The sequence below is a fragment of the Bactrocera dorsalis genome, chromosome 5, assembly GCF_023373825.1.
Source record: "Bactrocera dorsalis isolate Fly_Bdor chromosome 5, ASM2337382v1, whole genome shotgun sequence".
Taxonomy (NCBI): Eukaryota; Metazoa; Arthropoda; class Insecta; order Diptera; family Tephritidae; genus Bactrocera; species Bactrocera dorsalis.
The window spans coordinates 49,085,298-49,157,386 of NC_064307.1; the positions used below are offsets into that span (position 1 = coordinate 49,085,298).

At 35.2% G+C, this 72,089-nt stretch overlaps 1 protein-coding gene, 1 non-coding gene and 1 pseudogene across 3 annotated transcripts; all 3 read left to right on the forward strand.

Annotated features, from left to right (window-relative positions):
* Positions 1-350: 350 nt before the first annotated feature.
* Positions 351-36,836, forward strand: LOC105223792 (organic solute transporter alpha-like protein). 2 transcript variants are annotated; one of them, XM_049458439.1, is made up of 6 exons: positions 351-956; positions 33,450-33,723; positions 33,794-34,275; positions 35,913-36,038; positions 36,102-36,228; positions 36,307-36,836. In XM_049458439.1, the coding sequence occupies exons 2-6, from the start codon at positions 33,546-33,548 to the stop codon at positions 36,399-36,401; spliced, it is 1,008 nt and encodes a 335-aa protein (XP_049314396.1). In that variant the 5' UTR covers positions 351-956; positions 33,450-33,545; the 3' UTR covers positions 36,402-36,836. The 2 variants fall into 2 exon arrangements, with proteins under 2 accessions (XP_049314396.1, XP_049314397.1); XM_049458440.1 differs by lacking the exon at positions 351-956 and adding an exon at positions 25,779-25,797.
* On the forward strand, positions 35,737-35,809 carry Trnam-cau (transfer RNA methionine (anticodon CAU)). Its single transcript has one exon. It is a non-coding gene; the product is annotated as a tRNA-Met (tRNA).
* A 5,708-nt stretch (positions 36,837-42,544) lies between the features above and the next one.
* On the forward strand, positions 42,545-45,310 carry LOC125778865 (adenosylhomocysteinase-like; annotated as a pseudogene).
* Positions 45,311-72,089: the final 26,779 nt, after the last annotated feature.

Consider the following 72,089-nt stretch of genomic DNA (forward strand, 5'->3'; position numbering starts at 1 on the left):
CATCGAACTGCCGAACGAGCCAACGTCTCCAACATGTTGGTAAACAAACAATTACGGAAGCGGCAACACAGCCAACAAGTGATTTGGGGAGCTGGGAGGCAGTGGTAGCATGTTATGTTGGAGCAGATAGAGAGAGAAAGAGCGACTGCCGGGGAATGCAGAGCGCAACATTGCATGGCAATGAGCCAGAGCGCGGCAATCGCTAGAAATCATTGAGCTCTGAAGGCCCAACCGCTGCCTGACCGATCCGCAAAGGCACCTCAAAATTGCCAAGCGAAAAATTTAGATGCGAAAAAATCGCACGTTACCAACTAGTCAAGAGCAAAAAATCTCATAGATGCCATGCGACGAATGTAGACCGCAGTGGCAGATAGTTCAGTTCCAAGCGATCGCGCGTGCAAAGCACATGTGTGCAATCGAACGAGCGGCCGATGGTGACTGTGGCATAACTAAGTGAGGCTTCAACGTAATCGTGTCTTCATATAAAGTTTTTTGGTGCTGTTATTTTATGGGCGCGTGTGACGTAAACGCCGAGAGTCATTCAAATATCCCATTTGAAAAATCGAAGCCGAGTTGGAGCCAAATCCATTCCCGCAACAGGAAGTTGTAGCTTTGAATGTCACGTGTACTGCAGTTGTTGCTGTTAGTCCAAACATTGTTAGCTCGCCGCTAGTGTGTTTTGCTTTGTTGTTGTGTTCGAATTTTCACGTGTGCAAGTGAGGAAATTACAGTTGCAATGTGAAGCGCTGGAATGAGTGAAAGAAAATTTAATGCCAAATAAAGTTATTGTGTAAGCTAACGGGTATTTTTGAGTGAAATATACAACAACAGCACCAACAATAGTTATGCAAGTTTTTTCTTGCACTCAAGCGAAGTCGTGAAAACAACAGTTTTGAAAATTTATGCGACTTTGAGAGGTGCGAAGCTGCGAAAGTTGTGAAAAGTTGAGACTTACCGTAAGTAAAAAGGGAAATTATACAAATTTATACGATAAAACTTTACACACTAAAAATATATTAAATTCTAGAAGATAAAATTGGCATTATACAATAAGAAACACTGACACATTTATATAAGGCCGGAATATTTTTAATGTGAAACTTTTTTTTCATATTTCATCTTAAACCTTGCATAAAGTTAGTAATTAAATTTATTCCTCAACCGGTTTAAAAGTCCAACTATTACCGCTTTTATATATCTTTCAGTTTTTTATATATTCAAAATTATGCAAACGCTTAGTGAATAGTCAGAGGAAAAATAATTTTTAACGTGATATATTATCTAAAGAAAGTTGCCACCTTTTTAAAACGTCATTGGATGAGACTGACAAAGTTTAAAATTATTATTGAAATATGAAGATCAAAGTATATGAAAGCTATATATAAACAATGAACTATAAAATATTATTGCATGATAATGATACTATAAATGTGAGGTTACGAAAATATTAATAAGCCCTTTTTGGTTACATAGTTGCCTTCTTTTTAAAGTATTTTGAAATTTAAATTTCTAAAATTAATAAAATATTCGGATATGGATATCGAACTAAAGAACGTTGCGAAAGCTAAAATTATTTTTTAAGAGAGTTGCCATTTGTTTAAAATCTTTTATTCACTCAAACGGCAATTTAAATGAAATTTGTCACAACGGGCATCACTCTAATGAGGTCAAGAAAATATTTATATACGAACAATCATTTAAAGCAGTTGCCACACTTTTCAACACATTTTGTAAATAAATTCAAAAAATGCTTGCTATCAAATTTAATGAATTTGTAATAGGATTAATATCCATACAAATATTTTCAATAAGATCAGCAGTTTATCTAACACACAATTGTGCTCACAAACCAATAATAGCATTCCTTTTGCAAAATGTTGTTCAAAACAATGAACCTGACCTTCTTTCTTAAACATTTAATAGTGATACATCACTGATAGTTCTCCGTTATTTCTTTATAATGGAGTTCAATGTATGCGACCTACCGAGCGAAATTTCATTCTCGCCACAATTTATCTCACTGAAAATTAATTCCTGCGAAAAGCCACAATTCATTTCCCGCAAAATTAATTATTTTTTTAACGGTGAATATATAGTGACAACAAATTTTTATGAAAAAAAAATAGTTTTATTAAAATTCATAAATAAAAAGAATTGTTAAAAGTTCCGTCTTCATGAACACATTGCCATCAACATACTCTTTTTATATATTATACAAGTATATAACTACACTGGGCTGTTCTTATTATTTTTTTAATAAATGTACGTGCACATAAATTGTTTGTACATTTTAGAAAAAATATGTGACGTTTGTCGCAAAATATTTTGCGAATTTTCAGCATTAATTTCTGCTGATAAGCAGACGGGTATACTCACCGTTTTACAGCACACTCTGGCTAACAGAAACAAAATTAATAGATCATAAGACATGGTTGTTAACGGTTATGGTTTTCAGGGTAACACAGTTTTAAAACACTGTTTCCACTAATTTCATATTAAAGGCAAAATAATGCAGGGTTGTCAAGCTTGTCCTCTACCTTCGTATGTATGCCAAGCTGAAAAAATACTTTTGGGATATTGGAAATACGTGTTTAGAGATATGACTATTGGTAATATTTAAGATTCCGTTTTTAGAATTAGATGGCGCAAGACAAGTCGATATTTTGAGTAATCTTTAAACAAGAGCCAAGTTTTAAATGTTTACGAAATAGAAAATTAAGTTGCGACTATCGAGAACCAACTGTATGTGTGTGGATTTATTATGAATGCTCAATTAACTGCAAACGTTTTTGTACAATTAACAAAAATCTCGGTCATTGTTTACCAAAATTATTTAATTTCTTTTATACAAACGCCTCAATTTAAATATTTACGTCATTATATTTCTTATCAAATTAATTTTTGGAAACCGTATGTTGCATAAAGTCATACTAGCGATAATCTCGACTTGCTGTATTCTTTCGCGTTGTTTGAAGAGTTCAAATATTAAATACTCGTATTAGCATCGTCTAGGTACTATGCAGAGTAAGTACCCCTGCATTATTGTTATTGCATAATACATGATTTTAACTCAGCCCTCCTTAGCAATAATGCTATAAGTCAGCTGATTTTTATTTGCCCATGATTTCATGCGCCTTGATTCTGAATTTCTTCATGAAAGCATTGAATTAGCCATTGTTTCGATGATGAATACATATCTCATACTTTAATAAATTATTCCAATAAAATATTAAGCAATAAAAATTATTTTCTTGATTAGGGTTTTTCTGGGCACCTATTTCACACATACACACAGCACGTGAGTCTCAGGTCAGTCCTTACCTTATTACTCGGAATGTTTTTGAAATTTTAATAAATATCAAATGGGGAGATATCTAAACCTACGGTCTACAAAATGTCCTGGTTTACTCAATTGAAATCTCACTTTCTTTTCAAAAGTAATTTGCACGGACTGTTGTTGTTGTAAAGGTTACCTAGGAACCGTTAGGATGGTAAGGTTTAGATAAGTTGTTAGATTAGTCTCGATTCTCACGGCAACTCGAGCTCTTCGTCTGCAAAGGGCGGTAGTTTGACTCCAAGTACGCCATTAACTGATAAGTAGTCGGCGAAGGTGTTAAAGGCTCCACTGTGAATGGCGGTCAGTACATGTCTGAAGTTTGTTGCCACCGAAGCTGGTCGGCGTATTGTTTTATGTCGGCGACGTAGTTGAAAAAGGACGTCTGATGCTCTTAGGAGGCATCTCTCTCTCTCTGCTTAGAGAGGAGTCCTTTTGCTTCTTAACTGGGAGCCTAACAGCCTTACTGTGCAGGTGTTCTATGGGAGACATCAAGGAGTATCCTATTCTACTCCGGAATGTCACACTTGAAATCTTAAGGTTATTGACAGATGAATATTTAACGCCCGCAACAGCAGATTTATCGGTATTGACCCGGATTTTATCTGGCCAAGGGCGGTACTTTCAGAGATCTAACCTCGTTTGGATTGGTAAGTTTTACTATAAGATTGTCGCATGACACGAGAACTAAACATCCACTCAGAAATAATTATCTCAAAATGAACTCCATGGTTAAATACGCGATAAAGTCGGTAACAATAAAGCAATTTATAAAAGGATTGAACATAGAAGGACATTTGTAGAAAATTTTCGCACTTAGTATGGAGAAGTTGAAGGTTGGAAAATGTAGTAATGGTCCTGAAATGCAATTAATGAAAGGCACAGATTTTATCAACGTTATGCCTGTTTTGGGCAATGAACCGTGAAAAAGTTTTGTGGTGATAGTCGAAATGAGCTGAGAAATACGACATACATACATACATATGTATGTTTTCGACGTTTTTCTCTCTGTTTATTGCGACGTAAAAATATCAGTTAATATGTTTCATGTTTTTTGATTTTTGCAAAATGAAAATAAATTTTTCCAAGTCCAATATTAAAATATATTTTCAAGAATTTCAAAATCAATCAGTGGCAACAAAACCACAGTATACCATTGTAATATAAACAATATGAAATAAATTAAATATTCCTAGTTGAGACTCAATGTTATAAGTTGTAAGAAAGATTATAAAGTTTGGTGTAGAAAGTTAATAAGCCACTTATCACATATTAGGATCTAAGGAAACTTACACTTAAGAGTACGTCGGTATTTGTTAAGGAGGTTGATGTCTATTCGAAAATGTACCACTATTAGTAGCCACTACTGTGCTATGGCAACTCTGGTGTAGTATATAATAACCATAACATATCCCATCAATTGAAAAGTATTTGAGAAATATTTAAGGTATACTTACGACTATAACATTTTCAATAGAATCATCAGTTCATGTATCAAAAGTCTGTTGTCAACATAAGTAAAACTTATGTATTATTAGTGCAAAAATTTGATTTTGAAATGCCCCTCCGTTTATTGAACCATTTACAACATATTAACCGCTATCGTCAAAAAATTTGTTTATTTATACTGCTAAACTTAATCCTTAACTTTAATTCAAAATTCGAAAATTTCTTAAGTAGACCACCTATGTCAGTTATGTCTGTGACTAACATCAATTACATACCTTTCGAGATTGTTTCGAGCATTTCTTCAGACAGTGTCGGCGCTTTCTCGGATTTCTAATTTCCATATATGGATGCCCTAATGTCATACTTATATTTTATAATATTCTACTTTAAATTCAATAAAACTAGATGAGTCACGACGACTTGCATGTAAAGAAGCATCAGATTTTGAATTGTAATCACAGTAAGTATTCAGCGAATTCCCAAAGTGAGATAATTTTAAGTGCCAATTCATAAGCAAATGGGTCTGATTAATTCGACAAGATCAATTAAAGTGTGACTGTGGAAAAATACTTCAAAATACCCCATTACATCAGACACCCTTCAGTACCCTTTGGAAGAGCGTTGCGTTAGTAACTAAATAAATAAACTAAGAGCTTTCTAAGTACGGATGTAGCAACTCTAAGATGTGACTATTTCAAGTTCCTTGTGAAACAAACTTTAATGGTACTCAGCTCTTGAATTCTCAAGAATATTTGTACAGATTGATAGCTCAACTTGAGCAGTCACATTCACAAGTCGTTCGTTTCTAAAACTAGTTAAAATGACAAGCTTGCGAAACGGAATACAAAGCAATAATACGGAAAAATATGCGAAAAATTAACAAGCAAATTTTTGCAAGTCAGCATTTCAAAGCCGTTCATGTGATTTCAAATCAATGTTTGGTACCATCCGGTATCAACGTAATCCGTAACTCCATATGTGTATAAGTATCCCTCTATTATTTTTTATTATTCGAATAAAAAACTAGCATGAGTTATGTACATACATATACAAGTATAGCTTAGCGTTTTGAGCTCGATTTTGAATAAACTCTTATATACCTGTAAAGTTTGATTATCAAAATTAGACGATTAAACATAGTGATTTGAAATTTGGAATTTTTTTCAATAAAAATAAAAAAAGTTTCTAAGAATAATAATTTTGTCGCAGGAATTTTTAAAGTTGAAAGTCTGATCTATAGTTTATATGGTATAGTTTTGAACTTAAAACAATCGTAACAAATATTCTTAACTACTTTCATAACTAAAATAAATAATTTATATTTAAATAGTACTTTTAAATAACATTTTGATTCCATATATAGTACATTTACAAACGACAGAATTAACAAATACAAATATATATATGTGTACATAGGGAAATGTATTCTACAACTTTGTATATAAGTATGTAGTATATAATTGGTGTGGTTTTATGTCAAACACGTTTAGAATTTTAATGGCCTAATCATCATATACCTTTTTTATACTCTGGCAATGACGCTGAAATTTACTAGAAAAAGTAAAAGATTTAAATGGCTTTAGAATGGTTGCCATTCAGATTCTGAGTTATTAAAAAATCTATTGAAATATGTATACTCACTTTTCTTATTTTCCAATATAGCATTATAAAATATACAGGTATGTACCATCAATTTGGTCCTAATCCTTCTTAACACTGAAGATATTCTTATAGCTATATACCATACTTCGCAGCATGGTCTTCAGTTTTTAAGAGATAAGATGAATTCTGATGTCATACAGTACTGTACAGTTTATCAATTCAAGCTTTCAATTAAGATCAACTTTTCACATCATATAGAACACAAAATTCATTTTTATCGTACTCTCCTGAGAACTCGATGGCAATAAAAATAATTAGATGTTGTATACTTAATTTTTACATTATCCAGATGAGCACAACACTCCATTGTCAGCCTGTGAAATCACACTATTCCACTTTTTCTAAGTGTTATGTACAAATACGTACTTAAGGGTAAAAACCAAAAGAGTAGTTTATAAGTTTTTAAAACTTTAAAAATTTGCTATTTAGAACCCAATTAAGAAAAAAAGGTTTATGACTAAAAGAAATAAGGAAATTAAAAACTCAGGGTTGGGCATAAATTGTTAAGCAGATTTAGACATTTCAGCTCTTAAAGTATTAAAACCGATCAAATATGGCATACTTTACTTCGGACTCTAAAGTTTAGATAGAGTATTGATTCGGAAAAAATTACTCAATCTCTGAAATTATCTATGGAAAAATTATATTCGTAACAAACTCACTCGATTTTTTGAATTTAAAAACTTCAGAAACTATGTATGCACTACATATGAATTACTTCTGCAATAAAACATCAAGCTAACCCTCAAAAATATCAATTCACATCTAGATCTAAATTTCAAATAGTACAGAAAATACAATAATACCAAAATTTTTAAAGTTGAAAGTTTAGTTGAAGCGAAGCAATAAAACATAGAAAGACCAAAACACATGTAAGTAAAAATAGTTTCAGAACGAACTAGTATGTTAACTGGTCTGAAACTTCGAGCCAGTTATTTGTTTGGACAAAGACACTTCCCTAACTACTTGCGGTTCATACTAGTCGTCAGGCGGCTTATAACTGGTTGATTTCACTGCAGCGATTTAACATCTTTCTCTAACTCACTATATGATTACGAGTACTACCTGCTTTACAATATAAACTCGTAAAGTCAAAAAATTATCACGACAGGTAAAATATGTGGAAAACCTAAATGCGATTAGCAAATTTGCATTTTAGTGTGAGTTAGACTACAATTCCAGAAATTTCACACGTAGTTCCATAACACCAGAAAATTGTGAAATTTATTATCTTTCTATAAGCAAAAACAAAATAACAATAAATAATTATGAAGCGACTTTTTATTTTTATATTTAAAGATATATGTATACAACCATACATATATACATATGTAGGTACGTATATAAGAATTTTAAGTTTTGTGTGCATTTGCACTACACAGTACGTTCATCGGTAATACTCAAATATATACATATACATATGTACATACATATGTATATGTTTCATTTCATATTTTATTCATTACTTTTAACTACAAATTATATCGTTTTTAAAATGAATATGTTTTGCCATCGCAAACTTGACTTTTGGTCTCTAGATGATCATATTTCATTTCGACGAATTTACTTTACCACCATCAACTAAGTAGGTCATGAAACGAATAGCAAAGTGAACAGAAGTACAAGCGCAGCAAAATATTGCATATTCTAGGAAGAAACATGGTTTCAGTTGAAAGTAAATACATTTTGTTGAACTTTAGTAGAAATTAGAGAAACGAAAGCTCTTCTGTTACGAAAAAAAGTTTTTCTGTCACAAACGAAATAACAAAATTATTGGTGTAGCAAGTGGAATTGAAATAGGCTATCTGTCTTTCGGACACGACAAAATTACCTCAATTACATATTTGAATAATTGCCGATGATCATGCGTACAGAATTCCTTTTGTAATTTTGTTCTGCCGCAAAAATGATTTTTTTGAGTCAAACCAGCTTACCTATCGAATCCAATCATCCTTGTTATAAAACCAGTTTGAGAAGGTCAATAGTTTCATCAATATCTTATTCAACCATGAGATCAATCAATTCAATTGGAGCATTCTTCTAAGCACGCATTATCGTAAACACTACCATCTTGCTACAAATCATATCTCTAATGACGTATTGTCTCTCGCTGATCTCTTCAAATTGCCATATAATATTGCTTGTTGTTGGGATTTCCTCCAGAATAAATTCCTATGCGATATATCTTTAGAGTTAACAGGTGGTCAAACACCCCTTTTGCGATTTCTACTCGAAAAGGAACAAAAGTACATACATACATATAATGCTTTGAAATTGACCAAGTTATTACGCAAATACAGTTTCTCCGGAGGCTACTGTTTTTTTTTTTTTTTATTCTCATATGAGGTCCATTTCTGGCTACTGGTTTCGTGAGCAAACAAAATTGTCTCTTTTCGGGATGAGTCAAACACTTCTGTGGTTCAGGAAATCCAATTGCGTTTGATGCAGATTTGTGCATGACGGGTTCAAAGGCAATTGCAAGCGTTAAAACATAATATATGGAACTACTTTTACTCGGAATTTGATGAAAACCACGCGAACGATCTCTATTTCCAACAAGACGGTGCGTCGCCTCATATTTCGCGTCTAGACATGAATACATTGCATAAAAAGTTTGGCGACTCGTTAATTTAAGAAATTACCCAGTCTAATTAACGCCAATCTCAACCGATTTAACGTCTCTAGATTATTTCCTCTGAGGGTGTGTTAAATCAAAGTTTTACGCCAATCAATCAGCAACACTCGAGGAGCTCGAAGATAACATTCAGAACACTATAGCCGAAATTACAGCGTGAATGTTTTTTTTTTTTTTTTTTTTTTTTTTTTTTTTTTTTTTTTTTTTTCAAAAATTATTTTATTTATTGTATCTGCTTTTTCTTAAAGCCTAACAATAAGTAATGAAATCTTAAATCTATTTAAAAACTAGACAGACTCAAGCAAGTGATTGAGCTGTTTTGGTGATACGTTGCTTTTTAATACGCAGGCATATCTCTTCTTTTAAGGCGTGTTTGATCGCAGGACTGTACCAAAGCATTAGCCAAAGGGTTTGGCTGATCTCGGAGTTTAGATATATATTTAATTCTGCTATCTTCTACTTCATTCTTTACCATTGGAATGCCAAGGTCTTTATGGATATTTTCATTATGGATGTACCATGGAGAACACGTGATTGTTCTAAGCATTTTTGATTGGAACCTTTGTATTAGATCAATATTAGTTGCAAAGGTCGTACCTCACAGTTGAATGCCATACATCCAAATCGGCTTTATGACCGCATTATATAAGAGCACTTTGTTGTCTAGGCTAAGTTTGGAGTTTTTATTTAAAAGCCAATTTAAATTTGCAGCTCTAATCTTCATACATGTTATTCTACTAGATACGTGTTTTCTCCACGTGAGCCTTCTATCGAGGTGAATACCAAGATATGTATGTTACTTCGTTCGCTGGGGTACTAAGATATTGTTTATTTTTACTGCCGGGCACATCTTTGGTCTTAGCGAGAATGTAATGTGCTTACACTTCTGTTCATTCACATTTATACGCCAATTCGCTAGCCATTCTTCGACAGAACTTAAATGCTCCGTTAATATTCTTGATGCTAAAATGTGGCATTTGTTACGGCTCACTATTGCTGTATCGTCCGCAAAAGTTGAAGTTAATACATTGTTAGCTGTTGGAAGATCTGCTGTATATATGATGTATAGTGTTGGGCCTAAAACACTGCCCTGGGGTACACCAGCCCTTATCTGACGTTCATCAGATATGAAATCTCCCACTTTTACCGTAAATTTTCTATTTTTTAAATAAGACTCCAAGGTTCTATACAATTCTAAAGGTAGAATTTTTTTAATCTTATATAAAAGACCTTCGTGCCACACCTTATCAAACGCTAGAGCTACGTCTAGAAATATAGCTGAACAGTACTCCCTGTGCTCAAATGCTTTCCTTATCTCGTTAGTAATTCTATTTACTTGCTCTATTGTGCCATGTTTCGCACGAAATCCGAATTGATGCATTGGTATTGTGTTATTTTCGTGGAGGAAAGGAGACATCTTTGATAGTAATACTTTTTCAAATATTTTTGAAAGACAGGGTAAACTACTCATAGGTCTGTATGAAAATGGTTCTGCTAAGTCTTTCCTAGGTTTATCTATTAAGATAATCTGTGAATTTCTCCATGAAATTGGATAGTATCCGAAACTAAGAATTGCATTGAAGAGCAAAGAGAGCACCTCTACAGCAATAATTGGTAACTCAATTAGCATTTTTGGGGAAATTTTATCACATCCCGGCGACTTTTTTGGATAAGGTTCTTTGATGATATCAACAATTTCAGAAGGTGAAGTCTTAAGAGACTCGAGTGACTCTTTAGCTGTGTTGGGTAAGATTGACAGCTTAAAGTTGTTCCCTGGCAAATTGGGTTGAAATACCTTTTCTGGGTGATTTGCAAAGCAATTAGCCTTTTCCTCGTCACTTCGAGCCCAATTTCCACCCAAGTCTCGTATAGGCATGTTGGGGTCAGTTGGTGGCTTCATGGACGATTGGGCTTTCCAATGGGAGTTTAGCTTGTTTGAATTTGGGCACAGCTTCTTTAATACATTTCGGTGCGTAATTCTTCGTTTAAGCGCTTTTTTTTAATTTACGTACAGCAGATTTTAATTGAAGCTGAGTGGAAGGGGAATCTGTCATTCACGTCTTGCACGCCTTTTTTCATTTACAAGCATTTCTATTTCTCTATTAGAGATTTTTCTGAAACCAAGCGGCTTATAGCTTTTGTTTGGTGTTGCTAAGACAGCTGTGCTGGTTATTATATCATTGACTTCTCTTATACTTTCGTCAATATCTCTTCCTGTATTTATTTTGTACTCAATATTAATGTGGCTACTGACGTATTTTTTACATTTTAGCCAATGCGTTTTATAAGAAGTTAGACCCACTTTTGGATAAACGAATATGGGTTGTTCACATAATTTTATTAGTACAGGAGAGTGATCAGAAGATAGATTAGTACATGTATCAGCTGTTATGTGCGATTTATCTATATTTTTGATTACAGAAAAATCAATTAAATCTGGTATTTTCTTACAATCACTAGGTCAATATGCCGGCTTACCAGGAGATATTATTTCAAGGTTATTGTGCCTATTTATAACAGTTTGATACAGCTGTCGTCCTTTCGGATTAATAAGACGTGAGCCCCAGTACGTGTGTTTTGCGTTGTAATCTCCACCTGCTAGAAATCTTTGACCTTGTGTTCCGAAAAAGTCTTTAAATTCGATTTCTGTAATTTTAAAACGAGGTGGGCAGTATATAACCGTAAGGTTTAAGTCACAACCCCGATTTTTTAGTGATATTGTTGTAGCTTGTAACTGTGGTGTAGCATGATATTCTAGAGCATAGTGGTTTAAACGATTTATAATCAACACTTCCGTGCCACTTGCGCTTTTTCATCCGGATGGTTTGTAACATATAGTCTAAAGTGAATGCTGCTCCGAGTCATCGATAATTGCCGTAAACAGATGGAGATATACAAACGAAGTTGTGTTGACTATTTGCCGACACTTTTTGTCAACTTCTAAATTATATAAAATAACAGAACCAATTAACCAAATTTGAGTGTTTTATTTCATATTAACATCACGGCGATATGTAACAAATACATACATACATATGACATAGTCATTACTTTCATTAATATCTTATTCATTTAATCATAAGATCAGGGAATATATAAATTCCTAGTACCTTATAATAAAATTTTCGTGTAACTTTTATAATAAATACTGCGTTCCCATTCTAGTTCTTTAAACGCTTATGCTACTCGCTTCCACCGCGGATGCAGTCTACGGGCAGACTCTCATTAATGCAAATCATCACTCACGAAATTAAAACAACATAATTTACATAGACATATAAAACGTATGAGTAGGTATACGTCATGCATTTAATTTATTAACGTGCAAAGCGTAGTCTGGACATCGTAAAAGCAGCCGGAACTAACGCATCAGCGCAAGCAAAATAATAATACGTAATATTCATTATACAGGTTTTTAAGTATTTTCATATTCATTCAATATTTATATATTTTATGAAGTGTGTGACAGTTCTTGCGCCTTAGAGTTTGCAAAAATACACTCCTAGGGAATTAAGAGTGCCTTACCCTGCACTATACCGGGTAATTTATCTGGTAATCCACGTGGAGCATAGAGTGCTCCAAAAATATCAATTCTTTTAAAATACCATATATGTGTGATCCAGTTAACATTATGAGGTCAAGGGCTCTTAGTCCGTAAGTACTGCATATAGTGCCAAAAATTACTTTCTTAGGAACGTAACATTCTGTAGTATTCGAACGTTTGTTGTACAGTGATTATGAAAGTTTGAAAAGAACAGTTTCTTATTTGATCGTAACGATCCTGAAATCACAGCACTGATTGTGCTGCTCTGCATTGGTATCCAGACATAATTTGGTTCAACATAATAGAGTACTTTATATCCCACAAATGAGCCAGTGATAAAACCGTTTTTGGAGGGAAGACAAGACAATGCTCGGATATCAAAGAGCTGTAAGTGGTTAACCTTGAAAATCTTATATTTATTTAAAATTTAAAATCAAATTAATACTTTGTATGCCTTTCATATAATAATTGCCAATGAACGTAATTTGGCACTTAATATATATTTATGCAAAAAAAATATGATATTGATTTGTATGTATATTCCAATAGTTTCAAAAAATACAAAAAATTAATATTAATACTGCTGATTCAATTTTAATATAATTAAATTTATTTCTGTTTTTTTTTTTGGTTTTAAACCACATGATTTTTATATACGCAAAGAGCAGATTATAATTTTATTGCATACATACATATGTACACCATGTACGTATGAACGTGTTTTAGCAACAAAGCCCCCGGCGCTATCACGTTTTGCCATTTGCCACTCGCAGAGCAGAGTGCAAAGACATGAACTCAAATGCGAACAAACTGAAATGAGCAAATTTGCCAAGGCTTTGATTGAATGAAATTTTATAGATCTTTTATTAATTTGACTTTGATTTTTTTACAAATCTAAATTGTTTATGGGCGCTTATCAATATATTTTTGTTTGCTCCTGAGCTAAAAGTTCCACCATGGTTTTAACCGCAATTCCTGGTAAGCTTCTTTGGTTAAAGAGTGTTACTAGTAAGTATACTATTACATTCCTTGGCAGAGTCATATATTGTCATTTATGCTACATTAATATTTATTATTTAAAATATCAAAATGGATATTAGTCAGAAATATTTTTCTAGCATTTATAAATAAAATTAGTCCATTATTGGTAAAAAAAAATTAAGTTTATGTTTGGCATTTATCCCACTTAAGTGAAAAATGGCTTCAAGGGCTTCAACATCGAGGCTACGCCATTCACTTAATGGCCATTGATCTTCATAAAATTATACATGTGTTTATTTTCATACAGTCGGGGGCAATGGTGTAACACATACCCTCAATACGCTAGCAAGCGAGTGGCAATACAATGTGCCCTAAAATAACTGTCTGCAAGGCACCAACACAAACTAGACGACCTCATCAGAGTTCATGGATGTTAAGTAAAAGCTAGCCGATTTACCGATCACAGTTTTGCAAAGTCAATAAAGTCTAGATTGGAAATAACTACTAGAAATAGTTGGCGCATATTCAAATTTCTGCAGCTTATTTCACTTGAAATTCTTCACTTCCAGGCTTTCCAACTTAGCACCCAAGTGTGTACTATACATGTTTTACAGCATTTTTACTTTAGAATTCAAAAAAAAACATAATTCATTTGGATGAATAGAGAAACAATGTTCCCTGTCAAATACGCTCTACTGTCAAACAGTTCGGGTTAGTACTCGTAAAATTTATCTCGAAACTTAAGGTTTCAAGTCGGCCGAAAATGAATCGACATTAAAACTCTATTTTCACAGTAACATTACCTTAAAAATCGTATTCTTAAGTATTTAAGCGAAATAATGCCATAAGCATTTATATTTAGACTAAAAAAATTTGGTTATGTTTAATGCCAGATGGAGGTTCCGTTTATTTTGAGCCAAAGTATTCGTTATATTTATATAGGGCGTCGACGTCAACAATCAAAATTTCATACTTTTTCGAGTCCTTTGAACTGCGAAACTTCCAGAAGTCTAAAAATACAAAAACAAATTAATCGAATTAAAATTTAATTTATATAAAATTCAAAACGTCCTGGCTGCCTGTTTCAGTGTTCTATGTAGTGGGTATTGCAGTTTATACAAAATTTCAAATAATTTTTTTAGGTAGGGAGCAACTCCGCAGAGGATTTCAGGCATATCGAGTTTGTCACGATATTTGTAACGCACAAAAGGAAACGTCAGAGATCCTATAATATACACACATACATATCGCTCATTTGCTGCAAGACCGGCATAAATCAAAAAACGTGATTTTTGAGTTAATGCTGCAGAATTGTTCGTTATATCATACTTCATGTTGAGTGAAAAATTCATGTGAATACCTCTTATATGCTCCGCTTGAGAAGAGGTGTAAGGTTGGAGTCACCGTGTAAGGTTGTAGTCAGTTGAAAACTTTAAACGCGTTTTCTGGAGAATCGATTTTTTTGACTTATGCCGGTCTTGCAGCAAATGAGCGATATGTATAGTATATATGTATGTACATAAATGATCAGCTTGGCGAATTGAGTTGGCTTGGTCATGTCCGTCTATTCGTCCGTCTATCGGTCTGTCTGTATACATATATCCGAACTAGTCTTAGGCTTTAATATATCGATTTGAATTATTTTTATTTTATAACGCTCCATATCCCCCCAAAAAGGTGCTCATTTATCAAAACGGCCGACAACGGACTCTTATAGCATACGAGTATAGCTATCATACAAACTGAACGATCGCAATAAAGTGGAAAGCTTCTTCATTTAACGAAATATCTTCAAGAAATATGGCAAGGATTATTGCCTAAGGCAATGATGAAATCTCGGAACAAATTGTTCAGATCGGATAACTATAGTATGCTATAGATATCACTTTATATGTAGCTGCCATACAAACTAGCAGATCAAAATCAAAGTGCTTGTAAAGAATCATTAGTATTTGTGAAGGGTATTATAGTTTCAACAACCGAAGTTAACGGTTTTCTAGTTTATTATGGTTTCAAGTACCTTTTTGGTGGTCAGATGGCAACTCGGAAAAATATTTCTTTACTGTAAAATTTTGTTAAATATTTTAAACATGCTTATTAACATTCTCTTTTTTGATCGAGCTGGAGCTTAAAATTTCGTGAAGTGGCCCACAAAAAATGTAAATATGAGACCAGTTAGTGCAAAATAATATATATACATACATTTGTATGTATGTACATATGTATGTTAATACTTTAATGTACTGTAGCTCTACACATAATTATTTCTATGCTTGAACGAAGACGAAGAACAATTGAATTCCAAACATATTTCATTTTGTTATTTTGAAGATTGAAGCAATCAAGTTGCGTTGCGATCAAAAACCCAAAAAACAAAAATTTATAAAGAAAGGTTTTTACCCAAAATATCATATAACTGAAATGAATAAAACCAAGACAAAACAAAATTTTAAGAAGCATAAGCACAGAAATATTTTAAGAGCAAAACGCTTATTTTTAAAGTCCTAGACAGCTCGTCATTTCTTTTTTTGTTTTCGCAATTTTTTGCATTCTCAAAATATGTTGTCGGTTTTCAGTACTACGTGTCACGACATTAGCCAGATTTATTAGATCTTTTATTGGTTGTTCTTTTTTTAGTACATATAAGTAAGGTGTCAGTTCGGTGTGTGCCAAAGTATTTCGTCGACAAAAATGCGCGTTCGCCGGCGACTTTTTCGAAATGAAAATAAAAACAAAAGTCGAAAATTAAATAATAATAATTATAAGTAAACGATAAGCGCTTTTCAAATGGATACCGGCACACAGGGCGTGTTTCGTTTACGGTACAAAGGGCACGTCTTCGGCTCTTTATAGCTCTATGTGTATATACACATATGTGCACATATAAGTATATACATATGTATGTACATATATGTATATACATATAAGTATGTACTACATATATGTATGTCTATTTTTGCATGAGTTGTGAAAATTTCTATTCAATATGCTCCTACCACATATTGACTTTATTATTTATTTTGTAAACAAAACTGCTTCGATTTATTTTTATTTTCTAATAAGTCTGCGTGAGATTTACAAATTAATTTCAAAGGCAGAGGCAAAAAAAAATTCGAAATAAACTACTAAATAGCACCGTTGGTTTGTAATTTCAAGTGTTTCACTTATGAAATACATAATTTCCTCATTAATGCCAATAAAATCGACGTATGTTTCATGAAAGCGCTAACGATTGCGCGCCAACACATCGTCGAGGCGCTCGCTCACGTATGGCTCGGGGATATAATCTATACAGTTTTTGCTTTTCGCTTATCACATGTTTCTCAAAGCGCTCGGGATTTGTGAGAAAATCTAAAAACTTTAATGCTTTGAAAAAAAAACGTACTAAACCCTTGGCCACAATTAACAATTTAAGCAACAACAATCTGTGTATGCACATTAGTGCGGTTTGATTTACACAGAGCCAAAAAATGGATCGATTCTGAACAACTTTACCTAAAGGAATATGAGTCTAAGTCTAGTGACTCTGTTAGTCAGGAGTCTATTTTTGGTATTCCGGCAGATACAGTAAAGTAGTATACTGTATAGTAGTATACTGTACGTGCCAGAATACCAAAATGAGACTCCTAACTAACAGAGGCACTAAATGAAAACTGTGACAATTAGAGCCATGAGACAATCGTCTCAAGCAGAATACCGATATAAGGCTCGTCTCGAGCCATACGAGTAGTTTTTATGGGTTTTTGAGATGTCCGAACAAAATTTAATACCTAAGTATATTTTAATATCGATCATTTGGAATCGATAAGATCTTACAACTTTAACATATATATATATATATATATGTATGTATACCTCCCATACAACCGATTAGTAAGATTCTTAAGCTTCGCTTTAAAAATCGCCGACTCGAAACTGGTTTTAGTCATACTCGTAGTCGCTTATGCAAAGCTGTTCAGATTGATCCGTAGACTATTTGCCACATAGCGATTTTATAGAAAAAAATCGACCCACTCTAATCCTCATGGTATAAATGTGTGTTCGGTTGTACGCACGAGCGACACCGACAATGTCTGTGCACCTAAGTCGTCGCCAACGACACACTGACCGTGACAAAGAAATTTACAAAGACGCCGCACCGTGCCCAGAGTCTAGACCCTAAACTGCTTAGTTGAAATATTTATACGCGCGAAATTTTTGTCAGTATGTATATTTTGTTTGTAAATATACAGACATACATATATAATGAAAAGTTGTAGAACAAATTCAACAACGACCAAGAACCAGCGTTGCACATTTTGAAATGTTTTAACGATTTTTGTTTATTGATTCTCTAATCGCAAATTATCGATATTCGTGAACTTTGATATTTTTTTTATTGAAGACGTTTTCGAGAGAAAATGAAAGTAACAGAAAATTAAGAGAAACGTTTTTTGAGCTTAGAACGAATAAAGATTGACATGTGAACAGCTAACTGGATAGTTTGACATTGTTTGAAAGCTTACCTGTTTCACAATGGGCTTGCTTAATTGTTTTGACGTATTGTGGACGACTTGAACTCTCAAATATGTAAAAAGTATGTTTGTAAGAAATTACATTTTTATGAATAGTGAGTGATTTTTTCTCTATTTCAAAATTAGTGGCAAAACACAGTTAATATAGTTTGACATCGCTTTGACAGTTAACAATTTCGCAATGTACGGATATTTAAAACCCTCTCGGTTTGTTATATGCTTCGGTTTATTCTCTCCAACACATTTTGAGTTGCTGATTGTGTTCTCAGTAAAAAATTAAAGCATAGAAAACTGTTCGTAAAAAGCATATTTAGACAAAATGTCATAATAGGCAAAGCTGCTCAAAGGAATGAAAATTAAGTCCATATGTTATTATAAAGTTTGTAGAGGGCTTGGTAGTATAATGTTAACAAAATTTTGATATTATTGGACTTGCCACAATTAAACTTGTTTTAAATTTCAAGGACATTGACCTCCTAACCTACATAGGTCTATAAATATCATCTGTTCACCGTCTGACAACATTTAATTATTGAATAATAATTATAACAATTTTCTGCAAACATGGATATTTTTCAAACCACTACCAGTTCTTCCACATCAGTTAAACACTTTCGATGCATAAAAACTCTGTTTCATGCTTTTCGTATATGCCCAGAAATTGTTTGTTTGCACTTTTTTCCCAAATTACGATTCTAACGAAATACAGAAGAGTGGTATGTGATAACTGTTACGTTTCAATTAGCAACGCGGTAATTATAAAACAAGGTGAGTCACGAAGACAAACGTGCCATTTTGAAAGTATGATGTTGAAAAAACTGAAGATAACCAGCGAGAACGTGTTCAAAAGAGTGCGCGATGCGGTTTTCAGTGAATTTATGAAGACTAACTGCTAAAACTTGGAGGTTTCGTGACTCTTTGTCACGGTTACTGTTAACGGCTAATTAAATTAAGTTGAAAATCTAATCATTTTTATGACAATAATCTATCTTAACTAACTCCCCTGTAACGAAACTCAATTATTTTAAAATCTTTTATGTAAAGTATAATAATAAGAAAAGGTAAGTGATATATTTCGTAAAACAAAGTCTAAGGAAAGGAATCTCTCGCAAATATAGTTTACTGTAACCATACTTAGAATCATTCCATGAAACATACACAAAATTATATCGATTATATGATGACATATGTACATATATAGCTTTGGAGTACACCACGTATTGGTAAATAATTCAGTACTGACCGACCGCAATGTTCTTATGGTTATTACTGTCTGTATACATGTTCCTTGGTTAAAAGTAAGGCGGATTTCGTAGATGGACGTATTCGGAACACTGCTACGCCCACAAAACGCCATTAAAGGAAAACCTATAAAATGTTTTAACTAAGCACTACAATAAGATATAGAACTGTATTTTGGCACAGAGGATTGCGGTAGCGAGGCGCACCTGTGGGCTGAAAATGTGGAAAAAGTGGGCGTGGGGTCCCACCTTCTATTAGGTTGAAAATACATGTCTCCTATACCAACAAAGCTGGAATGGCCGCTTAATACAATTCCCATACGCACTTTTACTAACAGTATAACAACATTTAAAATCGGATTATAACCCCGCCCATTCTCCATTTAACGGTGCTGTTAAAAACTACTAAAAGCGCATTAAATCAATAAAGAAATACGCCACGGACATTAAATTTTACGCTTGGGCTAGTAATGAGAGGGCTTAAAAAATTAAATGGTACGATGGGGGCGGCACCTCCCACTATAAGGTAAAATCATATATCTCGGGACCCGCTCAACCGATTTCTACTAAATATAAAGCTTTGCTTTACCTATAATTGACTTTTTAGGACAAATATCGGTCAATTTGAGAGATATAAAATTGTAACTCAGTGATAATCTTTTCCTGAAGCACCTACTGGTAGAGACTTTCTTTGAGATGTTTATCAACTAATTTTTTTGAGTTCAATGCGAAAAAAACATTTGTTTTGTCACCCTCACCCTAATATCTATATTTACTAATATGTATGTATGTACATATATACATTATAGATACGTACATATGTATAACATATACATATACTTATAAGGCTGAGGTTGAAGTTTAATACAATTATAAGCTACAATTTTATTGATTATAAACATTCCCTTAAAAAATTTTAACAGCAAAGCCTATTTACCGATTAGAATGGATCGTAGTATAGATTCATATTAAAACACAAATTTGCTTAGAATACAAAGTTCGCTTCACGAAGCAACGATTTTGCAAATAAAATTATTACAACTACAACAAAAATACGCGCCAAATAAGCTCTGAACCTCCGCTCACAGTACTTTTCTATAAATTTGTAGAAACATGTGTATGACTGTATATGTATCTAAATACATTTCTTCATATATCGATAAATATGTAGATATGAATAATTCTGAATACACATTTGTCATCAAATTCACTTTAAAACACGATTCTAACACGTGTAGGACCCATATACAGGGGCGGACAAAAGTCTACATACACTCCCTATTTCCATTGATATGAGAGTATAAAAAGTTTTTAGAAAAATGTGTTGATACAGTTTTATTCTAATATTTATTATAATAACAATTAATTAAAAAAATTCATTATTTAACATAAAACAACAAATTTATGGAAGAAAAACTCAAAAATTGCTTTGACAAAAGTCTACATACAGTTCTAATCTCCTACTTTGTACATTGCAATATTAACAGTAAGGTAACGTTAGCTATTTTCTTTTATTTCAATATGTTTATTGTTTGATATTTATTGAATTTAGTTGTGGTTTAAACATTTCAATAGCTATAATGGCTCCGCGAAATGAAATATCAATTGATGTAAGAAATTTGGTGATAAAAGAAAGAAAAGAAAAAAAATCATATGGTGAAATTTCTAAAATTTTTAACTTGAGTCGAGCCACAGTACAGACAATTCTAAAAAACTTTAAAAATAATGGTTCCAACGAAAATAAACCGCGCAGTGGACGCCCAAAAAAACAATCTCGTAGAGACGTCAGCCTGATTCCCAACGAAGTAGACCAAAATCCAAAAGTAAATGCTCCAAATATAGCCGAACGCATAGTAAGTACATCACAAATGAGTATCCAACCAAAAACAATAAAAAAAAACTCTAAACGATAACGGATTCCACAGTAGAACACCACGGAAGGAACCTTTTATTTCTGAAAAAAACCGGAAACTTCGTTTACAGTTCGCCAAAAAACACAAAGAAAAGGAAATGGATTTTTGGAAAAAAGTTTCATTTACAGATGATTCTAAATTCACCCTTTTTGGTAGTGATGAAAGGGCTAAAATTTGAAGGAAAACTAACGCCACGCTTGAACCGAAGAACGTAGTATAAATTGTGAAGCTCGGTGGCGGCAGCGTAATGGTTTGGGGAGCTGTTGCGGCCTCTGGAGTTAGAAATTCGGACTTTATCGAAGGTGAAATGGACGGTTATAAGAATAAGTCTCTGTTGGAACATAATTTGAAGCCTTTGGTGGATAATTTAGGGCTCGGTTCCAGTTGAATATTTCAACAGGATAACGATCCGATGTATACGGCGCAAATTGTTAAGGTCTGGTTGCTTTATTATACTCCAAGGCAATTAAATACACCACCTCAAAGTCCAAATATGAATACTATTGAACATGTCTGGGAGATTTTGGAGCGTAGAATTAGAAAGCACGAAGTTTCTACCTCTGCTATACTCTAAGAGCGCATATTGGGACCTTGGAACAGCATTACATCTGCAGCGTTGACAAATTTAGCAGAATCAATGCCACGGCATCTTCAAGCAGTTATAGATACCAATGGGGACCCAACTAAATACTAAAACGTCTTAATAACTGGCATTTTATAAAGTTTTTCGCACTGAATTCAAATATTTTTGTGCTGTATGTAGACTTTTGTCAACACAATATTTGAGTTTTTATTCCATAAATTTGTAGTTTTATATTAATTAACGGATTTTTTAAGTTTGTTGTTATTAGAAAGAAGATTAGAATAAAACTGTATCAACACATTTTTCTAAAAAGTTTTTGTACTCTCACATCGAAGAAAACAGGGGGTGTATGTAGACTTTTGTCCGCCACTGTAAGTATGTATGTATGTATGTATGTATATATTTCATACACAAATACATACTGCCTTACGTACATACATATATACGTAGGTAGATAAACCAAAATAGAATTGGCAAGCGTCAAAGTTCGAATTCGATTCATTCATGTAAAACTATAAATTTTCATGCTTACATACATATGTACATACATACATTGAAGTGTTGCTTGTCACTCCGCAACAGAATTCTAATTCAAATACCAATAAATGATAAACTAAAATGCAATTTCTTACTACTGACTTAGACTCCAAAGAGAATTCTAAACAGTATTCTGTGCTTGATTCGTGCGGCCACTTCGGCAATTAAAACACGAATAATTTGCGCTTTCTAGGAAACATCAAAGCGGAATTCCACGAGCGCACATTAATTGAGCTGAGTAATTATTTTTATGGAAGTTAAAGAAACGCGCTTCAATTGAAATATGCACATACAATACTGTAACATACAGAGTCATTCAAACTGTCAATACCACACTACGCGATCGTAATGCGCCAACGATAAGCTCCCAGCGCTCGCCATCCGCTCACCGTCGCTCAGCGTGCTCACTATTTGTTGTAGTTCGTTGCTTTTGGTGTGGCTCTCTTTAGTCTGCTTGCTTTGCCGCTTTTTTATCCGCGATTATACATGCATACATACATACATATGTATGTACATACATTCATAGTTATTTACCGAATCAGCTGTGTTGTGCCGCTACTTTTTCGTGAACGCAACTCCAGCGCGCCTTTCACTCTCTTTCTTTTGCTGCATGCATTTGTTTACCTCGCAGGTATTTCTTGTTAAAACAAATTTGAATAACCTGCGGACACCGCGATCATTCGGCTTTGCTCGCTTTCAAGCGACTGCAATTTTTTCTGTTTTGATTTTCACTTTCGTTGAGTTAATTACACTCACAACCGCAAAACCGTCGGCATTCTTGCATGATCGGCAAATTTTTTGGTTTTTATTGATTTGTACATACATACATATGTACGTATGTATGTTTTTATAGTTTTGCGGGTATTTCTATAATTACCGTTGTCCAACGTCATTCATAACAGCTCACGTAATCTCTTGCATTGTTTCACTCGACTGAATTTACGGTTTTTGTATTGCGAAAAATCGCAATCAAAATAATTACACGACGATTACTCCCTGTACATTTAGCAGTTAATGGGAATACTTCTGGTTGAAACGATGTACACACATTGGACTTTGTATACAGTATGTACGAGTATAATGCTATAAACTTACTACAGCTAACAGAAGTTAGCACATGCCTGCCACTAAAGTTAGATTTGATTAATTCTATATATCCTAAATCATTCAAATCTTCAGAGACTAAATAATTAGTTTCTGTTTAATTTTTTAAAAAATCCCAACTCTTTTTCTGAGATATACATATCAGCTAATGATCTACATATATACGAGGGAAACGGTTAACCATTACTGCTTTAAAATAATTTCACATCATATCTTGTATATATAGTCTTTCCAATGCATGCCTTTCAAAGCTAAATTTTGGGGTTTTAGAGTGATAGGCATCACAGAGTAATAATAATAGATCCCTGATTAAGCATGAAACTACGATCGGAAATCATACATTAACAATATAAATATATAGCTTCTTAATAATTAACTTTGTTAATTATTCTAATAAGAAGAAGACCGCTTGTGGAATATTTCAACAGGAAGTATGAGACTTACAAATTATAAATTTAAGACTTAAAATCCATTACAGTAATTTTTAAAAACAAACAACAAAACATCAAGACACATTTACCCATGCATCAGAAGACATCTTGATGCAGTGTTGCATCAAAGCTGCCCGTTTGTTTGAGCATCGTGCATAGTTAGTTCCATAGATAGAAGAGCAAAAAATCCGTTACTTTAAATAAAAAAGCTTCTCTAGCTGAAACTAGCGATAATAATGTGTTAGAAACTTGTTTATAACTAAAGAAAAATTGCTCACATGCTATAAGCGGACTTCCTATTCCTCTCTCCTTCTCTTCCTGATGTATTTATGTACTATGTATGTTCGCTAGATGCTTTCAAAAATCTAACTTAATATGTGGCAATTCTAAACCTAGCGTGTTCTTATGTAACTCATATGTTTTTTTTTTTTTGTTCAATAAATATTATTGCATGTCATTCGTAGACGATGCCTAGCATATTGCAAGTAAATACAAATATTTACACAAAAATTCAAATTATAATTGATAACCAGCAATTACTGTAGTCACATGCATCAGCAGCACATGACCAATAAAAGTGAAACTTCTATAAAATTGCAACCAAAATTAATAACCCAGTGAAGAATTGTGAAAGGCAAGAAATTATTTCGTTCTCTGAGTCAAGATGAAGAAAGAAAATTCGAAAATAAAAAAGTGAAAAAGGAATAGATTTTGATTCTCCAGCTTTTATGAAAAAGAATGTGTCGTAAAAAGTAAAGCGTTTGTTGGATACTACTCACGATTTTTGAGTGACATTGTAATCTTAAACATATGCGAAAGTATTCTATGGGAAACATGCAATTTGCTTACGATCCCAAACCTATCTTTTTGCCCTCACTAATGTATAATATAAGTATATGTATGTATGTATCTTTTAAAATGTTACTGGCTGTAAAAAAGGTGGAAAAACTGGGATAGCGAGGTCGAGAACCAATACCACCTCGAAATAAGCTGTTTTGGTACTAGTTCTTGACCAGATCGATCCAGTGCACGATTCCTATGAATAGTTACATAAATACTTTTGCTGACACAGATGTGTTGCAATCAGTGTTAGCATCAGCCAGAGTGCTGAGTCAATTTGAATTATAAAATTCTGTTGAGAGAATGCAAGTCAATTGTTCATTTAAATTTTCACAGATTTCATAATTACTTTGCAAATTACGTGTCTCAATTTCATTTCAGACGATTTGTTTAAGAATCTGTTACATACATATGTATGTTGCTACGTATTTTCATTGTAACAGTACAATGCATCCACGTTTAAACTTTTATTAATTTGAGAATTCTCTGAAACGCGAAGAGATATGTATATATTTTTATGTCGAACAAAGTTGCATTATTTAGTTCTTAATGGCAATTTGTACAATTGCGATTCCGAGAAGCTTCAAATAAAAACGAATATTCGCAGAAAACATACAAGGTGTTCTTGAATAGAAACCAAATAAAACTCAATTTATATTAATTGCGCAATTAATGATAAGTTGAGTTGAAACATTTCACTTAATTGTAAAGATATTTCGCAGATAGCGTGGTGCTTACATTGGGTTTTAGGGTTTAAAATAGTATATTCCGTATTTCCAATATAATCTAGAGCTCAGTAAAGTTGAAGAAATCTTAAGTGAAAGTTAATGCAGCATTTCCTTAAATCACTTCAGTGTAATTCCATTAATATCGACGCAATTGAATTAATCTCGTTGAAAAATAAAAATTTCATTTCAAATTTATTTGTCTAATTTCGGTACTTAATGCTTTGTTGATTTTCTATTGAACTTTCAAGTGTAAGCACAGCTAATGCGAGTAGCCATTAAGCTTCTTAGCACCGTTATGTGAGTAAGTACAAATATTTTGTCGTTAATTTGATAACAATTTACAACACAAACAACTTTAAATTAGTTAACTAATTAGCTATTTTATGGGGGGCAGACGGATTTTTGGTCGCCGTTTTGCTACTTCTATTTTTGTCTGCCCGTTAATTTGCACAAATGCCTCACAAGCATCTCCGTGGTGAATGTATAATTCGTTACGTAAGTGAGTGCGTTGGGACTCTTAAGCGGATTGCTGTTTGCCGACAGTTTTTGCTTAATTATAATAAATTTATTTGCATACGATTTGTTAAGGATTAATTTATGCAGAGAGGGGCATTAATTAGACACAATCAAGGCGAAAAAATTGGGAACAATTCGAAACTTGAATTCGAACAAAAGTTTTACATCCGCAAAAATGTATTTTAGTCACGCGAATATTTACATATTTATTATAATTTTGGTTATTTTTATCATTTAGATAAATATTTACCAGTAGACCCTGGCCACCCGTTGATGTGGCTAAGTGATATAAGTATATAAATTGTATGAGATTAAGCTATTGAATACAGTGAAGTATTATTTATGAATATAGAAGAAGAAGTGTTTAAAAATCCGCAGGCTTCAAATTTTAATAATACTTTATGGTTTGAAAATGATTAATACGTTTTTTTTTAACTTGTGAAAATTAATAATTTTTAAAGTTTTTAGTTGATAACATTGAACGTTTAATATTTTGAATGGGGTAGGTGTGGATTTTCCAAATTTAAACCGCGACATTGTTTGGCTCTGATACTTATTTATAAGCTAAAGGAACTGAGAACTGTAGTCTTCTGAATGGAATCGTAGACTTTGACAGTAGCATTGGAGTACCTGTACACTTGATTGTTTCTCTTTTAAGCTCTTCAGTCAAAATTGTTGCTTCAATAATATTTTTTGAGATCTTCTTGATAACCAACGTTCCATAATTGACGTGTATTCAAATTACCCGGAAGAATTATAGGTGAACCATCCACAAACAAAGATTATGTGATGGCATTCCGGGAATATCCAGGGAACTTGAAAACATGAGGGGAACGATTGTTTTAAACATGCATTTACTTTATTTGCAACAAAGAAGCAATATTTCATTTGGGATTGAGATGGAATAAAAATACCAATACGAGTATATTTGCAATGGAAAGCACTTATTCAACCGCGGGATCGAACAGAATATTCCGAATTCTATGTTTTGCAAGGACGGAGACACGCGATTCCAAAAAATTAATACACCAAAAACGGGCTCTTTTACGCTGACAACTGCAAATCCGAAAGTCCCTTTAATTACGTTTTTGTGGGCTTCTCTGTTTCACTGATTGTTGAAGTTTCATCTTTTTCTGGTCATTTTACTCAAAATCATATTTTTTAGACTCTAACGGTACTCTCATAACGGTGGATTGTATCACCTAAAACTAGTCGGCTTGAAACTCAAGTGATTGTCTGTTTGTCCGTCCGTCCGTTCAAGCGATAACTTCAGCAAAAATTGAGATATCTTAATTAAATTTTGTACACATGGCGATTTCGAAGATTGACATAAACGGACCATCACCACGCCTACATAACGACTTTTAGCACTAAATTAAGATGCAAAACTATAATTTGAGAAAACGAATTGCGGTAGCAAGGGCACTTGTGGGGAAAATATTTTCTAAAAATGGAGATGGCCCCGCCCACTAGTAAGTTTCTTGTATATACATATTTCCTAAACACCTAAAGCTACAACAGCCAAATTCGCTTAGGGTAATTCTTATGAGAACTCCTACCGACAGTCTGAAAATAATAGAAATCGCATTATTTCCCCGCCCTCTCCCCACATACGGTTTTATTAAAAACTACGAGTTAAATAACAAAATTTACCATATTAGATTTTAAGCCCAGGATGATATAAGAGGGCTTTATCGGAATCGGGGTCTAAAATTATCGATGGGTGTGGCACCGCACACATTTTGGTTAAATTAATAGTAGTGTGCCTGTATGCCAAAAATAGGTTGAATCGGAGTAATATTTTCTCTAGCTCCACACACAAGAAAGATTTTCGAACTTCCAGTTGCCTTTATACCGTATACATCGGCAGAAAACTTGTTCTAGACTTCATATAACTTACAAACCTTGGCACATCTTGGGAAAATTCGCTTATATACCGATCATATACAGTGGTAAACATCCGGTTCCACTTTATCGAAATTAGAACGAATATTATCCGACCAAGAGTTGCTATTTCGTTTATTACATATTTTTGAATCAATAAGCTTTGTCATCACTGGAGCAAAATCTAGCAACAATGCTGCTTTATATTATCCTGAAACATATTGGTATTAAGTCAAACTACGGCCGGGAGGAATTTATTTACTCCACCATGGCCTTATTAAGACCATCTCCGGCAATAAGGGGCTCGAATATGCTACATATATGAACCCATACAGCCAACACATTACTCTCGAATAACGAAGGTAGAATCTAATCGGTCGACAAAAGACCAACGAGACTACAACACTCCAATTTTAATCAATATCCCTTCTTTATTATTAAACTTCATTTAGCTTCAGTCTAATTTCCAAAACCATCTGGTATTTCCTCTGAGTAACTTATTTATATTATAAGCCAGATTTCTCGGTTTCTACTAAGGTTCTTAACCGTTACTTTCCGCTCTAGTGTAGTGTCAGACTTGCGTTAGTTAAAGAATTAAAGAGATGGTTCTTAGGAATTTAAGAAAAACTTCGCTTCAAAATTTTGCCGTTTACTGAAGAAAAAATATGTCTGTTTCAAAACACTTTTAGAAGTGCGTCAATTAGTGTAACAGTACAGAAGCCTTGATCGAATCTACTAATTCCATTCATTAAAATATTTTGGACAATTCGCAAACCACCTTTTCTCGGGTGCGTTCAAAACTCAGGCGCATTAATTGCAAAGGTCACGCATTGAGCAACAAATCGGCTATTAAAAGTGTTGCCGTTCCTTTTCTTTTTAATCATTACCGCACGTAACAGTGGCAGCTAAACACGAAAGCCGTCCAAAATTTTACGCAACTCGCGGTCATTCATTCACTGGCGCTAGATATTACATAAGCGTGCCATAAACAATAAGCGTTTTCTTACAATTTATAATATTTTCGTTCCCTTTACGGCCCCTTTTCGCCCTTTTTAGCGGTAAACTGGTTTGCCTCAACGTCACACGCCGGCCAAAGTCGAGCAACGGTGCTTAGTGACGTTTAATTGGGCACAAACAGTTATCGCAACTTAGCTGGCATCTTTCAACAAACTTTTAATATCGCTTTTATTTTCAGCTAATTGCGTTATTTTCTTTAAATGATGTTTTTAATTTGGTTGATATCACGAAAGAGATTTCTATCAAATGACCGTGAATTTGTGATTTGATGAATGGCCTTTTTCCATTCGCTTTTGATGTTTCCATTCCACAGCTTAGACGCATTTCAGGGCTGACCAATTGCCAAATGCTTAAATACTTATGTAAGTACTTGCGACCGCTTGCATGTAAAACGCAATGGACTCATGACCACTGCCGTTTGCCTCGACATTTGTCACTTCAGTGACAACTACAAATAGCGGTAATTATTGAATATTGTCGACACTTATGATTTCTATGCTTTTTGCCTGCTTCTTCGCTTATCAAATGACAGCGCTTTAATGCCACTTGAGTGGCTATGATTACTGATAAGCCAAGGAACAATGCCGCCGCATATCATTACTCTGCCAGCTCGGAGTTCTGCAGCTGATTATCTCTGCACTTGTTTTGACGCGATTAAAAATAATAAAAAATGTTGAAAAAAACGAAATCATTTACCATTCATTTATTGGCGATGTCTAACTAAAAAAGTTAATAAGCAATTATGAGGTAATTTGTCAGTATCAGATTACCAACACGTTCACTGAATTGATGGCGCTTTTTGTCAATCACTGAAGTGGAATAATTGACTTTACAGACTTATTTTTATGTCATAATTAAGGTTTTTAGCGGCAGATACTAATTATCTTTCAATTTCATAATTTGGTGAAAATTCGATTGCCAAAGGTGGTTGATTAAAAATTTTAACGAGCATAATTAACAGGTCCAATAACTGGGTACTTATGCATATTACTCTAATTTCATCTGATATAAGAATGTTTTTTTAAGGCAGGTTTTTAAAATCATACGAATTCATCGAAGTAATGTTATGTTAATGCTAATCGAATGGTTTTAAGAAAAATAGTTAGAATGATGACATAATTAATGTATGGGATGAAAACAACAACATTACCATCTGCTTAAATTATATGTCTAAATTCAATTATATTATATTATACATGATTTCTGTCGGTTGTACTTTCGAGAATGATAGCTACTAAAAAGGTTAATAATTTATTGAAATAAATATCCAGTTAAATTCCTCACAAACCGTGTTTTGTCCCGATAAGGAAGCTGTCCCTATCTGGCGCGTTGCAGAAGCTAGAGCTCAGAACCAGACGGCACCACCTTAAGACAATATCTTTGCCCTGATAATTTTACGCATGTTCTTAAAAAAACTGACTTACAAGACTTACGCCCGAACAACGTTCACTAAACGTTCAACTTTATTACTAAAATTCACGTTCCTTAGACGTTTCGCTCAGCTTATGGTCAACATAACAGCCCTACTGAGCCATCTTGAGACCCAGCATTCATTACTGGATAGTATTCGACCAAATAGACCCCGCAGTGAATAAAATATAGCAGTCGTGGCTGACAATGTACACGATGACCGTGAAGAGTTAATTCGGCGCCGTTCGCAGCAACTCGGACTGACTTATGGAACGACTTGGCGCATTTTATGACGAGATCTTAATTTGAAAGTGTTCACAATGCAGGAACTGAAGCCGCTCGAAGTTCCCAAACACATCGCTTCGCTTTATGGGCTTTCGAAAAGTTCCAGGAATATCCGACGTTTTCTAGTAAAATTTTGTTCAACATTTCTGGCTCAGTAGATACGAGCATACATATAAACAAGCAAAATTGCCACAATTGGGACGAAGAGCAACCTGCTAACGGTTTGGAGTGGTTTTTGGGACGGTACCGGTGGAATCATGGGTTCATATTTCTTCAGAAATGCTACCGATGAAAACGAAACCGTCAATCGCAACTGTTAACGCGCCATGATAACCGACTATTTGATGCCTTAAATTGAAGCTCCTGATCTCAGCGAGATTAGGTTTTAACAAAACGGTGCCACTTCCCACATATCACATCAATCAATGGATATACATAGTAAGAGATTAAGGCCGGTCGATTGGCCATCTAGATCTTGTGATATCACACCTTTAGACTTTTTCCTGTGGGAATATATAAAGTCTAAAATCTATGCGGACAAACCTGCTTGAATTCAGGCCTTGGAGCAAAACATCTCGAATGTTATTCGCCAATTACCAGTCGAAATACTTGAACGAGGCATCGAAAATTGGACTAAACGGAATCCAATTATTTGGAATCGACGGTCATGCGATTGAGTCTTAAACTCCTAATCCATTAAGAACTCCAATAACGTGAATTTCGGCTCAGTGTTTAAATGCATGAACGCCACTGTTCTTTCGTTAATTGATATTTTTATGAAACATAATTAAGTCAGAACGAACAAGTCAAAGTTCAATATGGTGCAAGCACTCTGAAAACTTTAGGTATTTACATACTTACATACTTGTGTATATATATATATGTATGCGTTGATATTTCAAATCTTATTTGAATAACTTTTGTAAATTGAAGCTTAGGATGGATCAGACTAAAATAAAATATGCACGAAAAACCAATAAGTTCAATTTTATGCACAGACACATGTATACCCATGCATACATATTGAAGACACATGCCTTGTGTTGTCTCAAAAGCAATCAATGAGCGTTTGTCAGTCTTACATGCATATGTATGTATTAGTGTATAGATAAGTTTTTAGCATAATCGATTCCATCGAAAACACTCACGTTTCTGTTTGACATACCAAGAACACCACAAACAGTCTATTGATTGCATTGTAATGCCTGATAGAGTTCCGTGGGATTCAAATTAAATTTATGCATCACATGGAAAGTCGGAAGAATTGAGCATTATTTGTATTTCTAGAAATAAGTTTTACGTTGTCTAACTAAATTTGCTTGATTTGCAAAGAAAACTTTTACTCAAGAGCACTTGCAAGACAGAAATAAGTTCACATCCATACATGTATGTATATATGTATGTATGTATAAATATTTGTATTTAAATTAATTAAATCACAGGCATTGATTTTCCTGAGCATTAAAACAACAGTTATTTTAGTTAAATAAATACAATTTGCTGGAACATTTTTTTTTTTCAAATCCACTTAGCTCCTTGTGACAAATTAAACACGCTATGACACTTGTTGTATAATACATACATATATTGATTAACGTAGATACATATAGTGTAACAAAGTCAAGCTATCGTCTAGCAGTAAAACAAATATTTTGTATCAACTCTTTTTACAAGCACTCACAGCTGAGTGAGTTCAGCAAATTGGTTTCGGGGAAGTGGCAAATGACATATCATATTTATGGCCCTCGAAATTTAGTCGTTTACAGTTGTGCTCAGAAGTATTGCAAACATTTTGAAAATTATATTATATTTTCTTCCGCGAAGTACGTAAACTTAGCATTCGTTTAGATATTTAGGTTATTGTTTACCAGGTAGGCTAAAAAGTTCGGTTGGTTTTTAAGAAATGTAAATTACTTTGGAAAATTCGATCTTTTATAGCTGTATAAACTAATTTTAGCGATCCTACAAGTTTTCGATAACATTTCTACCAATCTACGATTTAACTGTAACTTGAAAATTGGCCTTAGCTACGGTGAATACCCAGCTTTGTGGTTAAATTTCGTTCAGTGAAAATCCTCTTGAGAACAGAAAAAAGCGATCTGTAGATTAGGGTAGATGCAAAATGTATTCGAAACTCATCCAATTTTGCTAACAATTTTATTGATCTGTGTCGCAGTTCATTATATCTTCATTATAATCTTGTGGTGCTCACTTTCTTCAGAGCTTTTGCATATTCTGATACTCCCCCGATATGTGCAATACTACCCTTGATATCTTTAGAGTGAATTATCTTGATCTACAATCATTTTAAGGTCTTCTAAAGTAATTTTGTGGATTTTTTTAGGTTTTGCCCTTAAGAGCAACTCTTTCTTTCGAACGTCCATTAGGCTCATCTTCATATTTTTGGTCGATTTGTAAGAGGGTGGTCACTTTCGCTCACTAACTTTACAGTTGTGCAGTGCAAAACTTCTCGACATCACTGTAGTCGTCAAACAGTATCACGTTGAACTTTTTGAAGTGTGCCAATATTAATGCGATACATAAGTACTTGTAATTTTATTTATTTAGGTATATGGGTTTAAGCACTCCTTTAACAACATGATACTCAAAAGGTATCCAATAACAGCATATTTTTGTGCAAACAAATTCTTGAAAAGCCATTGTGTTTGAATTAGTACATACCTTGTATTCAAAAATAAATATTTAAACAAAATTTTAAGGGTTTTCAGACATCAAATAAAACAGATTTTAAACTAAACATTAGAATAATGCAATACAAACGTAGAGAAGCTCGCCTACTCGCAGCCTGTTAAAATTAATATTTGCTTAATTCACTTGCAGCTTCATCACACACCTTAGATAGGACTGGAGATCCAACGGCATCAATACAAAATTGTTTAAGCGAAGTCGATAGAAGATAAAAGATTTGTGAAAAATATGTCCGCAACTACTGAAGAACCGACAACAGCGTTAGATTCCACTACGCCGTTGTCCAGCAGCAGTAATGGAGATCTAATAGCGACGCCAGCGTTAAATAGCGAGGAGTTTAACAATCTAACCTACGATGATGAAAAGAGCATCTTCACACATCCTACATTAGCAGAATACTACAATAGTGAGTAATTAACAATGACGATTAGATCGCTCTTACTAAAGAATAATATTTTTGTTTCGCTCTCCCGCAGATCTCACGCCATTCGTAACACTTTGCATATTCGTCTCCGTCTTAACATTTATGCTCACCATTTCCATTTTTCTCACGACCTTGGCTAAACTTCAGCAACGTCTACGCAAGCCCTTGCTAGCTCCTTCCATAGCGCTTGTGTCCTTGTACCCGCTCATCAGCCTTGCGGCATTGCTCACACTACTCTTGCCGAAACTATGGTTCACCTTCCACACTGTGATGCATCTCTCGTTTACGGTCGGCGCCGTCTTCTTTTATCAGCTGTGCAGCCATTTTATTGGCTCCGAAACCAGTTTCATTAAGGAGACAGCGGGCATGGCTGTGCCGATTAAGACGCCACCATGTTGTTGCTGTTGCATTTGTTTACCAGGTGTGACGCCTACAAGGGGGCGATTTGTAGTACTGCGATGTCTTGTGTATCAAATGGCATTCGTTCAGGGCAGCATAATGTTGGTGTTGAATGGCATCTTCTACAATGATATGGTGAGTATAATGAACTTTTATTTAGTCGGATGAAATGTCACAGCTTTGTCTCAGCTACTACGCGATAAGTTTGTCAAAAATTACAGTCACTGAGCACTAGTCTCATAAATGCATTAGTCCTTCTTACGCACATCAATAATTTTTAAGGACTAAATGCCAACTGGTATATAGCGAAATCTACAGATTATATATTTTATAATAGTTATTTACTTGCAAGTCGAACTTTAGTTCCAAAATGTAAATTTCTTTAGGTTACTCGGCTTCAGAAACTTTTAACTCTGCTGCTCTCACCTTCAAGGGACCACCATTCCTTCCTTTCACCCAGTTATATCTCGTGGTCATGGTTTGTTGAGTTTGTAGAAAACTAAAGAAAATCCAGCATAAATATAACCTCTTCTGCATTCGCCATTATTAAATGGTTGAGCTCTAAGAAACCCTAAACAATGACAATACTTTCTCCTACAAAGAAGGTTTGGAAACTTTCACTCTTATTTTCTAACTTGTTTAGTGTTCGGTGTCGATTTTTATATCGACGAGTGTTAGGGACATCGAATTTAGAGTTTATAGGACATTTGGAAGTTTTCTTAGAACCCAAAAAAGTGATACATATTCTCTAGTTTTGACAGCTTGATAAACTCAATCTGTTAACTAATCAGTTCAAGTAAAATGAAATTTTTTCTACGTCTGACTTACTCTTGCTGGAGTTTATTAAAATATTCGATTGACCCTAGGGAAACTTCTAACTGAGGAATATGGATTCAGTTCAAAATAACCAGCTCTCTACAATACACTCAACGCAGCTCGTACGATGTCAATTATATGAGGAATCGTAGCAAGTTTAGGATATCTTTATAGGGGTAGAATTAAAAAAAAAGGGGGTGTAACTGTTGTGCTGTAAGAAATGAAACGATTATATTAAAATTAGTGGGTTATACATGAATTCCAGAAATGTATTATCAAAAAATCTAATTATCTCCTCGTGTAGTCAATAAAAATTTAGTATTTACCTTAGTTGTTATAACTGAATTCCAGAAATATTTTATCAGCAAGTAATCTAATTATCATCTCGTTGAAAGAAATGTAGTATTTAACTTATTTGTTATACCTGAAATCCAATAAAAAATGTATCATCGCAAAATTTAATTATCACCTCGTACAGTCGATTTGACTTATTTGATATTAGAATTATAGTAAAATCCAGTAGAGTCTATAGTGTAGACCAATTAGAACCAGCAAAAAGAGTCACTGGAGCGCCACACCAATTGTTTGGTGTAGGAATTGTCTAACGCCAATAATAAACGTAAATAATGCCGAAGCACACCAACAGCCGCTGGCAATGCTATAAATAAAATGCAAATATGTACATTAGACTATTTAGATAATCTACAACAACATATATTATTGTTCTTACAACAACAAAAAATGAGCATATAAAAGGCATCTGACAGCACCGGGGATGTAGCCTCGGTGGCGCAGTAGGCAGCGCGTAAGTCTCATAATCTTAAGGTCGTGAGTTCGAGCCTCACCCGGGGCATTAATATTTTTTCGATTTTATTCAAATTACTATATAATTCTTATATATTATTTTTAACTTAATGAGAACGGTAACAAATTTTGATTACATTTTCCTTTGCCAGGCTTTATTCCACGATGTGCAATACTATTTTCTGCCATTCATCATTACTTCCATTATACTCGGTTCATGGGGGCTGAATATAACGGTGCGTGTGGTGAATAATTTACATTCGGATTACAGTACCACGGTGAGTTAGGTTACATTTTCAATAATAATGAATAACTATAACTTGTCTTTAATTGTCGTTAAGAAAAAAATGTTCGCGCTTCAGCTAATTTTATTGCTGTGCAAGATGCAATATCTCATATTGGACAAGCAGCTGGATAAATTTTTACTAGGCGGCGACTATCCGATGAATCATATTATCTATAAGCAGTGTAAGTTTCACTAATTTTGAACTATTTACAATTATGTTATTGCAATTTAATCATTGCTATCGTTCCTTCCTTTTGCAGCTATCATCAACAGCTTGGTCGTGGTGGAGATGGTTTTGGTGTCGCTACTCGCTCAGAGTGCTTACAGAATTCCAGTTATAATCGACGATAATTGAAGACAGGCTGCTTCCTCTAATTTCTTAACGTTATAACCAATTACTTAAGTAGTTTACTTAAATACTTACGTTTGTACTTATGTAGCTAGTTTGCTTTAAAATTAGTGCTCATAAAATATAGTTCTCATTTTATCACAGTAGTCCTAATGTATTTTTACGAAATGTAAGCTCTGGTTAATGTTTAGTCAATTGTCACAGGTCAGGTAGCTTAAAATTTAAACTTTAGCTCGGCTTTCTTTTTTTTTAAATAATTAAACAAAATTCAACACCATTAATTTTATAAATGATAATGACAAAAATTGTGATAACTAAATACTTTCAGTACATTTTAATCTAGCATTAACTAGAATTTTATATAAATATAACTAGATTCTTAAGTAGTGGATAATATTTTGTAGTGAGAAATATAAAATAAATATATAATTATCTACATTCTCTACTGTCTTCAGATACAAAATCATCTCAAAACAAGAAAAAAAAACATTAACTTCGTTTGATCGTTCCGTTTTTATGGCAGCTATAGTATAGATAGATAGAAAATAATTGAAGTTTTGTCTGTTATGTCCTCTCCTATATCACATATGGTCACAAAGGCCCAGTAGTCTGAATAATTCCAAAAGCTTGCTGAGCGCGATGGAGGCGGTATGATCCCTGTCCACGTAGATGGATCCTAAGGCCTTGAGCCTCCTTCTACAAATTGCAGAGCAATCCGCAATCAGGTGTTCTGGAGTTTCCATGACCCAAAAGCGGCAGTTTGCGCAAAAAACTATATCCATGTTAGACAAGTGTTTCTTGAGCATGCAATGCTCTCGGGGGAGGTCTCTCTAAATACTGCGTTGAAACATGCCAGTGCCATTCTATCCCACTCTCTCCTCTGTGCGGAGAAACTCCTTTATGGTAAGGTTCTACCTCCATCATATTGGAAGCTCCCGCAGAGCGAGTTTGTTCGTCGTTACGTTTATGCATCGGCATCCAGATCAGCTGTACACGGTTGCACACTGTTAGTTGTCCTCCACTAATAGCGATTTCACTTCATAAGCCGAGATCGCTTTTAGTACCGTTTGACTATCGCTTAGTATAACGATACGCTGGTTGCGATAGTTGCGATGGAGATTTGTTTCTGCACACTTTTTTATAACAAAGACGCTCGGTAAGCATCTCATTGGTACGGATAGCAAGCCTGCTCCAATGCCTTCCGATGTTTTCGAGCCGTCATTACACCACTGACTAGTGCTGCCCCTCAGTAGTAGGTCGAGCATGGAATCACTCTACTCTCTCTTACTTACGAGAGTAAATCTGAACTTCTTTGTGAAGTTTACCCTCTTCCGTACGACGTCTCTTGGAAGAAGGGTCAGTGGGATGTCTTCCCCTAAGACCTACGAAGACCTACCGAAGACTGCGTTGCTTTCGATGCCCAAGCAACCGCTCTATAAGTGAGAATAGGCTTTACGATTCTTGTGTACAGTCACCTGACAATATCTGGCTTTCAGCGAAGGATCTACCAGCTAGGCGTCTACATATCATGAGCCTCACTGGCTCTGCACCATGTTAATACCACATGTTTGGGAGGCCTAGGAATTCAATCTTTTAAGGCACCTCCAACTCGTTGCCACCTAGTGTCAGTGGTTTCAAATCCGAAACAGATCTTCACTTTGTACAAGGGACGACGATTGGATTGATATTTAACCCTGCCGTATTTCACCATCCCATTGCTAGACTTAAGCTCCTTTGGACTATTTCGCAGAGAGTATTCTCAAATTTACATCGCGCCATTATGACAATGTCGTAATACTTTTGGCAATTAAATTGGGAAACTAAAAAAATAAATAAATTCTCCTTTTAAGCATACTCCCCACATGCTTACAAAAACAACTAAGTAAATCGTATATCACTTTCATAAGCAAATTAAATTGTTTTACACTCGGCTGCCAATGGACTAACCATTCGGTTGAGAGAGCACTCAAGCATGTCAACTGAACCAAACGAGTAAAGCTTAGTGAATAGAATAAAAACTATACAACAGACACATTATTTTTTTGAAGATAGTTTTGTTAGAGATCATTTCAATATAAAAATATTAGTTTTCAGAATAATTAATCCGTTAAAATTTTATATCAAAGTTTTAAAATTAAATAAAAAAACGTAAAAATAAATTTAAAACCTCTCGACTCGCATACATATGTATGTAAATAAAAATATTTAATATTCTTAAACAAGTAAGCAAATTTTGCTATAAATTTTTGTTTACAAAATATCATTCTCGTCTTCAGTTTTTGAATTCATCCTTCTCAATAAAATCTTCTTCACTGCACATATATGTATCAACAAACCAGCTTTATCCTTTTCGCTTACTGGGTATACAATTCAACTGTAGTAATTTGCTGTTCGAATCAAATATTTAGTTCCGCTTGCCTGCTTTTAGGCGCCCAAATGAATTTAAATGCTTCTCTGCGCACACAAACACACTAATGACCTATTTTGCGCGGGAATTCAAAGTGCAAATGGAATTTTCAATCAATAAATCAAAGAGGCGCTAAGCACTAAAATGCGCAGGGATATGCACGCATATCTGTTGGAATGCTACACACGCACACATGCATAAATAATTGCACATATACATATACACATGTATTTAGTGGCGCGAATGGGATTGAAAGTGTGCTTTTGTTGCGAACCGACCGCTGGTTCGTTAAACACTTCTGGTTAACTAAGCAAAGGAACACAGCGTACAAGTATATTCGAGTATCGGAGTGGCTGCGAATTATTTAGTAGATGAATTGAAACAATCGGTGCACGATTTTAGCTGATATGAAGTTAAATATGGTCCTAATGTATTACAGAGTACAAAATCTCTGATTTTTTTAATGGCACAATAATAAACAAAATTGAAACATAAGAAATATTTTCCTACATTGCTACACCTATTAGTGTTTGTTTGGCAGTTTTTTGTTTACGACGCGAAAAGTTTGTCTTTTCTTTTGTGTTTCCAACAGAATCCAGACTACGGATTCATTTAAAATGTTACAAAAGTGTTCTGGAATGTCTACTTTATCACGAACACAAGTATTTAGGAGACACAAAGCTTAATCTGAAGGTCGAGAAGGAATCATAAACTTGCCGCATATGAATAGCTAAGCGAAAGTTGCAGTAACATTTATTATGGATCGACTCAACATATTTTTGATAATGTTTTTGACATGAAGAGTGACAATGCTAGATTTGTCCTAAAAGAGTTTATCAACATTCATCAAACGCATCATTACTAATTGATGGTTGGTGGACGCCGAAACAACGTAGCGAATTACAGCCGAGACTTCGCTTTGCTGCCACTTCTAAGGGTCGTAGCTCGAGACTCACAGTATAATGCAACCTTGTTGAAGGATAGGGATAAATTTTCACTTTCCCGCCAACTGTAAAGCCGGATTAAGATCAAAATAATGAACAAGCAATCTGCGTTTATGGCGAAAAAACAAGCTGCACAGATAACAGTATGGCTGTGGGAAATAATATGCTCGTAAATTGAGGAAGGCTAGGTTCACTACGACTGCATCTGCTAGCGCTCAAGTGCTTGTAAGACTTGCCAAGCAACGCTGCTGTGCTTCTCCGGTGTTATTGATTTTCTGGTGAATGTCTTTAAAGCAACTCTTATTTATGGGGCTTGTTCAGATTTCTGAACAGTTCTTAACGGCTACAATTGTAAAGAAGATATTTTTGTAAAGATACAATTGTCATAGTTCAAATATTTATGTTCATTATCGCCAGCGTATACGAATGTAGTCTTAAACGTAGATATCTATTTACAAATACCCATTTTTATCAACAATGTAATAAATGTTCATTTCGGGTATATTGTTTAGTGACCTTAGTATTTAATCTATACAATGTAAAGGATTGTTTGCCCTTGAGACTGCAAATGATCCTACCGAATAATAGACAAGAAACAATTGTGTTTGCCGTTGAGAACACTTATGTTTAAGATATGTGTACATACTTCGGTATGTATAGTAGATTAGTGTTAAGATGTGTGTATGCACTCAGCATGTGGTGCATACCTGAATTAAGATAAGGAATGCTATAAATAAAGGAGCTCTGGGCAACCAGAGCTGAGTACTATTTTATAACCGAACCCAACGCGTTTCACTTAACATTTTGGTGACCCCGACGTTTTTAATCACGCGAGTGAGTATTTATAAAAAAAAAAAAAAAGAAAATTCTAAAAGTTTGTCTTTATAAAAAAAAATAAAAATAAAATTTTGTGAAAAGTTAAAAGTGGTGTTTTAAAAAGTGAATTTAAAAAAAAAAAAAAAATAAAAATAATTATAAATATATATTTACATACATATATTATATTAATAATAAAAAAAACGAAGTGAATTAAAAAAAAAAAAAAATTTTTTCAAATTTACAGCTTTGTACGAGTATCAAGGTAAGAACATTTTTCATTTTTTTATATTCATATACAATTATTTTTTTTATTTTTGGTAAAATGGAGAACCAAATTAAATTAGCAGAAGAACTGCAAAAACTTCATTTTAAGTCCATGAGTATGGATATAAATGAAGATTTGTTAAATTTGGAAAAACTCCTAGATACTTTGGACAAAAAATGGGCAGAGTTTCAACGAAACCATTTAGAATTGTCCAAAGATCCCAAAAACAAAAAAGACAATTATTTTAAAAGTGACGTAGAAGGGTCGGTAGGCACGCTTTATTTGACAGCGCACGCCAAGTTAAGCGAATTGATCGCTATTATTAAAGAAAATAGTGCTCCCAGGAAAATGGAATGCCTTCCAAATCCTGGTTTAGTTCGCAGGCTTCAATTCTTATTAACAGAATTAGAAAAGAATATTGAAGACTGCGAATTAAACGAAATATGCTCTCTAGACAGCATAGAGAGACTGATAGAAAAAACTCGTGATACTGTGCTTGAGTTTATTAGCCAGCACGAAAATGATGAGTTAACGAGTAAATTCTATGACTTAAGAAATAGATTTTACAAACTTAAATTAAAATCTATTAGCAAAAAAAATGCTACCAATTTCACGTTGCCTCAAGTTGACATTCCGATTTTTTCAGGAGATTACGCTCAGTGGCAAACTTTTAAAGAATTGTTCGAACAGCTAGTAGTCTCTCAAAATGTTTCAGATACGTATAAAATGTGTATTTTAAAAACAAAATTAAGAGGTTCGGCTGCAAGTTGTATTGCAAATCTGCCTTCAACCTCAACAAATTTTCAGTTGACTGGAACCTTCTTAATGAAAAATTTACCAATAAGAGGTTACTCGCCAATACTTATTTTAAACAAATTTTAGATGCACCAGTAGTGACTGAGACTGCTTTTAGTGTACGAAATTTTCAAGAAAAAATTTCTGAAAGTACACAAGCATTGGAAAGTCTCAGTTTGTCTGCAGATAATTTGTTGCAAGCTTTATTAAATTATACGCTTGTGCAAAAATTAGACAACAATTTAAGACTTAGGTATGAAAATTCCCTTAAAAACCCTAAGGAAATACCTACCTTAAATTCACTACAATCGTTTCTGATTCATGAAGGGAATGCACTAGAAGCAGCACAAGCTTCAAAAACATCACCAATATTTCAAAATGCAGAATTTAAATGCATATTGGGATGTAATACTTCACATAATATATTTCATTGTTATAAATTTAAAGCCCTTTCTATACAGGACAAATGGGATGCAGTAATAAAACACAAATTATGCACCAAATGTCTTAAAACAGGGCACAATATAAAAGAGTGTAAAGGCGAAAGTTGCTTTACTTGTCAAGGAAACCATCATATATGGCTCCACAAAGCCAAATCCTTTAAACCTAAAAGCACAGTTATTAAAAATACTAAAAATTATAAATTAAAAAATGATTCTAAACATGTCCTGCTAACCACAGCAATTGTTGGTATAAAAGGTCGTGATGGAAGAATAATAAAGGCACGTGCTTTATTAGATAATGGGTCTCAAGTTCACCTCATAACTAAAGAACTAAAAAATAAATTAAAACTTCCTTCCAGGAGAGAATCTGTGACCATTGAAGGAGTTGGTCGAAATAAGATCAATACAAAAGAAAGAGTTAATCTTCATTTAAAATCATTAACAGAATCTTTTGAAGCAAATTTAGACACCGTTGTAGTGCAAAAGATTGTGTCCAATGTGCCCACGGAACACATAAAAGTTAAAACAATTCCAGAAAATATAAAGCTGGCCGACCCTTCATTTAATGTTCCGGGTAAGATTGACGTACTATTAGGTGCGGACATATTTTTTGATTTGATAAAAGAAGAAAAAATAACTATTGAAAATATGAATTACAAACTCCAGAACAGTGTGTTTGGATGGTTGATATATGGATCAACTAACATAAGCTCAAAATTAGCTCACTGTGGGGTTTTAACACATATAGATAAAAAGCTAGATAATCAACGAAAAAAGTATAGGAAAATAGAATCCTTGGAAAAATGTGTTAATAAAACCAAAAAAGAAACACAGTACAAGAAAAATTTTCGTAATAATTTAAAATTTCCTGCAGATGGAAAATTTAATGCAGATTTTCCATTTGAAAAGAAAAATATAAACTTAGGAGATTATTCTTCACAAACAAAAGGAAGATTAATCTCTCTAGATAAAAAATTTAAAAATAATAAACCACGAAAAAGAAATAAATGCCAAGTTTCTTTGGAAAATATTAAAAGTGGTACAATTATATTTTTTAAAGAAGAAAATATTCCACCATTGCAGTGGAAGAGAGGACGAATTGAAAACGTCCTTTTCAATCAAGATTCCAAATGTAGACGTAAGGATAAGCAATGGCACATCATAAAGAGCGATGCACATTGTTTACCCTTTTCCTACTGAAGAAAAGATATGCAAATAATCAATAAAAAGAGATGCGGTCGACTCCAGTTAAAAAAGAAGAAAAATAATAACCTTATTTTTATTTTGTTTGTTAAACTTAATTATAGTTGTACTATGTTTTAAATGTTTAGATATAATATATATATTTAAAAAAATATTTTTGGAGTGCCTGTTGGGGGTACTTGGACAGCGTGGGATAGAATTATCCACATCGATCTAGTTCAATATTCGGTTGAAAGGCAGCAAATTTCAAGTTCACAGAAATATTTAAAATACTCAACAAGTGAACTCAATGATTTAGCAGCTGCACGACATCATCGCGTTCACGGGGAGGAGGATGAAGGAAGATTGGGTCATTGTCACCCTTCAAAGGATCATTTTACTACTCCTTGTTTGACTTGATGAATGAAGAATACTTATGGTGCATTGAACAGACCTTACGGTTCTCAGATGGTCAGTTCGTGAACTTGATTCTCGATAATGGTGTTGGTTTGACCAACTTAGTGCATGAAAAGTTCCCACGAATCGGACTTCAAGTGTTTGAGCGAGAAATTACAACCGGTGTACACAATTTATGTGAAATGGTGAAGGAGAGACATCTCGGTGTGCTAGCCATCAACGTCAACGATTCGGTGGCCAAGAGTAAATTCTATAATCTGTATGGTTGTCGCGAGTCGCTAATTGATGGTATTAAATGGATCACCGATGTGATTATTGCTGGCAAAGTGTGTTGTGTTACTGGTTATGTGATATTGGCAAAAGTTGTGCATAAGCTCTGCGTAGTTTCGGCGGAATCATTGTTGTCATCGAAATCGATTATATCATTGCCACCCAAGCGGCTATGAAGTAACCACCATGAAGCAAGCATACAAAGAAGCTATCATCTTCGTAACAACAACTGTTTGCAAGGACATTATTACTCGCGCACATTTTGAACACATGCCCAACGATGCGATCGTTTGTAATATTGGTAATTTCGATTGTGAAATCGACGTCGCATTTTTTAATGCAACGTCAAAGAGACAATTATTATCAAAACCCAAGTCGATCGTTATACACTATCCAATGGTCATCATATTATTTTGTTGATCTAAGGACGTCTGGTAAATTTGGGCTTCGCGCACGGTCATCCCAGCTTGAGATGTTCAAACCATCAGAGATCAAGGCTGACAAATACAACGTAGATTTCTATCTGTTGCTGAAAATACTTCGTGAAAAGAGCACCAGTTTACACTTGGAGAAATTGGGCATACGACCTGAAAAGTCCCGTGATTAAATTCGAAACACTTGGACTTAGAATGGCAGTAATCTTAACAGTAATCCTACGACGCATCTGCAACGCAGCAAGGAACGTATATCCCATAGGAGGATATATATTTAGAAATTAGTTATTAATCTTAGAAAATGAAAATTATATTAAAAATTTAAAATGTATGCAATAAAAAATAACTTATATTAGAAAAATTATTACGAGTTCGATCCGCCAATCTTGTAATTAAAAAATGTAATTAACATGCCCAAAATTTATAAATACTTGAATTATTTTGAAGTGTAAACACTTCAACGTGGGCAGTATGTTCAGATTTCTGAACAGTTCTTAACGGCTACAATTGTAAAGAAGATATTTTTATAAAGATACAATTGTCATAGTTCAAATATTTATGTTCATTATCGCCAGCGTATACGAATGTAGTCTTAAACGTAGATATCTATTTACAAATACCCATTTTTATCAACAATGTAATAAATGTTCATTTCGGGTATATTGTTTAGTGACCTTAGTATTTAATCTATACAATGTAAAGGATTGTTTGCCCTTGAGACTGCAAATGATCCTACCGAATAATAGACAAGAAACAATTGTGTTTGCCGTTGAGAACACTTATGTTTAAGATATGTGTACATACTTCGGTATGTATAGTAGATTAGTGTTAAGATGTGTGTATGCACTCAGCATGTGGTGCATACCTGAATTAAGATAAGGAATGCTATAAATAAAGGAGCTCTGGGCAACCAGAGCTGAGTACTATTTTATAACCGAACCCAACGCGTCTCACTTAACAGGGCTCATGGTTGGTGGACGGGCCATTCATTCGATTTTATGTTGTTTTATGTCGCCTTTGTGTTACGATATGCTTCGGTGAGGAAGGATAAAATCCGATATGGCTAGGAATACGATTGTGTGCACAAACAATTACATAAACATTTGTATGCGGTGAGAATAGGACATGGATTGCAATAAACTTGGATGTGACCAAATAAATCATAAATTTTTACGCAAACTCTATTGCTGACGCTTTTGCATGAATATAGATTTAAGTACATGTATTTTCAATATACAGACATAATTTCGTTAATAAAAAACCAGTACTGTTATACATATATTCATATGTAAGAGTGAACATGAACACAGCTACGCCGTTTTCTTCGAAATGAAACGTCTGTATTTTGCGCTTGCTTTTGTTATTGCTTTGGAGTATATTTATTATGAAGATATCTCCGGTCTTCCTAGCTTTTCCCAGCTCTTTAACTTCCCATTGTAGCAGTTTTATGCATATAACAGGAGGTAAGGGTGTCCATATGTTTGCAACACGGCTCCTTATATAATGATTTTGGTGGTTGTGAGTATATTTAAGACTCTTCTGTCATCTAATTCGGATGTAGAAATGTGTTATCGAAATTCCAGTAGAATTTTATAAGAAAATACAAGGCATTGCAGATGTTGCGTTAAAAATTTAAAGGCGAAGCAGATTTGAATTGAATCAGTCATAATTACGTTTTGAGAATTCTCAATTTTTTTAAGCGCTTTTATTAGCTTCATCTCTATGTCTGTATGTCTGTAACTTTTTGTGACACTGAAACGCCATTGCTATATCAATGTGCGATCTCCTCAATTAAAAATATTTTCCTAAAAGCGTGCAACTAAAAGCTATCGATGCTGTCATATCATTATCAACACATATCTTTAAAGAAAGGGATAACTTTGCAAACAAAGAAATTCGATATAAAAATACTTTGAAATGCTTGGATTTGAACTTTTTACTATTTGACACCGAAATTAATTGCGCAGGCTTTGTTTCAAGTGCTAAACCAATCTTTTAGATCGGGACATAACTTAAGACATAAAGTAGTGGGTTTACACTCATAACACTTTTTTTATTAAAAGAGAAATTAAAAGCAATACTTCCAGTTCATTAATTTATATAGACCTACATACATACAAAAAATTTGAATGAGTTAAACATCCACCCACTCTACCTGGGACAAAATGGCGCACCCTAACAAAACCACTGTGTACACCACATGATCACCCATACACCGCATCTGGGAACAAATTGGAAACTACCATAGTCGATGACAACACACACATACATAACACAACTCACCACACTACATCCACCCACTCAGCATAAAAGGATGGTCCGTGAGCAGATACATTACAATTCGTTCTAAGCATTCGTTTACACCCTGCGCTGCGTCGACACCTTTCGTAAGCTTTTCGGCAACAGCAATCTGACGCGCCATCGATATACGCATGTTTAAGTTGGTTACCCAAAAATTTAAACAATTCATCTTAATAAAATAACATTTGTAAAAATATTAAGACTTTCTTAATAAATTACATTGTATATTACCACTCAAGTGTACCCGGTACTTTTATTTCGAATGTGCGTGAGAACCATTTAAAAGGGTAAAAATAGAGATACATACTACATGCACATGTACTATCTACTGGTTACAAAATTATATAATGACAAAAAAGTGCTCAAAATAGATTAAAATTACAAATAGTTTTTTAACTCATTTTCCATTTCTATTAATATTTTTCCTAATAAACGCAGTAACGTTCAACTACAACTATATTCATATTATTGGCTTGTGCGAATCAAGATCAACATAATTGAACCAAAGGAAATATATTTACTGTGATATAACCTCCATCAAAGCTAAATTAACATCATCAAACGGACAGAAAATTCCAATTTTTAGAAATTTTCCACTTAATTTCATTAAAACATCACTCACATTCACCGACAAAAACGCCTTAAGTTAAGATGAAAGTCAAAATGGATGAAAATCATGTATACTAGCCTTGGGGAAAGATATGAACTGATGAGGGCAAGATAATACTTTGACCCGATTTTATCCAATTTTGGTGTTATGACAAAAAATACATATATGCTCACTGGATATTATTAAGACACCTCGCAGATTGGTCAATACTCATATGTGGTATAAAGTGAAGCGAATGTTTGAAAATCCCTATATTTAGTATATAGGAACTAGTGGAAGTGTTGACCTGATTTCATCCATTTTAGGCACATACTGAAAAGACTAAAAAAGACTCATCTAAAGTGAAAAAAGTGTTTTCGTTAAATCCTTAATTTAGAACTAGGATAACGGGAAAAAACTGAAAATTGGATTTTTGTCAGACATTTTAACAAAACAAAAATGGAAACTTCGAAAAAAATTAGATTAAAAAAATCCTTCGCCCAAGTCTTGAAGAATTGCATCTCAAAGACCTGGGTAAAATTTCATGAAGATCAGTTGAGTAGTTCTCGAGAAATTTCGCCAACCAACTTCAAAAAGCACAGTTCTGAGAAAAAGGCGTTTAAAGACGACGCATTTAGCCTAACTAGCCTCGAGCGCATAAGTTCTCAAGGCTGTATGTCTGAAACTATTACTCGGATCAACATGAAAAAGAAAACAATACTCTAGAGATGTTGTAGAATAAGACGATAAAAAATCGAATTAATGAAAACTAAAATATAAAGGGAACATTTAACGTGAACAAAATATTTCATTCGGCTACTGTGGAAAATGCGAAAAATTTAGTTACAGGTTTCCATCAAAGACGTCAAGTTATACAAGGGCTGCTATATATATTTCTGGCCTAATAATGAAAATTAGCATATTTATCAACGAAAAGTTTTTTGTTTCGTTGGATTTGGCTCGTCTTGGAAGACCCACACGGTCGATTGCTGTTTTGTTTCGGGCTCATACGCATAGATCCATTATTCGTCACCTGTGACGTTCTTATAAACGTCTTTTGAAGCACCGCGATCGTATTTTTTCAGCATTTCTTTACACCAATCCACACGAGCCTTTGATTGAGCGATTGTCAAATTCGCCGGGATCCAACGAGAACAAACCTTTTTTACGGCCAGGTGTTCATGCAATATCAAATAATAATAGACAACGCTGTAGAGTAGCGAGTATTGAATAAATGTCAGCTGTAACAATGTATTTTCTATAATTACAACACTTTTTCCTATAAACGCTACCGGCACTTTGCAAAGCGAAACTTTATTGTTGGGCGCACTATTTAGAAAATTGATGGAAATATGTTCTCAAGTATCCATGAGCAATATCAGAAGTTAGCACAGTCAGCCTAAACTTTAAACCGTTGAGGTTAAAGTGCGTTATATTGTATTAAAAGAAATAAGTGAACAAAGTTTCTTAAAAATAATATGATTCACCGCTGAATATGAATGAAATTGGGCAAAATTTAGGTCCAAACCACATATCCGTAATACGAGTATAACGAATTCCGACACGTTTTCTACATCAACTCAATACATTATGACACTCAAAAAAGTTAATAATTAATACTTAATAAACTGATTGTTATCAATTCACGATTTCTTTAAACATTACATGTTGAATTTAGTTTTTTATATGAAGTTTTGCTAAAACCTGATAGTACTAGATTATATGATAATCAAAACAAATTGCAGCCCTTATGATCGGTGACAGTTAAGTTAGTATAGTGTGGAAGACACGTCTTCAGTGGTTTAGACGTGCGTACACCCCGAGGCCCTAACATCGACTCGAATTACTATCTTGTTGCAGCTAAGATACACACTTTTCTTCGTGCCACAAAACATGCACCTGAAGAAACACAAAGAAAATTCGACGTCGAGAAGCTGCAGTCATAACAGCCACCGAACGACTTTTTATTCGACTTGTACTCTAGTTCTCCTGCTCTCCGAGAGCACTTGTCAGCAATTCGGTATTAGGGAACTATGGAACGGCATTTTCAAAATGCGGCGGATAACAGAAGGTTTCAAGACCGGTGCATACTCTTGTAGAACCCAAGGATTTGGTCTAGTAACCGATGCCCAGAGCATACTAAAATTAAGGAGGGACCACTTCTCCAGGCTTGTCAATGGAAGTGAATTCATAATGCCAAGAGAAGGAGAACCCGATTCCCCAATCGATGACGATGGAATAAACGTTCCACAATCCGCAAAGAGGGTAGTCCCACAATCTGCGCCAACTACCGTGCAATAAGTCTCCTCAACATCGCGTGTAAGGTTCTATCGAGCGCATTGTGTGAAAGATTAAAGCCAACCGGCAACGAACTGATTGGACCTTATAAGTGTAGCTTTAGACCTGGCAAATCAACAACCGACCAGATATATACCATGCGCCAAATCTTGGAAAAGACCCGTGAAAGGGGATTTGGTATCCCCGCAAAACTAATACGGCTGTATGAGATATATTGTACGACGACATTGGCATAGTTCAGCGAATTAAAAGACAGCGGCTACGCTGGCTAGGTCATGTTGTCCGGATGGATGAAAACACTCCAGCTCTGAAAGTATTCGATGCAGTACCCGCCGGGGGCAGCAGAAGAAGAGGAAGACCTACACTCCGTTGGAAGTACCAGGTGGAGAAGGACCTGGCTTCGTTTGGAATATCCAATTGGCGTCACTTAGAGATAAGAAAAAACGACTGGCGCGCTGTTGTTAACTCGGCTATATTCGCGTAAGCGGTAACTACGTTAGTAAAGAAGTAGAAGAAGCATTGCGAGTATCAAATATTCATCTTTTCAACTTCTCCATAGCAAACTTCGGAACTTTTCTAGTTCATTTCTTTCCCTTTCTTTCTGTTTCACTGATATATTATGTATACATATGTATGTATGTATGTATGTATGTACATTTGTATAAAAATGAATCGCAAAATGTGTTAGTAAGCGCATAACTCAAAAACGCCTGGATCAATTTTGCCAATTCCTTTTTTAAAATGTTCGTTGAGGCTCAATAATGGTTTTTACGGCAAGAAAAATTCGAAAAATTGCCGGAAACCTCTAAAACCAGCCTTTTTCTTTTTCCCATACAAACGAATGAATGTTTGTTTATTAGAAACGCTGAGAGAACGACTGAACCAATTTTGATGAATTTTTCAGAGAATGTTCTGTGGAGATCGGGGGAGGTTTAGAAATAAAAAACCTGTATGTATTTCATAAGGAAAAGTCGGTAAATTGAACAATTCCAAAAAGTTAATTTTTTCCATTCAAATTTTTTTATTCAATTTTTTTTGTTTTGTTTTTCAATTATTTAAATCTTTCAAATTTAGCGTTTGCTTAAAAAATTTTTGAAAATTATTCAGTGAAAATGTGTTTTTGACACAAAGTGATCAATTACAGATTGAAATTTGTCACGATGCCATGAAGAGGTCGCCCTAATATCGGTCGGCGTTCTTTTTGGCATCAACATACATTAGCAGCCCAAGGCACATGAACGAGTACTCCCAGGATGCGATGACATACGTGCGGTATTATGGGTCGCGATCAATTAAAAAGCGATCGTAATTATCTTGAAGCAACGCATATATGGTGCTGTTAGATGTTAGATGTACTCTGAGTGGCAAAAAAGAGGTTTGCCGCACGCACACATTCTTCTTTGGATGGTGGAAGGTGGTTACACCAGATCAAATTGATGAAATCATTTATTATGCGGCAATTCCTGATGCAAAGAAAGATCCAGTATTATGCGAAGTGATGAAAACCAATATGGTTCATGGACCTTGCGGCCACCGCAATCCCACTTCGATTGGTATATCTGTCAATAAATGCACGAAACAGTTTCCACGTACTTTTCTTTCGGAAACACAAACTAGAAATGATTGATATCCACTCAATCGGCATCGCTCACCAGACGACAATGGCAGAACATTTAGCATTCAATTTAGAGGCGTGAGTATCGAAGTTGACAACACATGGAGCGTACCATATTCGCATGGATGAAAATTAAGTTCGCATACTTTTCGATATAAACATCGACATTGTCAAAGACATTTTACATCGTCTTCGCTAAAAATTGGAAATGGATCAATTTCAGTTGATACTTTCGGTGGTTTGATATCAATTCCATCTTCCCTTTATCAATTCACGAAAGATTAACTGATCACAAATGTTCGGGCATTGGCTAAATTATCGTAACTACGATTCATTAAGTGCACGCGCAATGTTTGCTGCCAAAAATACCGATGCTGTTGACTTCAACTGGAAGATTCAAAGTCAAATTCCAGGAGACTTGCGCTCATACAAATCGAACGGTTATCTTAACTAAAGGGTGATTTTTTAAGAGCTTGATAACTTTTTTTAAAAAAAAAAACGCATAAAATTTGCAAAATCTCATCGGTTCTTTATTTGAAACGTTAGATTGGTTCATGACATTTACTTTTTGAAGATAATTTCATTTAAATGTTGACCGCGGCTGCGTCTTAGGTGGTCCATTCGGAAAGTCCAATTTTGGGCAACTTTTTCGAGCATTTCGGCCGGAATAGCCCGAATTTCTTCGGAAATGTTGTCTTCCAAAGCTGGAATAGTTGCTGGCTTATTTCTGTAGACTTTAGACTTGACGTAGCCCCGCAAAAAATAGTCTAAAGGCGTTAAATCGCATGATCTTGGTGGCCAACTTACGGGTCCATTTCTTGAGATGAATTGTTGTCCGAAGTTTTCCCTCAAAATGGCCATAGAATCGCGAGCTGTGTGGCATGTAGCGCCATCTTGTTGAAACCACATGTCAACCAAGTTCAGTTCTTCCATTTTTGGCAACAAAAAGTTTGTTAGCATCGAACGATAGCGATCGCCATTCACCGTAACGTTGCGTCCAACAGCATCTTTGAAAAAATACGGTCCAATGATTCCACCAGCGTACAAACCACACCAAACAGTGCATTTTTCGGGATGCATGGGCAGTTCTTGAACGGCTTCTGGTTGCTCTTCACCCCAAATGCGGCAATTTTGCTTATTTACGTAGCCATTCAACCAGAAATGAGCCTCATCGCTGAACAAAATTTGTCGATAAACACATTTCGAACCGAACACTGATTTTGGTAATAAAATTCAATGATTTGCAAGCGTTGCTCGTTAGTAAGTCTATTCATGATGAAATGTCAAAGCATACTGAGCATCTTTCTCTTTGACACCATGTCTGAAATCCCACGTGATCTGTCAAATACTAATGCATGAAAATCCTAACCTCAAAAAAATCACCCGATATAAAGACGACGCCGTGAATTATCCAGTGGTAGTACTAAATTCTTTGGACAGGCTTGGTATGCCACCGTATCATTTGCGTCTCAAAGTAGGATCCGTCGTTATTATGTTTCGCAATCTTCATGCGCCGAAACTGTGTAATGGAACCCGACTGATTGTGACGCACCTACCGAATACAAGTGGGAGAATTCTTGATTCTACGAGTTCCTTTGAGTTCTAGGAAGGAAAACGGCTGCGGGGTCAGCTAGTATAGTATAAATTTCTGGGAGTTCTGCAACATCATTAATTCTGAGGGCATGCGAATTAATGTTGAAATGCAAGGGAAGGTTTTCATCGAATAAAAGTGAGCATTCAGTAGACTATAAGACTAGATATCTCTACGTTGGATTTTTACAAAAATCTTCCGAATTTCCGGATCTGTGAGTGTGGATCGCGCAATATTTGTATGAGCGTAAAAGAAGCCCAGAACCTTAATCACGACTGGAAAATTAAATTGTATTACACACATAAATACCCATTAAGATGTACACACACTTATGCGCATGAGTGTACACAATCGAAATAAGAAAAAAAAAATGTAAAAAATAGTGCACCATAATAAATTGCTAAAACCTGATAGTATTTGATTATATGATAATCAAAACAAATTGCAGCCCTTATGATCGGTGACAGTTAATCCTTTATAACGTAGATACAGATATGTGAGAAAAATATTCCAACTACACTCGTACTATACAATAAATACATAGTTTAGCTTTATGCTTCCTTCGAGTATTAAGATGAAGGCCTACCGTTGGACACCTGGTCATCTTCTGAACACGCGCGTGTGGCAAATTAGAGGATTCTTCAGTGGCACACGGGCAACGGCTATGAAATTATCCCTAATAAAAATTAAAAGATGTCACAAGTTAAGAAGTTTCCAATAAGCAAAACGCAAAAAATATTATACCAAGGGTTAACGTAGTCACCATTCAGTTCCTGTTAAGGTTCTGGGAACAGTCTGCACTAAAGACGCTACATCTTTTCACTTCTGTGAAAAAGATACCAGCAGGATATTTTAGAATAGTATTAAAGCATTTAAGCTATATTTTCCATGGATATTATCCCAGCGGTAAAAACACGGAACAATGGCTTAAAAGCAATATTCCCAGTTTGATTGCCGCAGATCATTGGCTGCCTAGAAGTCCCGAATCTAATCCACTGAACTACGCTCTAGTGTGTGTTTGGTTCGAACAGCGTCGTCAATAAGAATAGATACTGGGCGTGCAGCTAATAATGAATGGCCGAATAGTTGAGGGCTTGTGGGAAAGGAAAAAGTGACGATTCCGAAAAAAATTTGTACATCGCTCGTTTAATATAATACAAATTACTTTTATTAAAAATTAAGTTTTACCCCTGAGATATATGGAAGAGTTTCATAGGAGCCGGTATCAATATTGGATACTAGGCGTGGGCATCAAGTTTGGTGAATGTCATACATTTCGACATTCATATGGTGGGTTGTGATATCGAACAACACCCACGCCTACTTTCCATATATAAACATTTTATATTCCATATGAGTCTTTCAGATTACAGAGCAGTAGTCAATAACCAATAAAATTTGGTGAATAAAACCACGAGCAAATGTGCCTTTAATGTATGCCATTTTCCAGCAAGCATGTGTTACTCAGCTGATTTGTCACCAAAATCATTGCTAAAATTACAAAACGCATCTAGACAAAGTGACGGAATGAAGATAATGGCTAACATTTGTGAACCAAGCCAAAGTAGATGAGCCCAACTACCGAACTGTATCACATCAAGCGGATTGAATCATAGCAGGCCTCAGGTCACCAGACTCAATATCGTCTAAAATTAAGCGAGAATTCGATAAAACAAAAAGCACTGGCAGTTGCCAGAGGAAGCTGGAAAGACTAAGGAGTCTAACGAACGGCAGAAATGATAGAACGACGCAGAGGCTTATTAGAATCGTACAAGAGTGGGTAGAACGGAAACATGGAGGAAACTAATTTCTATATTATACTGTGTTTAACATAGCATAGTTGCTAGAGTCCGTATTTAAAGAGGTATTACTTTAAATACGGACTGGATGACGAAACAAAGTGCTCCATCTGCAGCAGCAGCCCAATGTATAAAAAAGAGAGATATGATAAATGATCGAGTTACGCCGAAGAATATCGTGCCTTACATCATCCAATCAGAGGTAGTCTGGGACAGAGTGAGAGCGTGGGCAGCTATAGCTATACAAGAGATAAGGGGCGGCAACGCAGCGAAAACAAAAGGCTTAACCGGACTTAGGGCGAAAATGCGTGACTGATAAGTCGAATGGCTAAGCTTGGCTCTACGATCTAATGCCTAACGGCAGTCCTGTGGGCCGAATACAATGCACGTAGACGTACTGTGCCGCAAGCTCTGCTTGGTAGTGGTTCCAAAGGAGGTGCCAATACGAATCGTACATATCGTCCGGAAAACTGACGATATCTTTGAAGATTCCGCCTCTGAAAAAGAAACATTTCTCTCTAATAAAATCTTTGTCAGTTAAATTATTGAGTCCCAGTAGTAATATCCGATTACGTAAATTTTTTTTTATCAAACTACAGTTTCTTCCTTCCCCTAATAGCGTTGTGCACAGTAGAATTTATTAAATCCGTTAAAGAGGTCTCTTTATCTTTTCTATTCTTCTTAATTATAATTTTCGAGCAGATAGCAACCAGAAGTTCAATATAACATGGAAAATATATTCAATTTAAATAACTCCTCAATCCTTCAGAACAAATCAGGATTGACGTTGAATGAACTCCATTTAAATCGAAAATAAACAAACACCTCTTCCGTTTGGCAATTAATTTTCGTAATTAAACTTTAAGCGGAAGTATTTGAAGTAAATTACTACTAATTTAGAGGGTCGAGCATTCGGAAAACTCGCAATCAAGCTGCTAGTGAATTGTGGCAATGCGAAAGCATTCCATGCAACCTCAGTGACAAGCCACCAATCAATCAAGGCAACCACCGAAGAACGCAGCCTCCGCATGAGAGCCGACATGCCGATGGGACGAGCGCTGCCCAAGTGGCAAATAACCGCACGACGAAGCCGCAAATTGTGCAACGCACAGACACACCCACGCAGGTGCAGCGACCGACTGCTGCCGGCTGAATGCGGAGCAGATGCTCAGCTGAGTATGTGGCAAGCAGTGGTGAGCCTTCATACATGACCGAGTAATGTTTTAATGACAACGGTATGCTCAAAGGTCCTGACCACTGGTTGGCTCAGTATGCAACGGGAAAATATTATTAAATGCTTTTACTAGCTTATGTGTATGTATGTGGGTTATACATATGCATTCGAATAGAGTTGTTGTAGTGTTAAAGTAGTTGCTGATATTTTTAAGCAGCTCGAGGGTATAAAAGCGTGTAAAAGTGCCACTGAAAGCAATGTGCAACTTCAGTGAGCTTTGCAGGGTGGCAGCGTGCATTGAAGTGAGCGCAGCTGAGTGTGGCAAGTGTGGACGAAGGCGTGAGCAGATGTGTGCGTGCGTTAATAATGTGTTCTCCCTGGAGGCAGGCGTGTTTATACACAAGCGCTGCAGCTGACCGCTTTGCAATTGATCGCTTTGGCATCCTTTTACACACCTCAACACACAACTGTTGACTGCCATTTGCTTGTGTCCATCTGTGTATGTGTGGTAGTAAGCATTTATGCATGTGTTGCAAGCATATTTCTGCCATGTCTTTTTGCTGCAGTGGCAATATATTATGGTGCACCATTTTTTACATTTTTTTTCTTTTTCGATTGTGTACTCTCAGGCGCATAAGTGTGTGTACACCTTAATGGTGTGTGTGCTACTTGTCGTTGGTTCACTGAGCCATGAAATTGATTAAAATTACAAAAAACTTCCAGCACATGTTCGCTTATTATTTCATGTGTGTGGGTGTGTACCGTTATTTTGCGACTATTTGTGGCTTGTTTGCACATTCTTCATGTCAATAACATTTTTTAAATTCTATAATGACTTAATTGGAAAAATTTCTGAATATACAGAGGCTAACAAAAGTATTGTAAGGCCGTTGTTTGTTTTACCGAACCAAATCGCAGTTTGGTTTTACGAGTTTCAGTAAGTAACATTTTTCGTGTTATGACGAATCAATCACTCCTTATTCATATCAAATACGATACGATCTTAAAAAATTGTTGAAGCTTTCAGGTGTCCGGATTACAAATTTATTCAAGAAAAAGTTGAATATACTCTTGCTTCTACTATATTTAAATTTTAAATATTTTGATATTTATCGGCTCTTTAGTAATAAAATTTAATTTTCCAGTCATGATTAAGGTTTTGGGCTTCTTTTTCGCTCATATAAATATTGCGCGATCCTCACTGTCCGATCCGGAAATGATGCGAAGATTTTTGAAAAAATCCAACGTAGAGATATCTAGTCTTATAGTCTATTAAATGTTCACCTATATTCGATAAAACCCTTCCCTTGCGTTGCTACACTAATTCGCATGCCCTCAGAATTAATGATGTTGCAGAATTCCCAGAAATTTATACAATATATCAGTGAAAGAGAAAGAAAGGAAAGGGAATGAACGAAGAGACTTAATACGTGGTTCATGTTCGAATGATAAAGCCATTTGTCAAAACGTTGAGACTGGAAGAATATTGTTTTAATTACATATGAAAAAAAGTTCCGAAGTTTGCTATGGAGAAGTTGAAAAGATGAATATTTGATATACTCGTATGTAGCTATGATGCTACTTCTTCTTCTTTACTAACGTAGACACCGCTTACGCGATTCTAGCCGAGTTAACAACAGCGCGCCAGTCGTTTCTTCTTTTCGCTACGTGGCACCAATTGGATATTGCAAGCGAAGCCAGTTTCTTCTCCACGTCCTTACAACGGAGTGTAGGCCTTCCTCTTCTTCTGCTTCCCCCAGCGGGCACTGCATCGAATACTTTCAGAGCTGGAGTGTTTTCGACCATTCGGACAACATGACCTAGCCAGCGTAGCCGCTATCTTTTAATTCGCTGAACTATGACAATGTCGTCGTATACCTCATACGGCCGTATTAGTTTTGCGGGGTACCTAATTCCGACATCGCGGCTAAAGGCAGCTCCTTTTCGTGCTGTCGTGTCGTGTGTCGACTCTCCTTTCACGGGTCTTTTCCAAGATTTGGCGCATGGTGAATATCTGGTCGGTTGTTGATTTGCCAGGTCTGAAGCCGGTGGGCTTTAATCTCTCACACAATACGCTCGATAGAACCTTACACGCGATGTTGAGGAGACTTATTTCATGGTAGTTGGCGCAGATTGTGGGACTTCTTTTTTGTGGATTGTGGAACGTCTGCTCCATCGTCATCGATTGGAGAATCGAGTTTGCCTTCTTCTGGCGTTATGAATTCACTTCCATTCAACAGGCTGAAGAAGTGTTCCCTCCATAATTTTAGTATTCTCTGGGCATCGGTTACCAGATCACCTCCTTGGGTTCTACAAGATATACTCCGGTTTTGAACCTTCTGTTATCCACCGCATTTTTGAAATGCCGACCCATAGTTCCCTTATACCGAGTTGCTGACAAGTGCTCTCGGTGAGTAGGAGAACTGGAGTGCAAGTCGAGTAAAAAGTCGTTCGGCTCTCTGTTATGACTGCAGCTTCTCGACGTCGAACTTTCTTTGTGTTTCTTGAGGTGCATGTTTTGTTGCACGCGGAAAGGTGTGTATCTTGGCCGCAACAAGATAGTAGTTCGAGTCGATGTTAGGGCCTCGGAGTGTACGCACGTCTCAACCACTGAAGACGTATCTTCCACACATCACAACATGATCGACCAGGTTGATGGCTTTTTGATCCGGAGACAGCTAGGTAGTTTGATGAATTTTCCTATGCTGGAATCTAGTACTACTGATAACCATATTTCGGGTCTTGGGGAAGTCAATTAGCCTTAACGCCTTTTGGGGATGTCTCATTATGGAGGCTGAATTTACCGACCGTTGTACCAAAGATACCTTCTTTGTCCACCCTGGTGGTCGCCACGTACGAGATCGGCATCGTGGCGATGGCAGCTTTCATAGGTATGCTCCAAGCTACCTACCTGCTCGTCTCAGTCCTTGTTCCGTCAATCGCACTTCTTGAACGGCGGTGAGCAGCGACACCTTCCCAAAGAAGGAACTAGACATTCCAGGTGCATACTCTTAAATGGTAATCGTCATGGAAAATATTAAAAATAAAGAACCATTAATTTTCATTTCTTCAGAATTAATTCCTTCTTCTCCTATAAATGCATCAGAGCAACACCAATAAGTAGAGAAACCTGTTCCACCTTGCAAATGCTCAGCACAAAAGCGCTCCAACCTGCGAGACGTTCAAAAGCATTATTTGGACCGGCTGAAAATTATTTAGAATATTATATTAGAAAAAATAAGTTAGTGAGATCTACACGAATGCAATGCATATTTCTTTCCCGATACATAAATAATACTAAAAATCCAATTAGTTGGTTGATTGGTTGAAAATACCGGCTGCACTTAAGCCATTATTAAATTGTTCTCTATAATCTTGCTACGTTTAAATATTTTTTTGTGTTTTATTGTATAAATTCAAATTTGTTTTATGCGGTTGTTCCTGCGTTTATAAATAACGGATTATGACGGTTTATTGCACGAAACCATTATTACTTCATATTTATATTTCTATAACCCATAATCCGCGTGCGCCTCACTCTAGCTCAGTTTATTGTCAATGCTTCATCTATCAAATGTTAATTTAGCGTAAAATTGATGCATCAATAGGAATGTCAGTCTAAATTTTTCTTAATCGATTGTAAACACGCCGCTGACACATACTAACTCACAAATATGCCAGGCATCACTTAACGAAATTAAATGTCACTCATACGCCCCGCCCACCAACTGCTCGATTTGATTAATGCGGAACCGCTGGCACATGAAACTTTTGAATTCTATTCACACAATCTCACTTCTCTGCTGTGTAGCTGCTTTTGCAGGTCTTTCTTTTTTTCTTGCTTGTCTATTGTATAATACGTCTCCGAAATTGCCGGGTAAGAAACCATAATCATTGCTGGAAACTGCTTATTTGTCATTTACACGACATTGACTTTTCATTTATCAAATAAAAGATATTCACCGAAAAGTTCCAAGGACCCACCACATACATTTCGAAGCAACAAATTGTTGTCCAACGGCGTCTTAGACTGTTTGCACTGTGAAGGGAAGATGGATAACGCTGCCACGCTTTCCTTTATTTTATTAATCTGCCCTTTATTTTCTCATTCTGTTCGCAAAGTCATAAATATTACATGTGCGTGTATTTACCTGTGGATGTTTTTTTTTTATTATTTGCTTGGATATTATCTGCTGTGTATGTCACCTACTTAATATCTATTATATTTACAGTATGTGGAAAAAGGAAAGGAGTATTGGTACAAGGCATTATTTTTTCCATTTTTATAAACCCTCGACGAGCTTTTGTTTAGTGTTACCGCAGAGAAATTTTGAGAATTGTCAGGTTCAAAGCTACAGATATAGAGTCTTAAAAATGTTGAGCTCGAAAGCAATACAGTGCACAATCTTAAAAATCTGCGCTCAAGTCCTTGTTCAGCTAGGAAAGGATATGATAAGTGTTGAAGCAATCAAAGTGTGGTAGTCTAGTCTAAACCAAACATTTGATTAGCCAAAGTATTGAATAAACTTATAAATAATGAAGAAAAAGTAACCCAATTTGATAACAATTCTAAGTTTACTTAGCTGGTTTCAAGAGATGACTCCATCGGTACTGTCGTTTATTGCCCATTCCTCTCTGTTGGTGAAGGTTGGTCATTGTTTTCTCCACAGAGAACTCTTTTTTATCAATTGCATGCATTCTTTTCGTGGAAATAATCAATATTGAAGACGACAAATGAATGCTACGAGGGCTGCTATATATATTTCTGGCCTAATAATGAAAATAGCCATATTTATCCACGAAAATGGTTTATTTTTTTTTTTTCGTTGGATTTGGCTCGTCTTGGAAGACCCACACGGTCGATAGCTGTTTTGTTGTTTTGTTTCGGGCTCATACGCATAGATCCATGATTCGTCACCTGTGACGATTTTATAAACGTCTTTTGAAGCACCGCGATCGTATTTTTTCAGCATTTCTTTACACCAATCCACACGAGCCTTTTTTTGAGCGATTGTCAAATTGGCCGGGATCCAACGAGAACAAACTTTTTTTACGGCCAGGTGTTCATGCAATATCGAACGTATGCTGGTGGGAGAAATGCATAGGCATGCCTCTATCTGAAGGTATGTTACATGACGGTCCTGCAGTATCAGTTCATCGATGTTTTCTGGCACAACGGCTGTTTTTGGACCACCTTCACGGAATTCGTCTTTGAGCGAGCGTCGGCCACGATTGAATTCGTTGTACCAGTTTTTCACAGTGCTATAGGATGGTGCTTCATAGCCATACAAAGATTTTATTCATCGATGCACTCTTTTCGTGATAATCCACGTCGAAAGTTGTGAAAAATGATCGCACGAAAATGTTCACGAGTTAATTCCATTTTTTGGCCGAGATGAATTTTTTAATTCCCTGTAAATAAAACAATTCACGATTAAATGACAAAACGTTCTGAGTGATGTTATGCTAAAAAATGTCAAACTTTCCAATGGAAATGTCAGATTGCACCTGACAACACTTAGTGTTGCCTAGTCCAGAAATATATACAGCAGCCTGTGTATATATTGGGGGGACTGTGGTATCGGGTCGAAGGTTTGACAAGTGTTGCTTTGTTCATTTCATCGGCAACAACTTTCTAAGTGACAGCCGCACGAATGCTGTTGCTTCACAACGTCGCTCACTTAGCACCGCCTTAAGAAAGCTACTTTTGTCACACACTGTACATATGATACAAATATGGTTCTCATGCATGTATATATGTATGTATGTTTATATGTTGTCAACGTTGTATGTGTGAGATTTTTATGATTATTGGCATCATGTGGATTATAAGTCGTTTGTTATGCCACTAGCTGATTGTAGCCTTTTTTCTCTGTCACTTGTGTTTTCGTTGTTTTCTGTTTCGGCAATAAGCTGTTGCACAATTACACCAATATTTTTTTCTTTTTGGTATTTGTATAACCGCAGCTTATAGCTTTCGCTGTGTGCGTTTGAGCGTAACTGATTTTATGGTAAATTTCCTTTTAACGCTCAACTATAATTTATGGTCATTTACTCTGTCGTTTGGCAGCCAATGAACACACACATCAACATCAATATTTATATACATACATACATATACGCAATGTCGAACAGCAAAAATGTGCTTTAAGTTAAATGACTTTTCGCATGAGCATAAAAACATAATCAGCAGCGCTTTTCTCCTTGTGAATCATGAAAATAGGGCGAAGCAAACCATTTTCGAATTTTTTGTTCGGTTTGCGCAGCCATAAAGTCCGTTATGAGTAAATAAATACGTGTGTGTATGTATTGAGCGCGAGTTTTTCTTTTGTGTGTATTTGACTTTGTGTGCTTTTCAGGCATTAAATTTGGCAATGGCTCATAAAAACCAGCGCGAAACAATGATTAGATTCGATTGATTTGAAGTCGGAGCGACAGCTCAAAATGAAGCTATACATATACACATAAGAATACCGAGGCAAAAGTGATGTAATTGTGTATGAGGAAGGGTGTGTGTCAAACATATAATTTTCAATAAACCGTGTCAATCTGTCAAGCAGAGAGCTGTGGAATAGTATTGAGTTTCACAACCGTAATATTGAGAGGCGGTTTGAGCCAATGTTATGTAGTAAATATCGAAGTCCTTAAGTAGTGCTTTGCACTAAGTTTTGCCTTGCATTGCATTACAAGAAGTAACGACCGGTACAGCTTATTGACCATAGATGTAAAATCGCTCCCTCTTAACTTTCAGGGAAAGGCCTGAATCAACTTTGTATATTTATGTAAGTAATAATAATCTTGGAGTGGTTAATTTTTTTCTTAAAAGGGGTAATGTTACTTTCACTACCATATCGTAATTTTTTCCCCGGATTCTTTAAAGAAAAAACAAGTTTTTGTGTTGGTGCAAACTTGGGTCCACAAAAATAGTGTTTCTCTCATACAAAACTTCTAATAAAAATCCAACGATCTCTTTGTAGGCTCAAAAGTTATCGACATCTTTATTGTCGAAAAACATCAACAGGATTTGACCGGAAAAATACTTAAGACCCATCCTCTTAACATTTTTAATGCAAATATGATAGTAAGTTTTATGAATATACTTTATAGTAAAATAAAGAGCCAGAAAATAGAAAGCGCAGTTAATGAAAAAACTAAGAAAATGTATTGACTATTATATCTCTAAACCTGCACGGACTTATCAGGAGACCAGTGACACTAACACGGTATGTAGGAAAAAATGCGAGTAACTTCTATAAGGTTCAAATCAGTGAGATAATAGAATAAGCATTTTTGGTTTGTTCCAACCATAGCTTCAATAGTGTTTCTTCTTCTACATCTAAATGGGATTTATAGGCAAGCTTTGCAACTGGTCACACGCAGCATTGACTTTGAGCAATAAATACACTTGTATGTCATCAAGATAATTCTCACTTTTGATACTTTAGTAGTGGGACCAGTTTGTGACATAAGAATGCAGGAGTTTACCAGTCGCACAGAAGCGCTTAATGAATTGCTAAATGTTAAGAAGTGGTATTTACAGCCTCGAAATTTCTAGGAGTTCTGTATTCTCATGAAATGGGTTACACAAAAATAAACACAAAAGCTCACACCCAAAATTAACCACGATAACAACACCCAGCATTCCATATGGTATTATTATCTAAAAATACTTCAAAATTATCTCTAGCCTGTGCTTGTTATAATCAATTAACGAAGACTAGCGCTAGAAGTGGCTCTTGGCTGATTCACATACATTTCTTAGCTTTGCTTGACAATTCGTTCATTAACAAAGAAGCTATGAAGCAAGCAAAGCTATGAGTATGACAGAACGAACGCTTTGCTTTCCGTGCTTCTCTGCATTCAACAGTTTGCTTCGATTTGCTTTACGCCGTTCGTTGGAAACGAACTCATACAAAAACATAAATCGATCTTCATTCTCAAAGTAAATATCGGAAGCATATATGTTAATAATATAACTTTTGGTGAGTCCTTTTCAGATAGTTCGAGCTCGATGAGAACACAACTTCCATAACGATTTTTTGTAATTATTATTATGATAGATAAACAACTTACATGTAGTAACTGTAATAACGGTAAAGTCAAACTTCCATTTACGTTAAAAGCGAAGACTTTTAGATTCATATATAAACCTTTCATATTAACGCCATAGTTCTGGAAACACTTTGAATAAACTTCAGTTTATCAAATACCTTAGATATTACTTGAGATTTAAGTTCAGCGCGAGCATTCAAAGTATTTAACAAAGTTGATTTCTCATTCCTAAATCTTACAACAACATACAACGTATGCATTTAAATAAATATGCGCTTTTAAGCTTTGCCCAGTAGAGCAATCGCAACAATAACTTTTATTTTGGCCAAAGACATAAAACTCGCCCTGGGGCCAACACTTAACCGCACACCAATTTCAACTTTATGGCGCTTTTCCCTCCAACAGTATGCCCAACAATAAAATACCTTCGTGGCTATGGCGATAAAAGGCAGAGTTTATTGCAATGCGAGCGCGCAAAAAATACTTTGAAAATTTAATGCTTGCCTTTCTGCTTGTAACTAACCCGCAAACGCTTTGATAAGCGCTTTGTTTCTCGACTACAATTACCACTCTCTACATTCTATGTCTACATTCCACATTACTCTCTGCTGTCGTCGTGCTCGTTCAGCTTTGCGCAGCATCTCTAATTACAGTTTAATTTCCTTGACGCCATAACGGAGTCCTCAGGCAGTGGAAGAGCCGGTTGTTAGCGCCAGCGAATAGACAAAGCGATTTTGCGTAGCAAGCCTGGAGCTTAAATTGAAGATGTTTACGAAAGAATTCTTTAAAAATATTATTTACATACACCTACTCGTGTACATATGTATATTTATGTGAGATCTGCATAAAAACGTACTTCGCAGGGAGCAAATCCTTGTGCCGCCAAAAAAAAATTGCTAGCAGCCATAAATTTACAAAGCAATAATCCAGCGGCGTCGAAATTTATGCAATACAATTAATACCCACTCAAGACAGACATACTTACCTACATTCCAGCAAATATTTACCCAAATGCGAGACATACTCGCACTCAAAGTTTTTTCGAACAATTTCTTTGTTCATAAATGATTTTTATTTTCCACCAACTTTCCTTCTTCGCGTCTTTTCCAACACTGGCTGCCTTCGTTTTGGCTTCGCTTGAAAACTTTCCAATTGTAAATCATAAAAGCTTGCTAAGAAGCGGCGCACTGAACTTGAACGACTTCATGCTGTTGCATAATTAAAAGGGTTAATGAAATTTATTTCGCAAATATTTATTTGAGTGTTTTATGTGCGTTGTCTGTTTGTGTGAACAGGCTTTTAGGCTAAATGCAAAAAATTAAATTAATACCGCTTAAGCAAAGTGGGCTCGCTAATTTTAAAAGCTAAATTTCCACAGCTTTCAATTAACGGAATATTAAAGTAAGAGAGTGCTTTCGAATTTTTACTGAAAGAATTATTATTTTTTGAGTGCTCCTAACATAACAGTATTTCTTAAAGCCCTATTTTGGATGAAACCTCATTTCAAAATAATGGACTCGATTTAGCAAAGAAAATGTTATAGGCAATAGTGGCGGATTTGACACTTAAACGCCCGGAATCGGAGATTTTAATTCAGGTTCAGAGGAATTTTCGAACTAACATCAATATTAATAAGTAAGGAAGGCTTAATTTCGGGTGTAACCGAGCATCTTATACTTCCCCTAGGAGAAGATTTTTGTAAATATTTTAAGTAAAAGTGGCATGAATATGTGCCGAGACTGATAGATGGGGTATAGAGTGAGACGGAAGTTCGAAAATATTTATATTGGTACATGGAAGCTAAGGTATTTTTGGTATAGGATCATGCAAGAATATTGTCCCATGAATTTGGATACAAGACCTCATAGATTGACCAATATTTTCGGTAACAAATTACACTGGGGTGTCCATAAGAAGTTTTAATCCGATTTCGACAATTTTTAAGCAGAAGGTCCTTAAGAGGACTATACTGAAAAGTAAATGAAGTTGAAATTTAAAAGTATATTGCTTGGCAAGTAGGCGTGTTTGTAGTCCGATTTCGCCCATTTTCACTGATCGATCAAGTACTTTCTTAGATGTAAGATTTCAAAGGGGAGCGATGCCAATAGTTCTATTTTTTATATTTTACTGAGCGACAATGTTTTTGCGACTTTCTAGTTATCCAACATCAATCGTTGTGGCGAACTTTTCATGACAATTTCATATGAACATGGATCATTCAATTTCAATCGTTAAGTTACTTTTTGATGATAAATGCTATAAACACACAATATGTATGCTCGTTCTGGCGTGGTGAGCTCTGCTGGAAATGACTATACTGCGTTGGACCTTAAGAGCTTTAGTCATTTATCCGTAATTTTGTTCATAAGATAAATGAACAACACTAATTTTTATAAATTATACTCACATTTTCAACTTCGAATCTAACACAACGTGAATAAATACAATCATCAATATCATCTATATTTACCACAATACTCCTAACTACCACTCTTACCTGCATCAGTTAGAAGTCAATGAATCTTCCAAGTGTAAATGCCTGATGTGTATAACACGCCTACATTTTTTGCTCAAAGAAAGAAAACCTCCTCAAGTTGCAGATTTTATCTTAATCTCTTTAAAAGCCACTTTTACAATTAAAAAGATATGTGCTAACTAAGGAGATAAAGCAAATAAGCCCCAGCAAATATTCCTCAAACCAGCAGCGGCCGATTATCCAATTTATTTATACCGAAAACACCTTCTGCGAATACATTTTCCGCCTCCAGGTAACCCATGTGCAATAAATGTAAATATTTAGGCACAAAAACAAAACATTCACACATCATTTCGGCTAAAACACATGCAAATATGCAGCACTTAGCCGACAGCAAAATGAATGGGGGCAGCATTATGGGCATCCATTGATCACTTAGGCGGCCATCAATCTTCAAGAGCAAACATTTACACCAACACTTGTGCAAATATGTGTGTAAATATATGTATATTGTTTTGCACCAACCGTGCGTTGTGGCCTTCCTTTGGCCAAGCAGAGCTCAGCTGCGTAAAGCTAATCAATTTGCTCTTACCACACCAGAAAACAATTTTAATATGAAATCGAACATTTCAGCCAAAGCTGGTGAGTGAGCAAGGCTGCGTCTGAGCAAGGATGTTTTGTGAACATATGTATGCAAATGGGGTGTGAAGGTCGAAATGAGGCGTGTCATGAATAACAACAACGAAATTCGAATAACAACAACACAAATATAAAAGCGAATAACAGTGAATTGATAACCAAGGATAGCGAATATATGCCACTCTCCTATTCTAGGCATAGGTCTCATTCACTAATATTGCTAAACTATAGCTACTTTCTCAAGAAAAATATACTTCAGAAGCGTTTTGTGTACCGTTAGAAAGCAATTAAAGCAAATTTGACCAAAACAGCAAACAACAATGCAATCACTTCCCCGACCAAATTTACACCCACAACTACTGTATACACAATGAGTAGGAGATTGGGGTTCTACGAAAATTACAAACCTACTTTGGAAATACTATACGCTTACGCCGCAACCGGTCGGCCACGTATACCAACAACAATGCCATTGAATGGACTTGGGCAGTGCGGTCGGTCATATTACCAATTTTGTGGATCCTGGTATATTTGGACGTTAGAACAAGCTACTGTTATAATATGTATGTATGTGTTTTACGCGAGACTGTTCAATTCAAAAGCGCCGTACAGTGGGCCAAAGTACGTTAATTCTATGTACATAAATAATAAATCATTAAAATCTTAGTGTAAGATTATTTTAGGACCAGGAGCGATCCGTTACGAAAATACTGAAACAAACACTGGCCAAGTGATGGCGTATTTGGTAAAGCATAAATCACTATATATAGGAAATACATTGTGACAAAAAAGTACCCGGAAATTGTAAATAAAACACAAAATATTGATTCATCAGTATTTATTTTGTTGCCTTCAAAGTAATCCCCACCAGATGGTCTTCAGCTTCTTCAGCGAATTTTGTTCAACCTGTTCGATCGACTGAAAACTGGTTCCACGGAGGGCAATTTCAGTTTGGGGAACAAGGAAAAATTACATATGACCAAATCTGGTGGTTGATTGATGGTGTTCATTGCGTTTTTTTACTTTAATTTCGGTCACAATCGTTGCTCGCTGCGATGGTGCATTATCGTGGTGAAAAATCTTTGAATTGTTCTTCCACAATCCCGGTCGTTTTCGACGGATGTTCCCCCGCAAACGTCTCAATACTGTCAAATTGAACTCCTTATTGATCGTATATACCTCCGGATCAAGTTGAACTTGTTTGCATGTCAATGTGGATTCGGAATTCGCACAATAAAGCATGATAGACTTTTTTACGGTAGTCATTTTGAAATAAAAAATCAACTTTATCGTGGTGGGTTGAACAAGAACACAAGGACCCAAAATATCCCTTAAAATATTTCGAACAAACTCGCGATAGAAGTCGAGATCTCTTAACATCTCTTTAACGCTTGGCTGACGATTTTCAAGCACCATATCCTTTACTTTTTCCATACTTTCTCCAGTTGAAGAGGTCGAATGTCGTCCCGAACGAGACATGTCTTCAACGATGTCGACCGTATTTTAAGGCTTTCTACCAATGGTAGGTTTGTGTTTTTGGTAAAAAATTAAACATCGTAAGCCATAAAATATTTTAGTTGTTTCTTTTAAGCGTTTTCCAGCTTCTTCTTACAAGATGTTTTAATTCTAATATTAAAATTAGGATGCGAGAAAACCCTCTGACCGTTATCTGGGGAAAACTAATATCTACCGAATCAGTGTAGACTTATTAAGTGCGGATGATCCAGCATCAATTATGACGGACACAACGAGTCTACTCTTTTCTCAGACACTTTCAAATAATTGCTGTCATTGCCGTATTTTTAAGCATATCTTTGAGAACATTTTATGAATAATTTTTCCAACCTTAATATACTATTTACTGAAGACATAAAAAATATAAAAAAATTACGGGTTTTTCACGCATTAACCTAACTAAAATTTTCTCAGAAACCGTTGCAGCAAAGCCACTGTGCTTTCGATGTTTCGAGTATCAAAGCTGCTGATTGGGAAGGAATTGGGAAATTGAGAAATTTGCAAAGCCACAAAATGTGGCAACGAAGACAAAATAGGAAATCGTGTCTAAGCTTATGGAAATACATATACACATGCACATATTAAGGCTAAGGTAACAGCAAAAATGTTTTTTGTGAAAATGCTTTGATGCATGAAAAATGTGAATAGTTCCAGAAGAAGCACCTCGGCCTGCAATTTTTAATTTCCGCAAATGAATTCAATTCAATTACTTGCCACAAATAGAAGTGATTGGACATTTTACTTTGATTTATTGTTGAATGAATTTAAAACCATGTACAGATAAGCAATAAACATATCTAATTATATTGGGTTGTCAAAAAAGTCTTGCGGTATTTTTATTGAGTTTTTTTTTTATTTTATTGAAATTGAAATGATTTTATTGAATGAAATGAATGGAAACTGTAACAAATTTTATTGGCGGCTTTAGATGCATTTTTGCCTTTATCGTAGTAGTACTGTAAAATATGCCGTGTTTTCTCTTTATTTTGCTCCATGTTTGCGACGCTATAACTCACGAGCGACTTAAAAGAAACGACAATCAATCAAACACGTATTAGCGCGTGAAATGAGCTTTCCAAAAAGGTATAGCATGACCCGATGCGACGAATAAAACTAGAACTACGCGCTTTCAGCGCCAACTAGCGAAAATTACGCAAGACTTCATGAGAGAAATTCATGGAGTTTTCACCAGCATAATTGGGTCTAATTTTTTAGCCAAACCCGAACCGAGTTCACACTTAGCCACCGCATTTTCTATATTTGGCGCTCTGTGGCTGTTCTTTTTCTATAACGAAGAAAATACTGGCAAGACGGCGCAGTTTGAGCTCCTGATTTTATGCTCTCTGATGCTTTTGCATGAAGCTGCTGAAAAGGTCTTTGAATAGCCGCTTTATTCAACAGATTACTTCTTCACTACATTTCTTTTATTCTGCAACTCCAATATTTTTTCCTGAAAGCGCGCTATGATGAAATTTCGCTTTTTACATACAATACCTCTCCATCTGGTAAAAACTGGCACAATTTAATGAAACATATCACACTCAGGATTTCACCTCACACGACCACACTCAACATCTGAGAGCTGAGATGGAGTCCATGTTGAAGAGCAAAATGAAGTTTTGCACTAAAACATGAAAATATTTTTACTACAAAAGACGACGAAAAACGAAAACTAACTTCTATGAGAAAAAATAAAAGACTCTGCATGTTGATGTAATCCACCCAAAACACTACGGTGTCATCAAATAATTTAAAACCTCCACCCACATATTATATTTACCAATTCTCCCCAAGGGCTCAATAGTCCATCTTTCTCATGCGAATCACATGTGCATCAATGCTACTTGTTTAAACGCAGATAATAGTTGCGGAAATGACCGTTGAGTAAACTGAAGGAGATAGAACGGAAATAAGCGCACAAATATGTGAGAAGACTTTAAACAAAAAACGATCAAACAACTTGAAAAAACAGGATGAAGCAACATAAAACAGTCTCATATTAGATTATGCCTTTGTATGTTGCAAGGACATAAGAAGAAATAAAAGCATAAATAAGGTTGATGGTACGGTAGCAAAAAAGAAAATAAGTTGCCATTGGAAGCCACATTGAAGACGGCAGAAAGGCAAGCTAATGTAAAATTCAACACTTTTTATTTATGCAAAGGCAGTGAATGTGAAAAATGTGTCTGTGAACTGAAATATTGGCTGTACTCCTACTCCTCTTTAACAGTGAGAAATAAAGAGCCAAAGGATTATTTTAAGCATGAGTGCTAAATAGCAATGACTTCAAATAACCCCACAAGAAGTAGTCTAATGATCACAACTTCTTGGAAGCCATTAACATAAATGTAACAATTTCTTGAAATAATGTATTCTCCAAACTCTTCTCGCAATATTTCAGTTGTTGGAAGTGTTTTTTTGGAACGTAGCCCCGTTTTGTTGGAACCAGATATTGGCACGATCAAGAATCAAGATCAGAGAATATGATTTTCTTAAAAAAATCTTTGTAGTTTGAAGTTGTTCTAAGGCAATATCAGCAAATTTACGACGTTTACGGTGGTCCAAATGCTACAGTTCTTGAGTGAGAACAATTTTATACGGATGTAAGCCCAAATTCTTTCTCAACATCCACGAGATTGTGGTTTGAGACAGATCTAATTCTTGAGAACGTCTTGGAATCGAAAATTTTCGGTTTTCAGCAACACCTGCCTGAACGACATTAATATTTTCATTACTTCGAGTAGTTCTTTGTCTTATTGGCTTTTTGTGAAAAAAATTTACGCTCAAAATTTTCAACAATTCAACGAATAGCGAGCACAAATGGCCGATTACTAGGACCTTAAAATGGCAAAATCGCCCGAGAAGTGTGTTCTTAACTATAAGTTTAAGGTATCTGTCATTTGATATCTGTCTGTTTCGTATTTATTTTGATAAGTTTATTTGATTTTTCAAAATGGTCACAACTTTTCAGAAATACAGTAAAATCTGTTCAGTAGCCTTGGATTATGTGGCATACATATCTACATTTTCAATTTTACGACTGTAATAACTTAATGCGAAATAACTTAAATTTATTACATTCGAGCTTGAATAAATTACAAAAATATTTCCTAACAAAACTCGGAATTCTTTGTACTTTGGTTTATGTATTTTATGGAAGTATATACGTATTTATTAGCAATCACTCACACCTATTGACGTTTGTGAAATTATGTACATGAGTAAAGTTTAACTTTCATTGCGGCTACCAAATAGTTTTATATTTCTACTAATATTTGTCCAAAGTATGTCCTTTTGTGACATTTCTGGCAGACTCATTAATATTCATAGAGCTCCATGTGCTAAAGCTGTTGTCACATGGACAAGATGCCACAAATTCAGACGGCAATGCATATTCATGAGGCAGAAAATTACATGCGCCTCTTTTAAGCTCTTACATATATGTATGTATGTACATATGTATCTAGATTTCGGTATGTATGGCTTACATTTGCAGTTAGAAAAGTTGTAGTTGGGACACAGTTCTTCACAAATATTATTTACGTATTCATAACTATAGGTATATACATACATGGATGATAAATTTAGTATGATAGCATACAAGTATGTGTGATTTACGAATTTATTTTATTTTCTGGTCCGTATTGACATTATTCTATACACATTTAT

Coding starts and splice junctions, on each gene's coding strand:
- LOC105223792 (XM_049458439.1), top strand. CDS start 33,546: ATGTCCGCAACTACTGAAGAACCGACAACAGCGTTAGATTCCACTACG. Junction 34,276..35,912: donor GCATCTTCTACAATGATATG/GTGAGTATAATG, acceptor TTCCTTTGCCAG/GCTTTATTCCACGATGTGCA. Junction 36,039..36,101: donor ATTCGGATTACAGTACCACG/GTGAGTTAGGTT, acceptor ATTGTCGTTAAG/AAAAAAATGTTCGCGCTTCA.